Genomic DNA, 72,089 nt, shown 5'->3' with positions numbered 1-72,089 from the left:
TATGAAACAGAAATACTTCTAAAGATCAAATGTTAAACTAATCCTCTCAGATTCAGAGTCACTTATCAAAGCCACTCTGTTAAGGCAAGACAGTTAAACGTCAAACACTACATAGTAAATGAACATGGGATTTTGGGATGAGACAGTTGTAGCTGATTGAAAAATACTGGGTTTCCCCAGTGTGAAAAGGGGAAATTGACTTTAAAGGAGAGCTGACAGATAACTTGAGTGAAATTCCAATTTGGGAATTCTTTCCTCCCAAAAGCTTGCATGGAGTTGTGGTCAGACAACCACACATATTAGTATACAAGAATATCTGCATACCAATAACTATATCAGTATAAGAAAAACTGAATGGAAGAAATGATAATATAACCTTGTTGTAACTAATATGGAAGCAAGCCTCAATGAGTTTACTCACAGAAAATTCTCAGTGACATACATAGCAAGTTTAAGGTCATTCTAGGGAACAGTTTTAAAATAAAAGTCATCTCACCAAATAATTTTCCTTTAAATTATTATTTATGATACAGGCATATAGGAAGGAGAAAAGGAAGGAGAAAAGTGGTTTTGTGAGATCTTTCACCCTGAAACCATTTGAGCCAAAAAATTGCTTTCAATTTTCATATTTCTTTATTGTATTATATATTTGGAGTAGGTTTATGTGCCTAAGAACATGCAAATAGTTAGAAAATTATGTGATTAACTACGGTCTAAAATATCAATTTTGGTTAAAAAAATACTTATTACTTATCCCTTGTAGAGTTTTGAAGAACAATTACTCAGAATTTACTTAAGAATAAACAGAAGACATTGCCATGTTACTGCAGAGCCCTTCAGGGAAATTACTGTAAACCCTTCAGAAGCCTGTATGGTAGTAGCACCTGGCATTCACACTGGTCCTCTATCATCCATTATTTAGAACTGTACTTACTGCCACAATAGCAGCTTTAAATACTTAACATGGTGACAGACTTTAAGGGAACATATGATAACATCTAGAAAAGCTGTGCGTGTGTGTGTGTGTGTGTGTGTGTGTGTGTGTGTGTGTGTGTGAAATTAGCAGTAGCAGGGTTTTGTGGGCTCCTTAATTACATAGGTACCATAAAGTCTCCTTTCCTTTTACATCTCCATCAGTGTTATTCTGCCCTTTCACTAATAAAGTATGATGAAAATTAAGTCATATTCTTTGAAATACTGGGACTCGATTTCTTCACTAGAAGATATTCTCCAATGGAAGATTTGACAGCAAATTCAAAATGAGAATTAAGGGGTACATTTGGGGGTACAATGATGTGGACAACATATGCTAGTCGGTTTTTTGACCAAACAGTGTGAGGAAGATGAGACACATGTTTTTTTAGTTATATGTGTTCTCCTACTGAAAACATTCTGTCTACCATATGTAATACTGTAACAGGTATCAGAATAATCAGAGTTATTTGAGAAGTAAAGAGAGCTGCAAAGACCTATTAGCATCTTCAATCTCTGGGCCTAGGGATTGTGTTACCACAGCCTGAAAAAAAAAAAAAAAAAAAAAAAAAAAAAAAAAAAAAAACCTCTTGGAGATCTTGAACCATTTTCCTTTCTTTTTATTATTTATCTTTAGTTTATATTTCTTTCACGATTGCAGTGTTCTTTCCATTTAACTAATGCCCTCTTTGAAGAAAGGATAAGAGATGATGCACCTAACCACCAAGAGACTGGAGACCCCAGGGAGTTGAAAGGTCAGGTAGGGTGGAGGGTGAGGACATCCAAGTGGAGACACGGGTGAGAGGAGGTATGGGGTATGGAAAAGTTAGAGGGTTGAAGGTGGACGGGGTGGGCATAAAATATGGAGTGTAAATAAACTAAATAAATTTTTAAAATACCAATAAATAAGAAGGTTTGATTGCTAGGTATGATAGACTTTACATAAATTCAGTGAAAGTGCTCTCTGCTGTATACACAGGAGTTAATGAAAAAAACATCACAAAAGATACTACATAATTCATTCAGTGGATTAATTATATGAGATAGAATGTGTGGCAGAGTCTAGAACAATATGTAAACTGGTATATATTCTAGAGTCTACTTCATTGGACTCATGATGAGTCCTACCATGGAGTTCTATCAACGTGATCATGCCTAATAATTGTGCTATTCCATAGTCAGAGGAGACCAAGTTAAAACTATCAGTAAAAGTGTTTTAGCCTGTGCAGTAGCCCTCACAGTGAACACACCTACCTATTTAACAATTAGCTAGGCATCTCATTTCTTTATGACTTAAACCATTCTATTTTATGAGGTCATTTCATTACAGTATTCACAATCCTCCTATAACTTCTTTCTTGCTCCCAAATCCCTCAAGTAATTATACCAGCCTAGCATGAGCTGTCTTAATTGGTTCTACTTATACCAATTTATACAAAGGCATTAGATTTCAGATGGAACAGGACTTTGGGATTCTTACCAAGTTCAGTTGAACAGACTAGAAGGCATGTTTCTGTTATTATGAGTGTCAAAAGAAGATGAAAATTTTGGTGTGATAAGCATGTAAACACTGTCAGGCTTGGCAGATCAAACTGCAGAATGTCTACCCATGTTTGACTCTTAGGTAAATAACATTATTATTGTGCTCGGAATACCACTTGGGCTGTATTTAATACTTACAATGTTAAATTTTGTTTATCTAAAATTCTAATTCAAGTTTGCTCTGATATGTTTTCTTTCCTCCTTTATTCCTTTATTTATTTGAATCTACCAACCTTACTTATGAGGTATTCACAATTCTAGATTTGCATTTAGACTCCTGCCATCATATATATATATATATATATATATATATATATATATATATATATATATGGGATGAGCTGTATCAGTATGAAGATCACAGATCACAGATCACTTTTTTAATGCATTTGATGAAGATGAGGAGAAATATCTTTCTCACTGATACTACTTCAGAGTATAGCTAGCAGTGAGGAGTTCTACCATTAATTTCAGTTCTTTTGCCATTTCACTCCCATTCCCTTTACAGTATAAGTATTTTGAAACCAAATGAATTCAGCCAAATTACAGAAATGCTGGAACAAAATGAATACTTGGATATTTGTTAAGTAACTCACTTTATATATAAGCTTCAAAAAATTAAGTAAAATATGTACAGTGACAATACAGCCTTCTCCTCCAAAACCTGATGTGGATATAGCTTGGGTGGAAACTCTGTCAATGACAGTTCTAAAAAGGGTTTATTTTTATTGAATATTTGTATTATTGCCTGAAACTAGGTACGTGCAAGTGAGTACTATTGATCAGAGAAGTCAGAAGACGGGGTCAGACCCCTCTGAAGCTGGAGTTTCAGGTAGGTACAAGGCAGTAGACTAGGAGCTGGTGTTATAATTCAGCTTCTCTGCAAGAGCTTGGTGTATTTAACCACTTTCACTCATCAGAAAGTGTGTTTAGTGTGTATTAAATCTTTTCTCCCACAAAGATTAGCTTTTCTTCACATCAACTGAAATTAAGTCAGTTTTCGCAAGAGAGACAAATATTTTTGTGTGATAGAGGGCCATATGCTTTAAGAATAAGATGTAAATAATGCAGAAAAATTACAAAAGCAAACAAAATACCAAAATAAATAAATAAATAAAATCAAACAAACACAAACAAAAACAATTCAAGCAAACAAAAAATAAATAAATTAAAAACCAGACTCATCAATATGAAAGTGGCAGAGTTGCTCTTTGTTATAAGATTTGAAGAGGATGTATGCTGCTCTTTGTTATAAGATTTGAAGAGGATGTATGCTCTTTCTGGGTAGAAGCAGGCAACCATTTATTTGTCGCATGAATGAGATTTGGAAAGGGTGGAAGCCAAAGTTTTAAAAATGTTTAAAGCCTGAGAGATTCCCATGATGAAAGAGACCATTTAGGAAGAGGGTAAGGGAAGATGGCATTTGACTGTTGGGATTAGATCTAAGGTAGATATCAGGATGCATAAGAAGACCCAGCTTGCAGTAAAAGACACATTTGACCAGAGGAGAAATAGAAGGCGAGTGTCTTGTCATTTTCCTGTAATTCTGTGTGTTTTATTTTGCTATTTAGTTAAGATAAAATCCATTATCATTCTTACTTTTCTCCTCCAATCCTTCCTCTATGCCCCCTATACCTTTCAAATTAATGCACTCTTATTCTTCAATTATTTAGTGGTGTGTTAATATGCATAAATATTTTGTTGCAACCTGATGCTCCCATTTCACGTGGCTTATATCTATATTTTATTAGGGATGACCATTTCCAACTAGATAATCATTTAGGATGCTTGTTCAATTTGTAGGAAGACTAATTCTTCCTCTATAAGTAGTAATGAGTTGCCCAAACCTCTCCATGTATACTTGGTTAATCATGTGAATTCCTCTATGCCTGGTAAGCATATGTCTACTGGTGTTCGCCTTGATCAAGTCTTGTTTAAGATTTCATATTGTTGAGATTTCATGTATGTAGCTTTCCTATCATATCTAGAAGACAAAATCTTGCAGCAGACATTCTGGTCGCCTGTCTTTTACAATTTTTCTGTCCTATCTTCCTTTATTTTTTTTCCACTTTTGAGGCTCAATTTTAAGGAAGTCTTTGCAAATGTGTAAACCAGTATTAGGAATTTTATAGTCATTTGTTCACTGTGATTCATAAGCATAAAGAAGAGAGGAGAAGATACAGGGACTAAAAGAGGATTAAACCGAATAAGGAAAACTTAAACAGGGAAATGAAGAAATATGCAGTCAAGCTTATCCCCAAATGACAGGTACCCAACCAGAAAGGGGAAGAATTTTCATAAACTCCTTAAGATACACCATTTAAAGTGATAATGATTAAGGAGGTATATATTCATTATCAGACATTTATATATGCCCTGCAAATAACAGGTTACCTGAGTCAGGTAGTGAATAATCAGACTTTGGATGCCAGACAAAAATGTCAGTTATCATGTTAATGTTTGTAATTACAATTGTAACACATCTCCAAAGATTTAAAAATAAGTTTTGTGTTGTAAGGTGGAAAGGGAAGCTATGGAAATAATGCAATTATATCTTAATTAAAAATTTAAATTAAAAAAAGTATAATAATGGAGATGAGATGTGTTTTCAGAAGGTTAATACTTGCTTACAAATGAGGGGAGTAGATTTCTTTATGAGTGGATAACATGCCACTTAGGTTCAAATTAGATAAACAAATAAAAATGTTTTTCTTCCTGTCGAATAGACTCCAAGTTTTATCTGTGAAAATGGCTCCTAGTTCAGGAGCTACAGAGCAGGCAACAGACTAGAGTCAATCCAGAGGATGTTGATTACCCTGCTATAATTCTCAACACTTTCATCAAAATCATGACAAGTATACATGTGTAATTAGATGAACTTCTCTTGAATGCCAGTCTGAAGAAAATGATGCTACCATGTGCTAGATCTGAAATGATGCAGGTATGAGACACAATAAGAAGAAAGCCTGCTTCAGCTTGGAAGGGGAGCAACCTGAGCATAACTTCTGCTGACACAGTTTCACTTGCAGTATGAGTTGTTCATGTTAACCTCTGTGTATTGACTGCTTCTCAAACTATTAGTTGACACCAAAATCAATGAAAGAAAATGAACTTTTCAGAAGAGAAAGGAAGAGCCATCAGAAGCCTCTCAGTATTGTACAATGTAGCCAGGTCACATGTTCCATAGAATCTTTCTGCCTACTCTGTTTCTTTACAAGATTTACTTAAGTAAAAATGATGCAATTTGAAAGGACACCACATAAAGAAAAGAAACACGTTGGAATACATTTGATCAATAGCTGGAATTATGTTAATTTTTCTCTAAATGGGAGATCAAATTTTGCAGTATAAAACACACTACTCCATGTCACCTCTAACCTAGCCCTGAGGTAGTTTAGAGCATTCAATACTTTTCTCTAGTGTTAGGTGCCCAGCATTAAATTCTCCACAGTTTAGAGATAGAATTTGATTCAATCTTCTATCTAGTGAAACAATCATTACTGCTGGCAGATGTGACAGGTTTTTGTTATTGTCTTCTGCACTAGAAAATGAGTCAGAAATATAATGTATACTCAATAGAACTTGAGGAAATATTAACATATTAACTCATCATTATAATGCATAATGAGAGACAGAGAGAGAGACAGAGAGACAGAGAGAGTAAGCAAGTGCTAGTCATGAAAATTCACTTGATTCCTTCATTTTTGTTATTTGCATACCATCCTTACTTTGATACCTTCTTGATAGAATGGGTAAATTGTTTCATTTGCAATATAAAGTTTCATCTTGTCACTTGCAAAGGAAAAGTTCTGAGAGTCACTTTAGTACAATTTGGGATTCTTGCATAGATGCCACAATTAAAACTGAATAGCATAAGGAGACAATTTCTGAATATTAGCAGTTCTCTTTGCACAGGATTTTTCACAATTCCTCAGCCATATCAAACATGAATGTACAGCTATTCCATATTTTATTGGCAGGCATAAAATTGGTAGGTGGATTCCACGGCAGACTAGAGAGAGGAAGCTTACAGACTGACTGACTGTTGAGGTTGCAGCTATAGTTCATTTGTAAATGTGACACCACTAGAAAGTCTAGTAAATTTTGTGACCTTTGAAATTAGCATTCTGTTTTGTGACACTATTTCTTAAGAGATATAAGCAATCTGACTCAACCTAGATAAACACTGACAACAGACCAAGTAAAAATGCTACTAAAGTATCAATTGGTGAACCAATGAGTTTATTGGAATGCTTATGAGTGAGTGGTAAAAAGAGCATGGATGACACAGAAACAACTGTATCTCTGAAAGCACAGCCCAGAATGGATAATGATGAGAGGCCAAATATTTTAAGTTCAGACTCCATTGTTGAGAACCTGACCAAAGTTGGAATTCAGTTAACTAACAGTCTGGTACCTAGCATTAGTTTCCATGTGGTCCCCCAACAAAACCTGAGTCTATCTCCAGGCTCTAGGCTAACCCCCAACAAGAACATCTGCAGGTTACACCCACAATGAGACCAACATTTCCAGGTTATTTCCTCCAACCAATCTGCACCCCTAGGTTACAAGCCCACCCCCTGCCTAACAACCACCATTGCAAAGGTGAGGGAAGATAGAATAGAAACCCCATTGTGAGTTGCATCAGATTGGCTCCTTTCTGTGTTTTTGGAAATCACTAACATTTCCCTGGCACTAATGACACATAAAAGGTGAAGCACTGGAGCTCTTTACACAACTTGTACCAAACTGGACAGCAGGAGGAGTATCTTCTTAACAACATTACTGCCTATATAATGTTGAGATGAAGGGGGACCTACACACATGGTAAATATCAGAGACTTCCCGAGACTTTGGCTATTTCTAAAATCCTTCTTTCACAAATATCATTTTAATAATGAGCTTCCTGTAGGATGGAATGTTACAGGTCCTCAACAACAAACTGAAATGGGAATTCCTGCTCCTGTCATGTGATGCAGACTCACATGGTGTTTTGCTGAGGCCAGATCCTTGGGAAGACACATAATGTTTGAAAAGAGTATAAATAGGATCCAAGGAGATCCTTCTTAGAAGGGGGAACAAAATACCCATGGGAGGAGATACAGAGACAAAGTGTGGATCAGATACTGAAGGAAAGACCATTCAGAGACTGCCGCACCTGGGGATCCATCCCATATACCGTCACCAAACTCAGACACTATTGTGGATGCCAACAAGCACTTGTTGACAGGATCCTGATATAGATTTCTCCTGACAGGCTCTGCAAATACCTGACAAATACAGAGGTGAGTGTTTTTAAGCAACCATTGGGCTGAGCACAAGGTCTCCAATGGAGGACCTAGAGAACAGATTCAAGGCTCTGAAGGAGTCCCATAGGAAGAACAGCAGTATGAACCAACTAGTACATCCAGAGCTCCCAGGAATTAAACTACCAACCAAACGGTACACATGGAAGGACCCATGGCTCCAGATGCATATGTAGCAGAGGATGACCTTGTTGAACATCAAAGGGTGTAAAGGTCCTTGGTCCTGAGAGGGCTCAATGCCCAAGTATAAGGGAATACCATGACAGGGAAGCAAGAGTAGGTGTGCTGGTGAGTTGGAGGAGGGGTGGAAGGGATATGGTATTTTCAGAGGCGAAAGCAGGAAATGGGATAACATTTGAAATGTAAATAAAGAAAATATCTAATAAAAACATTTTAAAAAATTTAAAAATAAATAGGATTCAATGGACATTGATGATATACTTGCATAGCTAGCTTTGTGATTCTGCACTGGTCTCACATCTTTAAGGCTGATCTTCACTTCATTGAGAGAGCCAAAGCAGGAGACTTTTCTTGGTGTCCTTTGCTGATCCTGGTCATTCCCACTGACTTATGGTGATTTAGTGGCAGCCTGGTGGTTTCTGAGAGATTGGGGCACAACTGCTGATTGCTATTTGGTATCCTGACACTACTGACCTAGACTGCTTATATTCTGACAAAGGGTATTGGAAGGGCTTCAAGGAACTATGTCTGACAGGTTCCCATGCCCTTGTCCTATTTACCCTCTTACCTGTAATCCATTGGATAGTGGGCTAGTACAGAGATAGGTGCATTTGAAAACCCTTAATAAAAGTGGGTTTTGTAAAACCTAGGCCTCCAACAAACTTTCCAGTCTATACTTTCAATATAACTTGCATCTTAAAATGAAAAACAAGAATGAGAATAAGAATCGTACTGTCATTGAATGGGAATATAGTGAGATTTGATATTTAAAAAAACACAAGCTTAACAAGGCTTAAGTACAGGGTCATTCAATAGATAATCCCCAGAGACCTAATGGAGCTCATAAAAGTTAAAACCTAGGCTATTTGATTAAATATACCTGCAAGTCTGTTTGAATAAGCATAAAAAAATCCAGCTGTGAAGATTGTTCAGAGCTACACACATTGATGCTCTTACAATTGATTGAGTTGAGACCCAGTACCCACACTAAACAGCAGACAACAGTCTTTAACTCCAGCTCCTGGAGAATTTGATACCTCTTGTTCCTGTGAGCAAGTGTAGCTCTATGTGCATTCCCACACACAAACAATAATAGACATGTAATTAAAAACAAAATAATGATGCTTAGGAGAATGCAATCATTCACTGGACTTCATATTTTTCACCTTACCAAAGGTTTCAGCATGATCAGGGATTATAGGTATTATTAGAAAATCCATTTCAATCAGAAACAGCTAAAACAGCGTAAGAACCTGTTTACTCACCTGAATCAACACATATCTTACTTCTGGGATGTAAATGTGAGTAGCTTGATACCTTGCATATGGAAATATGAAATAAGCTAGTTATTGACAATTATGTTACTGAAGCTAATTACCATTATAAGAGTCCTTTAATAATGACCAATAGGCTCACACCTCCAAAATTCCCATTTGTGCCAAAGCTCAAAGGTACAGTGTTTTCAAAACAGAAAACAAAATTAAACCATTGTTCAATGGAGATTAATTGGTAAAGGGGGTGGAATAATATTACCACATCTTTCTATCATTTTATAGACCTTAAACATATTTTTCAGGTGCTACATTATAATTAGTTTTGATCACATTTTTTCTATTTATCTTAGTTTAATATTTCACTTTCACAAATATTGATTATTTGGTTGATATATTTGAACTGTGGTCAGTATCATAGACAGTCCCAAAGGAGATATGGCTATCGGGGTTGGAAGGTTAGGAAGCGCCTAATAAGACATAAAATAGAGTTAGAAAAAAGATTGTTTTTTACCTTCATCATTTCAAGTAAAGCCCTCATCCTTATTCTACCCCAACTTCTAGGTTAAGAAAGCATCCTGGCAAATTTTGAAACTATAATGCCAATCAAATTCTGCTCTGGACACATGGAAGGAACTCTAGTAAGCTTGCTTTATCTACACTGATATTGATTTACCTTATGTTCAAAGGAGAGAGGGCCAGAATAAAAGAAATCTGAAGCACATAGCTATACTTCCCTCCTGTTTGTTTTGCGAACAACAGCTGTGTTTACCTTCTATGGATGTCTTTGAAGTATTTTCTAGTCAAGTTAATTTTAAATATTTTTGTAGGAAATTGTTAACTTCAGTATTTCTGTATCTTATGGATTTGGAAGTTTGTGGTTAAGATTTTAGAGCTGAGGCTGCTTAAATAGCTTAAGAACATAATGGGTACCTAGTACTGATAACAGACAGGACATGACCATCTGAAACTATAGTTTCAGGACTCTGAAACTTCTTCTGGATTCCATGGGTAACAAAGTCATACTCAACATGCATATGCACACAGTTAAAAATATCATTTTATGAGGAAGAAATTTGTATTCTGATAATCAGAGGAGAGTACTCAAGGGGCAGATTTGGAGGCTATGCAAGCCTGAGGATCTGAGTTTATTCTGCAGAACCTGCATTAAAGTCACATGCAATGGCATATATTTGTAATCACAGTCCACCCACAGCGAGAAAGGATGTTGAGATCACAGAATCAACTGGATGTGCACAGGCCAGCTACCCCGAGGTATGTATCTTGGAGTAGCACAAACAGAAGAGATTCACAGTCTTACTCAACATAGTGAGAAGACAGACCTGCTCCTGAATGCTGTGACTGTGCTCTTACTTCCATACAAACCAAGATAACTGCTATATCAAAATCCACCTGGGTCTAGCAGTGGCAAGATACTAACAGGGCAGACATGAGTGCTTCCTTAAAAGAGTAGGGATGACTCAAAGTCTGCTTCATCAACCTGATCAACATGTCCATCGCAACACAGGTGAAGATACAAACTGAATTTTCTGCTTAACACTCAGTGAGTTTGGCTGGTCAGAGACTCTTCCCACAACAGTTGTGTTATGTTTCTATTAATTTTTGATGGGGAATTTTTAATCTTGTAAAGTTTCAGCTCTTTTAGTAAAAAATGTTTGTTGCTTGAGTCTTATTAACGTGCCTCTAGGATAGAAATTTTGCATGTAGAGGAAAATGATTGTACAGCATTGATTCATCAGAGGGAGCTCACTGAATTCTAGCAGTTTCATCAATGTTGAGTTTTTTATCTTTGCCACAATAGTTTATTAGAAATGTCAATTTTAGTAATGTTTTAAATTTTTCTGTGGACCCCAATGTGCAGATATTAAATATATACATCAAATTTCTGAAAAACTGATTTCTATCAGTATCCTATGCTGTCTCTATTCCAATGCAACTCTCCTTTAAATTTGAACTAGTGGAGGATAATCCACGCAAAAAGATACATCATTTATATTTTATGAAAATGTCACCCTACATACTAGAGGAATAACAATATTAGTAGTATTTACCATGACAAGTGTTCCATTGTTCTTTTCCATCTGTACACCTGTCAATGCGAAGATTGACCATAAAGTTAATATAGATAATACAGTTATCTGTACTAAATATGTGGTGACTTTCTCTCTTGCCATTACCACCATAATGTAATGTAATAACTATTTACATTCCACTCATATTGTATTAGGTATGGCCAATTCTGTGGAAGTAACATGGAGTCCTACAATAAAGTCTGAAAAATATTGTAGGTGTGTACAGGCATTTGTAAATACTGATATTTTACAAAAGAAATTTTAACATCAAACGTTTTGTTGTCTGGATGGGACACTGGAGACATCCATGGGTTCAAGAACAAATCCATTGTTAATACCAAAGGTGTCTGCAGGGATTTGAAAATAGTTACTCTTGTAACTTGATTTAACCAAGGTAAATGACTTGAAACCATTAGAGATTAGAGGAAAATAATAGGCATTCTACAAATTATAAATACCATTATTTTTCATTTTACATAGTAGACTTTTAAGTAGCTTTTTTCACTCTGATAAAGATTTATTGAAGGAAATATGCTAAACTTAAAATTATGAAAATTATATGTTAGATAACTATTGTAGACATCTTCCAGAGCAGAAATATTCATGATTACCTTTATGTGGAAGAAGTTAATTATTTGCAAAGAAGATTAATGACTGATGGTTATAGTCCTTGGATAGGACTGGAAGATGTTGTTGATAGTAAAAGAGAAGATTTACAAATGTATCTAAGAAGAATAGAAATTACAAAGGGAAAAATTAAAGTATCATGATTAGGAAAACTAAAAATGGTTTTAATATTAAGGATATCCCAGATGTTTCAATACTGTAAAATGGTGATCACTATTACTGAGATAGACCATCCCTGTGTTCATTAATCACTTTAAGAAATACCAATAATCTTTTGAACTCCAGGGGAAAAAACAAATTAATCACATTGAATAGTAGGAAAATAATTAGCTCCTCATACAGTTAATATGCATGTGTTCATCAGTGTCATGATTCTTCATATTTACTCTTACATCATCTACCAAATAATCACTTGTCTTAATTCTAATTTGACAAGTTTTATCACCTGATTTTAACTGGAAAAGAAATATTATCCAATAACACATAGTGTGAAGTTACTGTTAATATCTATATAATTTACAGTTACAGTATATCATTTATTTTAGAGTTCCATGATAAGCTTGGGTAAGCATAACAGAAACCACTCACTTACTTATCTTTGTAATATGTTTTGGAATTTAATATTGTTTTAAGTTTAGTATGTTCTTATATTTTTCTGTTTCTACTCATAGTCAACAATGCATATTTTATATTTGATATATGTGTGCACATGCATGTTCATGTGATAGTGTTTGTGCTCACATGCAATGGTGCATACGGAGGAAAGAAGCTAACTGTCCAGAACCAGTTCTCTCTTTGCACCTGTTGGGTCACAGGGATCAAAACCAGCACCTTTATTAAAGAGCATTTTGATGATCCAGTTTTGTATATAAGTAGGAGTTTTTTTCGACAAACTAAAATAATTTATATTTGTGGTTTTCAGGAGTCTATAGTTAAATTCTATTTTTCAAATTGTTTGTGTTACTTTTTCCAGTCTCGATAGAAACAATCTAAAAATAATTAAAATATAAGGAAGAAAGACTACAGAATTAGAAATATTTGAGTGAGTTAGACAGATCTTGCAGAGGTATAGAGTGCTAGTTATTCTTTCAGAGGACAAAAATTTGATTCCCAAGACCAATATCAGGTGGCTCACAAGTGCCTGTAGCTTTACCTCCAGAAGATCATATGGCTTATGTGAGTACATTCATAGATTTCTGAAAGCATAACACATACACATAAATAAATAATATATTTAAATCTTCAAAAAGAAAGATTTGAGTAATAATAATGAATCTTCCACAATAACAGTAAAATCATTCATTCTAAAAGCACCAAATACAAAAAATGAATGAACCCCTACACAAAAAAAATGGTAATTTGGAATTCAACTTAAAACAGTAACAAAGACAATCTTTCAGGTAAAGTCAAATGCTTTACAGAGATCTTTCAATAATAACCTACATGAAAAAGAGGGATATTATTTTCAAATCTATCTCAGCCAGTTGGTGAAGGCCATTATTGAGAGTGATAAATTATATTCATCTGCTGACACTACATAATCCCACATTGACACCTGTTGAAATGAGATAAAATATCATATCAAGAACTGGACATATGACTACTACCTATGTGCTAGTGGGAAGACCTGAGTTAGTCTTTACCAACACATAAGTGAAAAGTTTTTAATGGTCCAATATATGTAACTCCAATGCTTCTGGGGATCTAGAAGGACAGCAATAGAACAATGTCAGGAAATTGTAGACTGACAGTTTAGATATAAAATATTGAGGTCTAGTTTCAGTGAAAAAATTGACTTCAGGGAATATGTTGAGGACCAGTAGACAATGACAGCCTGAAAAGTTCCTCTGACCTCTATATATATATGTAAATAAATGCATATACTCATTCACAAATAAATATATAGACGTATATCTCACACATGGATAAAAACAAACACAAATATAGAACATTTACCTCTATAGTTGTACTCAAAAACATCTATAAATCTCATCAAATAATGAGAAAGACATCAAGTAAGAGGTGGGGAAATTTCACACTTTATCTGAAAAACAGTCTTCAAGATTTACAAAAGTCAATAGTGACTAAAAAATTTTCACTTTAAAGAGGAGTCTAAAAATACTTTTGAACTAACCTGGACATCTAAAATGTGATCAGAGAACAGCAAAGACTATTTTTGAAATATAAGAAAATCTTAGTGCTATTGGTTTAGTGAGCAAATCATTGAGTGGAGAGAGGTCCTCCAAGGCAGAGAGAACGTCTTGGAAAAGCTTTCAGTAACTGACTCAGATCTTCTTCTTAATCTTGATGGTCATGCATCTTTAAGACTTGATGCACATTCTTGATGTTTTCATAAACTCATACCATGTCTTCAAAGGCAGAGTTCTCAAATTAAGTTCCTGTAGTTCCTTACTTAAGAAGGATGAATTAAAAGGCCGAGCTCTCCTGACTGAGAATTTTTGGCATCCTCTTCTAAACCACCAAAGATCGCCCTGAAGTGTGTATGAGCAGAGCATAGAGATTCAGAAATACTATGGTGCCTATCTCAAGAGAATCTGATGTGATTGTTCTTAATAATAACATGAACATATATTCGTATAAAATAGTATAGATGAAAACAGACTTTTAAAATTGTTAGATTGTTTCCCATCACCCTATTCAAGTCCTATGCATATATTCTAATACAGTTGAAGAACAGAGTTTTATTAAGCTATTATCACTGCATTTTCTAAAGTAGGTGAATTTGATAAATATATTCTACTAATTATATTAATCTGTAACAGTGACCAGTAAAGCCTAAGTAAATTTTCTCACTTTCACTTATACTGCCAAATTAAGGTAGTTTTGGCCTGATTAACTTGAAGTTTTCCTGTATAAAATGTCAAGCTTTGCCAAGCACTTCTAGGTATTATCTACTATATTTTACTATTATACCACAACATAAACTGCTTTATTGACTGGCCTTTTGCAGTGCTTATCTCTATTGTGAGATGGCTTTCTTGGTCCTGTATTCATTCTTCCTTTTGTAATAATACACTCTAAATTTTCAACCTTAGATCTATAGTCTAGAACCAGAATATCATGCATTGTTCTCTCTCTGCCTCTGCCTCTGCCTCTGTCTCTGTCTCTGTCTCTATCTCTGTCTCTGTCTCTCTGTCTCTGTCTCTCTGTCTCTGTCTCTGTCTCTGTCTCTCTCTCTCTCTCTCTCTCTCTCTCTCTGTGTGTGTGTGTGTGTGTGTGTGTGTGTGTGTGTGTGTGTGTGTGTTTGAGAGAGAGTGAACAGAGAGACTCTATAACCTAACTCTGGAGTGTTAAACACACTCCACAAACACAACCACTACACGTTCCTTCACATATTTTGTACTTTTCATATATTTACATTATTCAGATAAAGTAATAATATAATTTATTTAAAATGTACACAGATGAACATCACAGATATTTTATTTTCCTAGAACATATCAAATGTAATATCATACTTATTATGGAGTGATAAGCTCTTCACAAGTATGAAATATTAACAAATATTTGGGATTATTGTTCATCATTTTGAGAAGTTACAGTTATTTACACTCAGATTTCCTGCAGTTTCCTCCCTCTGACTTTTTCCTTAAATGAACTCAGAGTGTAATGCAGAGTCCAAGTCTGTCTGGTAAATGTCATGACCAATGCATTAGATATCAACAGTCGAATTGTCACTCACGCCTGTACTTGGTGTCAGTCACAATGATTGCTTGAGTGAGTAGACTGAGCCAATCCATCCACTGGGGATTCACTCATTTGATTTATGGTTTTATGTTATCTATTATTCTGTTATGTTCTGAGAGAGAAGAATTAAAGAAAAACATGAAAATGGTTTGCACAATTTGTGATAACTAATCACTCGCCAGCTGAATCCGAGTAAGAGAGCCACTCTGTGTAGAATAATACATGCCAAAACTTTATCACACACACCTGCTTTAAGTGCACATACATATACACATAAAGACACTAACCAATACATATACATATATGCATGTACAAATAGATTTTAATGAAATAAGGTGGAAAACTGCAGCCTAAAGAGGAGAAGAGATGTTGTCTTTAGTGCAAACTGGCTAGTAAGAGTAAACCAGGCATATCACAGATTTATGGATTTGTCTGAGAAAACTTGAATACATAAGAATAGAACATTAGGGACATCAACACCTGTATACATATATATTTGTACATGCATGCACTTGTTTCATACATATTAAAATGTGCATATATACCAGAACACTACAGAAACAAACACATATATAAAACTTAAAACTTCAAAATGGAGAAACAGTTACTACTATGGATTTTGAAAAACAAAATCATGTGGCTCCTGATAGATCATTGTGGTTTCCTGGACGTCTCTACTATATTGGCTGAAATGAATTCATGATAGCTTAGGTATTATGGAATCCATTAGAATATGCTTAATTATCCCAAAGGAATAATAGTACTCTAGTGTTGGTGGTTGCTATTGAAATGCTCTACATACTTACAAGTTTAGGGATACGTGGGATTGATTGTATCTATGTATTGAATGGGTCTGTTAAGTGTGTCCAACTAAATGACTTACTGAATGCAAATAATAAGGCCATAACACCTATATCCTTATGTTTTTACCACATTTTCCTCTATTAGGATCCTGTAAAAGGAGAAGTGGGAGTAATACAATTTGGAAAGTGGTTCATTTAATCATCTTAAGACAGTCAACAAGTTGAAAAAATATTCTTACACTTTTTGTTGTTTATTCATATATTTATTCAAAAGTGTAAGCCTGAAATAGGATCACAAAGATGACGGTCAGATGTTGTTTCTGAAATACAAATGCAAATAGAGCAGATAACTAACATTTAGGCTTCATCTCAGCATGGAATGGATCACCCTTATTACTTAAGAGCTTTATGTTGGAGACTAGCTGTAGTTCCTCATTCCCAATGATAGGCTTTTTAGAAGGCAAAAAACAAGGGGAGAACATCTATGTCTAGGCCAAATCTATGTGTAGGCAAAATTATTATATATACACATAGTAAAGATTTAGAGAAAGGCTCCTTTACTTTCAAAGAAGGAGTGAACATCTTTATAGAATTTGTACATAATTTCAGACACAGCATTGACCTTTTGCATAAGTTGCTTCGGCCAGCATTGCAGTCGTATATAGACCAAACAAGAGCAATTCATCAAGCACTTACTAACCCAAGGGGTAAACCGAGGTCATCATCAATCTAGACTTTTTAGCACACTTCAATACATTAGAATTCATCTCCATGGGAAACTCTCTTTGCAGAGGATGCCTAAATTTTAAATAAGTATGCAGAACCCAAACTGGAAAAGAAATTCTAAAAGGAGCATTGATAGGATATATTTATTACAATTTATTATAACTTGGAACTTTATAAATTTCTGTCTGTCTGTATATATGCATATTACAAAATACCTCACACCTGCATTAATTTAAATTTCTTAAAAAAATAAAATAAAAAATAGTAACATGCAATAGTCAAAAAGAAAGAAAGGTTTTGCATTAATAGTCTCAATTTAATAAAGATTTATTTATTCATTTCATGCAAGTACACTGTTGCTGTCTTCAGACACAACAGAAGAGGGCATCAGATCCCATTACAGATTGTTGTAAGCCACCATATGGTTGCTGGGAATTGAACTCAGGACCTATGGAAGATCAATCAGTGCCCTTAACCGCTGAGCCAGCTCTCCAGGCCCTAGTCTCAATTTTTGGTAAGTTCTTCCCCTGTAATCTTATATGTAGTCATGTGGGGAAACCCTGATACTTAAGGTTGCATTCTACCATGACCAAATAATTCCTCTGAGCTTGGTGTTTATAGAAGGATCCCTTTACCAGGCAGACTTTCCCTTCTCTGACCTTGACTGTGAATTCTGTCCCCCTACATACTACATACTTACAATCTGGGAAAGGTTGAGTAGTTCTTGGCAGACCTACAAGTTCAGTTTCCTGATTTCCCATTAACAACCCACACAGCATGTATCTGGAATTCCTAGATTGCCTCTCCATAGAAATGAGACATTCACAGTGCTTTAAACTCTAGTGAATGATTTTCATTTACCCTAAAAATTCCTTCTCATTATCCAGGGTCCATATATAGCCCTGGTTGACTCCCTCAAGAATATGCATACAATGTTCCTCACCCAGAAAAGAGGTACCAAAAGCTAAGATTAAACTTTTTTTTTTACTTTTAAAGTTTATTTTATAATTAGTCTTGATTTCTCTGTAGTACTTTTCTTTTTTTATTATTCAATATATTTTTTTATTTACATTTCAAATGATTTCCCCTTTCCTGGATTCCCCCTCACTAAAAGTCCCATAAGCCCTCTTCCCTCCCCCTGTTCTCCAATCAACCTCTTCCCACTTCCCTGTCCTGGTACTCCCTTACATGGCTGCACTGAGCCTTTCCAGGACCAGGGGCCTCTCCTTTCTTCTTGGGCATCATTTGATATGTGAATTGTTGGTTGGGTATTCCAAGCGTCTGTGCTAATATCTGCTTATCAGTGAGTGCATACCATGTGTGTTCTTTTGTGACTGGGCTTACCCACTTGCCTAAGAATTTCATGAATCCATCGTTTTTAATTCCTGAGCATGTTTCACTGAAGAGAGTATGAGAAGGTCTTCATCTAAACAGCCAGGCTGGGATCCTGCAGGCCTCACACAGCAGCATCTGGATACCCTGAGAGGAAAGAACTAGAGAACAAAGAACCACAGCTGGACCTCAACATGCATACCAAATAGCCATTAATAATGATGATAATAGTTACAGAGAAAATAATACTCATATTATTTTTATTATATTATGTTACCAGACGACATTTCTCATACTATGTCACTCCTCATTATTTATATCTTTCAGAAATTCTGTATGGGTCCATCATTGATTCTTGGGTTTTTCACTATTCTTTACTTTCTTTTTTCATTTTAAAATATTTGGAGATAATTTTCACATATGGGACTATTGGCATTTTATGTACGGGAGAAATTTATAATGAATTGGAAGTGTTAATCCATATGGCATATTGTACCAGAAATGAGATGAATGTAAAATTAAATGTATGTGAGATGAATAATATGACCTGTAATAATTTAGAAACTGTGTTTGTGAGGTGTGGAGTATTTATATTTGTATTACAGATATGCATGCACCTGAAAGAAATTATTGCATCTCCTGAAGCTAGAGTTGCAGGTAGTTGAGATCCATCCAACATGTTTGCTGGGTATTGAACTAAGGTGCTCTGCAAGATCAGAACATTCTCACTTACCCATTTCTCCAGTAAAGGGATCTGAAGTAATTATGTAAGCCAAATTTTAACCAGAAAAAAAAAGATTAACCAGTAAAAAACAATTTAGTTGTAACTATTTTATTATTTTTTCCATTTTTATTGAATATTTATTTTCATAAAATGTACTGTAATTGCAGTTTCCTCTTCCCTAACTCCTGCCACATTCTCCGTTCATATGCATGCACACAACTTAATACATTTTTCTATCTACAAACAAGCAAATGGAACACAAACACTCATTTGAACACACACACACACACACACACACACACACACACATACACACACACCCAAAACCTTCCTCTAAAATAACTGAAAATATAGAAGCAAAATTTCAATAAGACAGAAATTTCCAAACAAAGTAATATGACAAAAAAAATCTACAAAAGTACTAGTAAGTTTGTTTTTTATGTTTGTTAATTCTCCTAAAACTCTTCAGTGTGGTGAATATGGCTGCAAGACTCCAAGGGAAAAAAAGGTATTTTCACCCACTGGAAAGAGGCATCAATTGCAGATTGCTTTTATATTTGCTATGGGATCCAACATCCACTGTGACCTCACCTGGCTTGAACCTGTGCATACTGCCATGAGACCATGCTGCTGTTAATATGTGCATCCATCCTGTTGTGTTTGGAAAGCACTTGTTTCCTTGTGTGTCTTTTGGTGCTCCTGGCTCTTACAGTTTACCTAATCTTACATACCTAAGATTTACCTACTCTTACATAGCATTCCCTGAACCCTGGTGTGTGTGTGTGTGGGGGGGGGGGTATCTTGATTGGATGGGTGGTAATCAAGCTAATTCTGCTTTGCTTTTATTTGAAGCATGATTCACCAGAGACATGCATTTGTGTCATTATACTCCATTTAGTACTCCAAATTGCCTCATTCTTCATATTATCCAGTCATGAGTCTGGACATGTTAGCTTCCAACTACTGAAAGTGAAAGTTCCTCTAATGATGGTTAAATGGGGTGCTGATATTTGGATATGTTATTAAGAATTATCTGTATATGTTTCCTTGTCAGAAATATATTATTTTGTTCCCCTAGCCCTTTGATGTTATCTAGTCACAGATTTTTAGATAACTCAATAGTGTTAGGCATAGCATCTATTTCATGCATTGTGATTTAAATCCAAGCTGAAAGTCCTTAATCCCACAAGGTTTGTGTCAACATTGTATGTCTCAGGGTTTGTAGCAAGATTGATGATTACTTGCATACTCTTATACTCTTATACCATGTATACTACATTCCAGTACCATGAACTCTAGTTATATACTACTTCAATGTCTCTGTGTTTGAAAACATATATTAAGAATTTTCTTCAGAAATAGGTCTTTAGTATCACTTGGAGGACAGCATCCAATAATAATGGCAAGAGACAGATATTTACAGGTTTCTATGAAGTCTCTTTGTTCACCAACACAACTAAATAAAATTTATTTCTGGCACTTTTTCAGATGACCATTATCACAATATTAATCCTATGAATCCATGAATATGGGATATCTTTCCATCTTATATTTTTTATTTCATTTTTCTTTGATTTCTTTGATTTCATGTTTTCAAGTTTTTATTATTCAATTCTTTCACTTACTTAGCAACAGTCTTCCCAAGATATTTTTGAGGCTATTTGGAAGTTACTATTGTCCAAATTTCTTTCTTTGTCATTTGTATAAAAAAAATAAGGTTACTGATTTGGGGTTATTAATTTTGAATTCTATTACTTTGCTGAAAATGTTTATCAGACATAGAAGTTACATGGTGGAGGATTTATAGCCATTTATGTACAACAATTAAAGGCATTTTTAATACTTTTCTTTTTGTATCCCCTTATTCTTCAGTTTTCTTTTTGTTCTTGTTAACACAATAGGTACAGAGAGAATATACATCTTCATCTTGTTTTCAAATTTAATGGAAATGGTTCAAGTTTCCCAGGTAGATTGATGTTGGCTGTGGGCTTGCTGTAAATCATGTTTGTTGCTATGATATATACCCTTTAGATTGCTACACTCTCCAGAACTTTTATCATAAATGGGTTTGGATTTTGTCCAAAGCATTTTCTTATGTAAGTTGATGATCCTATGGTTTTCTGTTTTTCAATTTGTTTATATTGTGGTTTTCTAGTTATTGATTTATATATGTTGAATTTTTACTTCTTCTCTGGGATGAAGCTTACTTGTTCATGGTGTATGATCTTTTTGCTAAGTCTAATTTTAATTAATTATCTTAACATTCAATCACAATAGTAAAAATGTTTTAGTACATCTAATTCTTCCTTTTTTATTAGATATTTTCTTTATTTACATTTCACATATTTTTCTCTATCCTGATTTCCCCTCTGAAAACCCCTATCCTCTTCCCCCTCCCCCTGATTCTATAAGAATGTTACCCCACGCACTCCTTCTTTCCCATCCTGGCAATGCACAACTCTGGGGCAGCAAGCCTTCATAGGACCAAGGACCTCTCCTTCCATTAATGTCCAACAAAGCCATCCTGTGCTACATATGCCACTGGTGCCATGGGTTGCTTCATGTGTACTCTTTGGTTAGTGGTTTAGTCCTTGGGAGCTCTGGGGATTCTGTTCGTTAATATTGTTGTTCCTCCTATGGGGTTGCATAGTCCTGCAGCTCCTTCAGTCCTTTCTCTAAATCCTCCATTGAGGACCCCATGCTCAGTCTAATGGTTAGCTGTGAGCATCTACCTCTGTATTTGTCAGGCTCTAGCAGAGCTTCTCAGGTGACACCTATAAGAGGCTACTGTCAGCAAGCCCTTCTTGGCATCAACAATAGTGTTGATGGGCTTGGTAAATGTATATGGGATGGATCCCCGGGGGGGGGGGGGCAGCGTCTGTACTATGTTCATAGAAGTCTTATTTATAACAGCCAGAAGCTAGAAAGAACCCAGAAGTCCCTCAACATAGGAATGGATACAGAAAATGTACATTTATACAATGGAGTACTACTCAGCTATTAAAAACAACAGATTGATGAAATACTTAGGCAAATGGATGGAACTAGAAAGTATCATTCTGAGTGACGTAACCCAATCACAAATGGGCATAGACTGTATGCATAAACTATAAGTGGATATTAGCCCAAAATCACATAATACCCAAGATATAATTCATAGTCCACATGAAGCTCAACAAAAGGAAGATCAAAGTGTGGGTGCTTAGGTCCTTCTTAGAAAGTGGAACAAACCTGGGAGGAGATGCAGAGTACAATCAATTTTTAATTTAGTGTCATTGATGATGTATTAGAGGAATTTTTTTTGGTTGTAAGAATATTACTATGTCTTCTATGATCTGATCTTACGATAAAAACTCTTTGTTTTCCTTTTATGATTAATATTTTGGATTGTTTCCTAACATATAGATGGTTTTTTATCAGATGGCCATTTTTACTGTATTAATTCTATTGATCCATGAGTTTTGGAGATCTATCTTCTGATATTTTTTTCAATTTCTTTTTTCAATGTTTTTAAAAATTTCATCATACAAGTCTTTCACTTGTTTTGTTAGCGTTATCCCAAGATATTTTATATGATCTGAGGTTATTATTAAAGGTATTAAACTCACAGAAACTCAGTGACTTACCACTTAGTTAACAATGGGTCAAGGCAGAAAACAAGAAGGAAATAAAATTTTATAACACAAAATGAAAATAAATCAAACATATTCAAATATATTTAAAACATTTAAGGCACTCTAATAGGCAGGATTATAGCACTAATTGCCTAAACCATAATATCAGGGAGATACCTTAATAATAACTTAAAGGCATCCTGAAAACTCAAGAACAACGGGAAGAAAAAATATCCCAAAGGAGTAGGTGGTGAAGAATAATCAAATTCAGGACTAAAATCAATAAAACCGAAGGGATAACAAAATAAACAAATGAAAGAATAAAGAGAAGATCTGGTCCCGTGGGGAAAAATATCAGTACATCTGACAAACCTATAGCTGAATTAAATAAACAACAAAAAAGGAGGCAAAAATAAATGAAATTAGTGATGAAATTAGGACATTATTACAGAATAAATTTACAGAAGAATCACAAGAGTGCAAATTCCACCAAACTGGAAAATCTCAAAGAAATGGATGAATTTCTTAATATTTATGACTTACTAAAGTTAAATTAAAATTAAATAAATTTAAAGATACCTACAAACACTAGGTAAATAAAATCAGCAAATGAGAATGGAAGAATTAGGGGAAGGGCTGATGAATGTAAAGGGGATTGCAACCCAAGAGGAAGAGAACAGCATTAATTAACTGTACCAGTCAGAGCTCCCAGGGACTTAACAACCAACCAAAAAGTTCACATGGGCCAGTCCTTGGTTCCCTTTACATATGTAGCAGAGGGCTGCCTCATCTGACATCAATGTGAGGGGAAGTGTTTGTTCCTGTGGAGAATTTTTGCCCCAGAGAAGGATGATGCTAGAGGGGTGAGTGTGTGGTTGCACTCTTTTTGAGGCAGCAAAAAGGAGGATGGTTTTGTGTATGTGTGGGTGGGGGGGGGTATTCATGGAGGGGAGACCAGGAAAAGGATGACACTTGAAATGTAAATAAATAAAATATTTAATCAAAAAAGAACCATTAACAGTAAAAAAAGAAAACCATAGACCCATATTACTTATTATCATTTATTTGTTTGTTTTGAGATGGAAACTCATTGAGTGAATGTTGCTAATTATATTATATGGAAGTGGTAATTAAATGTACCATTAATAAAAACATCTGAATAGAATTTTTAATTTTTACTCAATTCTAATATTTTAAATAGTTTATCTGAAAAAAGTGTGTGGCATGCTAAATATGTGCAAATGGACATGTTAAATTTTGGGTTTATGGCTTTGGAAATGAAATTCACAAATAAATGACTAACAAAGGAAACTTAAAAATAACCCACACAGAGAATTTTTAAATCATATGAAGTCTTTAGAAAATTTGAAGAATTGTTTTAAGTACAAAACCTTCATGAATCTAAGAAGATAAGTTAATAATATATTAGAAATATATGTCTCTTTTCATTTGCTTTGCGGAGTGAGACGCTGCTCTGTCGCTTGCTGGAACAGCCACGTTCTTTGAGATGGCACTTACTGAAGCTCCCTACAAAAGACAGGCCAAGGTTCTCATCATTGCCATTTATTCAATGATCATTCATTTTCCAGCCTGTCCACCTTATCCAATTCAGTGTTATCACTGCTGAGTAAATTGTCCTAAAGCAGCAATCTGTCATTCACCGAAGACAACTCGACCCTCTTAGACCTTTACAGGGAATAGCAGTAGCACTCAAGAATGTAATTTACAAAATGACACCCTAGGATCCCAGGATCTTTCATTCACTCCATACAATAAGTCATGTCTCTGAAAGTGGTTATGTCATCATTGCATTGTGGCATAGGACCAAGGGTGGTTGTTTCAGCTAGCTGAGGTCACTTGGCAAGGTAGCTTCTGGAGAAGGATCATCCGCTGATGAAGTCAGTCTTTATTTGGCAAGGAAAAACCTTAAATCCTCTTGACTATGATTTGTCAAAATAGGCATGGTTTCTCATGAGTTTTGAAATAAAAACAAATTTTAAAAAGTTTTGATGTGTTAATGAACCATCACAGTGTATATCATATGAACACTGAATTATGAATAATGGTTCATTTAAATCACTCCTATCTCACTCCAACTTTATCTACACCACAACATTGCATTAACCCATTTGTAACAGTGTTTCTTGTTTGTAGGGATATAAAGATGAAATATGAAGTAATATTTCTGAAAAATGCAAGCCTGTTTACTTCTAGATCAGAGAGGATACTTAGTTCCAGGTCTTAAAGTAATAGAAAGACTTTTAGTAGAATCAAATTTTAAGATGAAAAAAGAGATATTTGGAAAGTGAAGAAAGCATTGCTTACTTCATTAAGGACATCAGAACAGCTACAACATCAGCAGGTTTCTGTTCATCTACTGAAGCTTTTTCACCTCCAACTATAGAAGACACATATAACTAAGGAAAACATGAATATTCCATTTTGCTGAAAGTTAAAGAGATCTTAGAAAGTTTGTCTTGCTTCACCTCAAATGGTAATTTTTTCAAGTTCCTTTGCTTCTGAAATATAAATGTGTTGTGTTAATCAACACATATGAACCACATGTGCTGAGCCATGCCCATAACAGATTTCAGCCATTCATTAGAATGATCCCTAATTCCCTTTCATGTGGAGGTTTTATTTTTTTACCTAAATCTGAGGCATTATAGTAGCTGCAAAATATTCCTATTAGTCTTGCTTCTAGAAATCAGATAACAATACAATTTTGAGTGGAATTTTCTATGTAGTTGAACTCATCATTCCACATTAATAAAAACATATTAATGTATTGTCAATCTAGACATTTTCAGGCTTTCTCTTTGTATAGGGAAACAAGCAATGTAAGAAGATGTATCAGAGCCCAGCACAAAAGGAAATGCACAATAATAATAATGTGGAATTATGTGTCTGCTTAAAGCTTGATTTATTGTTCATCATATTTTTGCAGTAATTTTGACCTAAAATGTGTTAATATTTTTGTTGTTTAGACATTCTTCTGGTGCCTCCTTAATATGTGTGCCCAGTGAAGGGTTTCTTTTTTTAATCTTTGCTTCTTCTTAGCTCTGTTTCTGTGAGAGACACTCTTTAGTTTGATTTGGAAATTTTGTTTTGGGCCACCTTTATGAAATTTTATTTTTAAGTATGTTCCTTTCAGTATGTTCTGTCAAACTAGAATGGGAATTCATGTGTGAAGAGTTAACTTGTTGAGGAGTGGAATAGTGACCCCAGTCTAGGGCAATGGATCTTCTAAGAGCTTTTTCTCTGCACTGTCATTATCTTACATGGGGTTCTCCATTGTTCTGAATCTAGTGAAGGTTGCTTCAGAAGTTGTGGCATGAAGTCACTGTTACTGGAAACTAGAACGCCAGACATTTCTCATGGGTTAATAACACTTCTACCATGCTTTTTTTTTTCTTTCTGATGATGAAGTATGAATCATTGAGCTTTCACAGCTTACCTAACACAGGAATATTTTTTTTTGTTTTCTCCATACTGTTTCATTATTTTAATGGCCCCAATTCTAATTAGCAATGGCTAATGTTTTATAGCTGAGGAATCTGAATTATGAACATCAACTAATCTATTGCTAGATAATATTTTGATCCAAGTTTCAAATATGAAAGACTACTTCAAGAGAAAGAAGTAGAGATATAAAATCCTACAAATGCGAATCTAAACCAGGGAGAAACATAGGAAACAGACTTCTAACTTAGAAAGGACATAGTTGAAATAATTTTGTGATATGATTATCACTAGATATGATGAAACAACTGGAGTCATACTATTCCTACCGTACAGTGGGGAGGAGCAGTGAGAACAACAGCAGTTACAATATATTTGCCATTTGGATGTGCTGCTTATATTGTTACAAATAGATTCTGTGATCAAGAAGGACCTTTCTGTCTCAGCCTCTAGAATAGCAGTTATCAACTTTAGGGTCCCAACCCCTCAGATAAACATCTTCCTCCAAAAATATTTACATTTCATTGGTGCAAAATTATAGTGATGAAGTAGCAACAAAAATAATTTTATGACTGGGGAGGAACTGAATTAAAGAGTTTCAGCATTAGGAAGATTTAGAGCCACTGTTCAAGTTTGCTTGTGGGCCATGATATTTTGTTAACCAACTCTGTGCCAGGGAAAAGTGAAATAGAAATCAGCTAATAATACTAAACGCATTATGTCTTAGGAAACAACTTGGTGGTAAATAATTGCAGACCAGAAGTAAATTAGCCTGAGATGGAATCAAGAAGCCAGAAGATCGGCCTCAGAAGCTTTTCTGTTCAAAGTTTACTGAATCAGCAACTCTATTTGACTGCCTTAACTTTGCCATTTCATTTTTGATCAATGTTTGTGAGACACCAATTTGATGCTGGCACTTTTTGGCTCTCTCACTTGGACTACTTCACCTGTGTTGGTAAGTATTTAAGTCAACTTCACCCTGCTTGATTCATTTAAGAAGGGGGAAGCTCAATTGAAAGAAAAAAAGTGCCCCAATAGATTGACCTGTACTGCATATTCTTCATTGATAATCAATGTGATTCAGACTGTCTCACATCAGTAGTATTAGAAAGCAGGTACAGCAAGCCGTGAGGAACAATTTAGTAAGCAGTATTTCTTCAAAACTTCTTATTCTACCTCTATACCTAGTAACTAGGATCCTTTCCTGTTTGAGTTCTTGTTCTGGTTTCCCTCCATGATGAAATTTGATATGTAACTCTAAGCTGAAACAAACCCATTCTTCTCTAAGTTTCTGCAATTTTTATCACAGCAATGAAAACCTTAAATAAGACAACCATTCCCCTGAATTGGTGTTTTAAATTCCTGAGTTGATATTTTGTTAACTATAAATTCACTACTTGGCATTTATTGTTTTCTTTTTGCTTATTATGTACTTGATAAGCTCATTCATTAGAAAATGAAAGTATGGACTTCATAGGTCATTCTTTTAGCTTTACAGAACACAATAAACATAAATAAATGAATAGATAAATGAATAGATAAATAAATACCCTTATTAAATTAATTAATTAATTAATTAATTAATTAATTAATTTCTGGCACTAGAAAGAATATATGAAGCTACTAAGACATTCTCTTTTTTAATTTTTATTAAGAAAACTTGACATGTTCAGAGTCCAGAGAATTAACAGCATCTTATAGAGCCAAACTTTGAAATATAGAATACAATGGTTTAGTATAGCAAAATGTGGATTACGCTTGAATTAGCTAGTGCCATGTTGAATGGCTCACAATTGTCATTAACTCTAGTTCCAATTCATCAGATGCTTTCTCCTGGACTCTGTGATAACCCAAACTGTCATGTGCACCAATGAAAAAACTAAAAGTAAAATAATATTTTTTTAAAAAGAAAAAGAAATAAAAGGAAAACAAATCCAGTGGGAAAGATAATCTTGGAGATGCAATCAGAGGCAAGAGACCAAATAGTCTCAGCTATTCAAATTCTGTTAGGTTAGCAGAGTTTGAAATATATGCGTACAATGTTATAGAATAAATAGTAGTTACTTTTATAACTTATGCCTTATGGGAAATAAAAGATACAGAAGAATTGCTAAATATACTCAGATCAGAGTGATAGTAATAAACTGAGATTTTAAATGTGAGGTTTATTTATGCTGAAACGTTTAAATCAAGCCAAACAAAATGAGATACAGGAGGACATAGGGATGTGTAGACTACGGATAGGATATATAGTTAATATATATGCCCTAATGCTTGAGTAAAACCTGAAGGTTGAATAAAGTGACACCAGACAGCATCTGATAGTAATATTGGAATTACAATTTATGATGAAAATAAACAAATCAGATGTGATTCTTCTATTATCAGACATTACAGGATTTAAATTGCAAATTGAGGACAATATTAAGAACATTAGAAGCATGCTGTAATCTACCAAATTTCAGGAAAGATATAGAGATCCTATTACAATGCTGAACATGCAGCCTAGATCTTCAGGTAAGGAGGACAATGATGCTATAAACTGGAAACAGTTAATAGAAACTAGCCACTGTCAGCAGACAGCAGAAGGTAAAGTGTCAAAACCGCCATCATAATTTTATGATAGTTAAACAACAGTTCTCTAATATTTCTTTCAAGAGTTAATGTACTTCTGAGTCTTTACAGGTATTTTTAGCCATGTTTTTGATAAGAAAAATCGATAATTCACTTTCTTTTACTTGGGAGTATATCATCAATTGGATTATTATATAAATGCACATTATCTCAATAGTAAATACTGTAAGGAATTAATATAACCAAGTCCTTAGTTTTAGAAAGTAAAGCATGGTAGGCAAAATTTAAAAAGAAACACACACACATTTGCACACACACACACACACACACACACACACACATGCACACAGACATACATCCACATACCAGTAAAAGAAATCAACTGTATTAATTTCAGAACAAAATATAAACATTTAAGATGTAACTGCTGACTGGCTTATATGAATTAAATTCCAAGTGATGCTATAGACAGGAATGTTTATAGCATGAAATGTATATTCCTGATGCTAGGTTCTTGGATACTCTGTAAGGAGCTCATTAAATATACAGTAGGATTTTTTTAATATTATTTAAAAGTGCTCTGATACATATGGAAGGCCCCTATGTATCTCTCTTTTACAGTTTCTTGAGATGATTCCTCTCACTGCCTAGGTGTTTTGATGATTGGAATTTGCATGCTAAGGTGTAAAGTGGGACCAAGGATTTTCTAGGAGCAACCACCTGGCACCAAGTTGTAAAAATGTCTTGAATGACGGTACTTAGAAGACCTAATGGCCCAGGCTAAGTGAAAATAATCCTAAACTTAATGCTGAAACATTCCCAAGGATGAGAGTTCATTTTGTATGCCACATTGATCCTAAGTGAAGATGATTCGTTAGGATGGCAAACAGAGAATATGTTCTACTCTCCTTGCAGCAGATAGGAATACTTGAAAATACTCCTGTGCTCCTTGGAATTTCCATAATGACTGGAGAGTAGTGTCCATATGGCATGGGAATGCCCCCTTAGCCAATAACTCTGAGAAGGAAATTTTTAGTGCACTAAGGGGCATGATTAACAGTGATAGTCTCTTAACCTTATGGCAATGTATTACAGTTTATGGAAGTTACCCCGTCATTTACAAACCTTTGGGGGAAATAACTGAATGGGAGTTTAATCTTCCTGATTAGATACGTGAATGTCCAAGCTGGGAACATTATTTTATAAAGCATGTTCTTTTAAGCCCAAAAGGAACTGGGCAGTAGGATTGCCTGGTATATGCCTGCCTTTTTATAACTCTATCCAGAGAGAGAAGAAGATAAAAGGTGCTGCAGTTTGAATTCATTATTGGCCCATGTCTATTAATAAAACTGAATTGTTGATGGCTAGCATGAAATCAATTGTGCTTTGTTAGAGAAGGCTCTATTCCTCAACATTTGTGACACAATTCTCAGGGCTGGAGGCACTTATTGGCTTGAACAGCTCCAGCTAACATGTTTTTATTAGAGGCAGATGTGATTCAATTGCTTGCTGCTAACATCCTCTTCCTTCTCCCTGAGTATGAAGTGGTTGCCCTAGCAACACAGGTGTCCTGAGGGCTCATTCCGCATATTGTGTTGCCTTTTACTCTCCTTTGATAGATTCTCCATCAGGAGGCTAAGAAATGAGGAGAATTCAAACACATTCTGTGTGCATTAATATCAAGAATATAAGAGAAAGTAATTTTAGGGTCTGAAGAGATGTCTCAGTGATTAAACGACTTTGATGCTCGTACAGAAGACCTGGGCTTGGTCCTTAACACCCACCAAATCACTACCCCCTTAACTCTAGTTCCAAGAGATCTGATACCCTCTCCTGGCTTCTGTTGGACACTGTACAAATTTTCATCCACTGTCATGTCATGAATTGGCCATGTTTGCACATGTTTGTTTCATCTTTTCTATTTAACAGTGTCTTCTCTTGATTTGCTACCTTGTCCTGTGCTTAGTATTTAAACCATAGTGATGAATATTTAGGACTCTGTTGTAAATAAGCACACTTGCAATGATAACACAGAGGAAAGCTCAGTGCAGTCATGTGAACTTGAGCTCTCCATGGAGGATAAGAATCAGTAATATGAGAAAAAAAACAGGCCTTACAGTTTATCAGTAATCCTCAATTAGATGTGTGGAAAATGATTATCTTCATGATTTCTGTTAATTGACAAAATTTATACATTTTTGAAGACATATCCAGACTAGTAAAGATAATCAAGGCACGATTTTAACTTGCTGGATCTTTATGTTTATGGAGCTGATTAGCTAGTGTATGCATATAATATGGAACCACCAGTCAACAAGCACTAAGGTGCATACACAAATGATTTTATGGGATACTTCAATTTGTGTCTTAGTTATATTTCAATTACCTTGACAAGACAACATGACCAAGGCAATTTATGAAAGATAACTTTTAATTTGATGCTCATGATTCAAGAGGTTAGATTCCATGATCATCATGACAAGGAACCTGGCAGAACATAAGCAGGCATGGCTCTGGGGTAGTATCTGAGACCTTCTTGATTGATAATCACAAGAGAGAAGAAAAGAGAGATAACTAATAATGTTTTTGAAACCTTAAAACCCAAGAACATATTCCCTTCAACAAGGCCACAACTCCTAACCCTCTTTAAATTCTCCCAAGAACTGGAGACCAACATTCAAGCATATCAGCTTATTGGGGCCATTGCCACTCAAAGCATCAAAACTGGGGTCTAATGGAATCCAATAGTGATCTATTCTGTCTTTATTTGTTAAATGTCAGAGCTTTTTCATAGGTCTCCATAAGAGGAAAAAAAAGGAACCTATAATCCCTATCTAGTTTGAGTCTTGACAAGATCTAACTGAGGCTGAGGCCAGGACCTTGAAGAAGGTAAGGTTTTAGATCATGGGAACTTATCCTTTCCTACTGTAGAGACTGTAGTTATTTGTTTCAATATCACTGCACGGTCCATCTGTAATTCTCCTGAGATATCCTGTGTTTCTCTTGTGCAACACTGAGTTATCCTCCTGCTGACATTGATTTTGCTCCACAGTATGTAGCTTTTGCTGACTTTGTACAAGTCTCTTCCCTGGAAATAGTACATCAGATGCTGTACTTCCCCAAAAGCTTGCTTGGCATAAGATATAATTTGTGCAGACATCCTGAACCTGCTTGCTTTAACTTTTATCCACTGATTCCCTGATCTTTCTTTCTTGGGACCTGTCTGTCACTGAAGAAAACTTTCTAGTCTAGGCCATTTCCCCAAAAACTGTGGTTTTCAACATGTCACCTATTTATGTATTTTCTCACAATAACACCTACCATCATTCATGTCTCTCTAACCACAGTGCTTGTTTAATTACAATATTGACCTCAAGAAGTTAGGCCTAAAGTAGGTAGGCTTTATAACAATGCAACATTAGTTTCAGTACTCAATATAGTTCAAATATTGAATTTTGTGTTTAATAAATGTGCAAACGTTCAGATGTTTTGGCAGGTTTCTGCACAAATGATATTTTAGTATTTACCAAATCATATGATGTAAGCATCCTTCTATACTTCTATTCTCGTTTTTGTGGTCAATCACTTTGTAAGAGTGAAAAAAAATACCATTTGCTCAAGTCCAAATGTTTCTAGTAGAACAAAGTTTTGCATTTTATTCTATCTTGTTTTTTCCCTCTGTTAAAAAAATAATGTTCCTTTCACATGAACCATGTAAGACCTTTCTCTTTTCTGGAGAAAACTCCACTCAGGGGATTTAATTCATCTGTATCAGAGATGCATTATTTTTAAAATAGAAAGGGTGTATGAGCACTTTAAACACCCTTACTTTTCTCATCACCACTGTGATGAGAAACATCCTAACTGCACTGTATTGTGAAGACTTAATAATAATGAACTCAAGCATGAAACTCTGCAATTAAGAATTCTTGGGATTCATATTGTATTAATCTTTCCCAAAGATACACAAAGAAATGACGTGAGAATATATAAGTCTGCATATAGAACACATTTTTAGGCATCTGTCCATTTTCAGTTGAGAATGAATACAGGAGGGAGTACATATTAGTATTTAGTATATTTTGAAACTTTTGTCTCATCCAATTTCTCAAATGATTTTTGTACGACAATCACTTTTATATAAAATAAATGTATAAGAACTCTTACTGGAATTCTCTTCTGTAACACAACATTTGTGTTTTTATATTCCCATAACCTTATTTCCTATCAAATGTTGCTCTTGGATTGATAAATGTATAAAATCAATGGCATACTTCCTTATTAACCCCAGTATTTTAAAAAATGTATTTGTGCACCAAACCTGATAACCACTGATTAACTCTCCAGAAAGATAATGAAGCTATGACTTTATCATTACAATTCTTCCTATTACATCCTGAGTTCACAGAAGTTAACATTCATAATGAGAGACAAGTTGCTAAAATATCTAACATTAAAAATTATCTGGGCACAGCAATGGTTGTCATTTAAATTCTTTTTCTCCATTTGGGCAAATGATTGACAGACTAGACGTTTTTATGGCTAAAAATCATTAATCCTTAATTACTACTTATTCAGGCCCTATGTTATAGGTTTATAGAAGCATAATGAGAAAGAACTCCTATCTTAAGCAGTTGTTGGTGATGTAGCTTTACATGGTAAATGACAAATTATGTTTCCTATTTTACAATTTGACATTAGAAGTTACATGAAAGTTGAGAAAATGGAAAATTCCATATTCATACTCTTAATATCTACATGGGATAGAAAGTATGCCTCCATTTTACTTAGTTTTATGACTTCTTGTTCTTAAAGCATACTCTTACTTGCATATAGAATGCTTCTTTTTTTCTTTTCTTTTATTCAATATATTTTTTATTTACATTTCAAATGATTTCCCCTTTTCTAGACCCTCACTCCCCGAAAGTCCCATAAGCCCCCTTCCCTCCCCCTGTTTTCCCACCCAACCCTTCCCACTTCCCTGTTATGGTTTTGCCCTATACTGCTTCACTGAGTCTTTCCAGAACAAGGGGCCACTCCTCCATTCTTCTTGTACCTCATTTGAAGTGTGGATTATGTTTTGGGTATTCCAGTTTTCTAGGTTAATATCCACTTATTAGTGAGTGCATACCATGATTCATCTTTTGAGTCTGGGTTACCTCACTTAGTATGATGTTCTCCAGCTCCATCCATTTGCCTAAGAATTTCATGAATTCATTGCTTCTAATGGCTGAATAGTACTCCATTGTGTATATATACCACATTTTTTGCATCCACTCTTCTGTTGAGTGATACCTGGGTTCTTTCCAGCTTCTGGCAATTATAAATAGGGCTGCTATGAACATAATGGAACATGTATCCTTATTACATGCTGGGGAATCTTCTGGGTATATACCCAGGAGTGGTATAGCAGGATCTTCTGGAAGTGAGGTGTCCAGTTTTCAGAAGAACCATCAGACTGATTTCCAGAGTGTTTGTACCAATTTGCAACCCAACCAGCAGTGGAGGAGTGTTCCTCTTTCTCCACATCCTCTCCAACATCTGCTGTCTCCTGAATTTTTAATCTTAGCCATTCTGACTGGTGTAAGGTGAAATCTCAGGGTTGTTTTGATTTGCATTTCCCTAATGACTAATGAAGTTGAACATTTTAATATGTTTCTCTGCCATCCGAAGTTCTTCAGGTGAAAATTCTTTGTTTAACTCTGTACTCCATTTCTTAATAGGGTTATTTGGTTTTCTGGAGTCTAACTTCTTTAGTTCTTTATATATATTGGATATTAGCCCTCTATCTGATGTAGGGTTGGTGAAGATCTTTTCCCAATTTCTTGGTTGCTGATTTGTCCTTTTGATGGTGTCCTTTGCCTTACAGAAACTTTGTAATTTTATGAGGTCCCATCTTAGCTCCCCTGGCAAATCACCATTTATACTTATCCAAAACACAGAGAGTATTGAGAAAATTCCTTCATAATCAGTTAAAGTAGAAACATGTGATTAGTCAGCTTGTATTGAAAGTAGCACCAGTTTTTGTTTTGTTTTTGTTTGATTTTCTTCCTTTCTTCCCTCATCTTTCTTTCCTTCCCCTTTCTTCTTCAAACATTCTTTGAGCATATTCTCCTTTGAAGAGCTCTCCTAACTTCTATATTCTTGTGCAAATATGTTATTTCCTCAAATGCACTACAAGCGCATATTATTTATTTATTAAATTATTGTTAGTTTAATTTTACTTACATTCCTTGTAATAGTTTATAACTTGAAGGTATATAATAAAAATATTTATGTTAAGAATATTGTAATTTAATTATGATGTTCAACTATGATATAGAAAGAATAAGATGCAAATATGTCCAATGCTTCATCTAACAGACTTAATACAATTGACCAAATATTCAAATGTGGAGCCTCTGAAGCCTGGTAAGAAAGGAAGTTATGAAGTGCCACAAGAATGCCGTGGTCATTTGCTAATTTGCTAGTTCTGAAGCCTTGTCCTCAATGCTAAATTTTGCTATCAACTAGCTGTTTAAGCATAATTATGTATAAATCTGTCTTTCCTTTCTATTAAATAACACTTGCTATATAAACATAGAAGAAGTCCATTGAAAATATTAGTCTTGGGAGAATTGCAAAATTCTTCTATACTTTGTCATGGCTTGTGTGTATGTGCATCTTCTCACAAATATTCAACTATAAATTGAAAGTTGATATATCACACATTGAATGACCAAACTGAATGCAGCATGCAATATTTGGAGCTGAAGATTTATTTTTGGACAACTGCTATATCAACAAACTAATTCTTTCCATCCATTTAGTATTTCACAGTTTACAAACTGCTTTAGAATATATTATCATTTTGAAATACAGAGATGAAATTTATTAGAAAAAGCTTGGGGCTTGAATAATTTGTGTTCCACTCTGCCCAATGTAGCCTTAAAACTTAAATGAGTTATTTTATTTCCAGTAAGTTCTTTATGAGTCATCCCTTGATTACTCTATAGACAGGAATCTCAAAGTTGGTACAAATTTTCATTTTTATTTTGTTAATTATATATGCCTTGAAGGGAATGAAGACATTACAAACAGGAGCCAAGCATTGAAAGACCCATGCCTAAAATATAACATCTCCCTAAATTTCAATGTTTCTTTACATTTTAGTTTTTAAATTATGTTTTGCTGTCTGTACCTGAGTATGTAATTGTTAGGGTGTCTATGTGATTTTTAATTTTTTTCATTAATTATTTAATTTATTTATTCTTTTTACAACTAGATCACATGCTCCCTCCCTCCTCTCCTCTCTTTCTAACCCTTCCAACTACCTTATCACATGTCCTCTCTCTGAAGAAAATGGGATCCCCCTACCCATGAGTACCAATCCACCCTGGTACAAAAAGTCACAGCAGGTCTAAGCACAACCTCTTCTACAGAAGCTAGGGGAAAGGAATCCAAAGACAGGAAATATTTTCCCAGTAAGAGACAGGCTACAATTGTTAGGGGAGCCACATGAAGACCAAGTTGTATATCTGGCACATATTAATATGGAGCCTAGTTTCAGTCGATTCATGTTCTTTGGTTGGTGGTTCAGTCTCTCTGGGTACAGGTTAGTTGGATCTGTAGGTTGTCCTATGGTGTCCTTGACTCCTCTGACTCCCTCACTTCTTTCCCGGACTCCCTGAGCAACTGTTTGGTTGTGGGTCCGTGTGTCTCTTTTTGTTTGCTGATATATGACATGCTAGGCTCCAGTCTGCAAGCATAAGAGTATCATGAATTATTTCAGGGATTGGCTCTCTCCTATGAAGATGATATCAAGTTGGGCTACTTCTTGGTTGGCCATTCCTGCAAACTCGGCTTATGTTTTATCCCTGGACATCTTGTAGATGGGGCAAATTTTGGATTGAAGGTTTTGTGCGTAGATGGGTGTTCCCCTCTCTCCACTGAATGTCCTGACTGGCTACAGGAGATGGCCACATCAGGCTCCAATACCCTGTTGTAGGAGTCTCATCTAGGGTTACCCTCATACCATTATAGGTGCTTCTCCCATCTTCCCAGATCTCCAGTTTTTCTCATTGATTTATGCTCCCTCACTGGTATCCCTTCTCTCTTCCAGTTCTCTCATCCTGATCCCCATCATCTTGATACCTGATTGGCACTCTTTTCCTCCTCTCTCCCCCACCATCTCTTCTACCAAGCTGCTTCTCTCCATGTCTTATGACTATTAGATTTCCCTTTATGAGTGAGATTTAAGGATCATCCCTTGGGGTCTCCTTATTATTTAGCTTCTTTGGGTCTATAAATTAGAGCAGAGTTATCATTTGCTTTATGACTTAAGTCAACTTATAAGTGAGTACATACCATCAGTGTCTTTCCAAGTATAGCTTACCTTACCTAGTATGATACTTTCTAGTTCTATCAATTTGACTGCAAATTTCACGGCGGTCTTTTTGCTAATAACTGCATAGTATTACATTGTATAAATGTACCACATTTTCTTTATCTATTCTTCAGTTGAGGGACATCTGGGTTATTTCCAGTTTCTGTGTATTAAGAATAAAGCAGCTCTGAACATACTTGAATAAATGTCTTATGGCGTGGTGGAGCATCTCTTGATTAGATGCTCCAGGAGTGGTATGCCTGGGTCTTGAGGTAGAAGTAATCCCAATTTTTCTGAGAAACCTCCATATTGATTTCCAAAGTGGTTGTACAAGTCTACACTCACACCAGTAAAGGAGGAGTGTCCCACGTGCTCCACATCCTTGCCAACATGTACTGTCACTTAAGTTTTTGATCTTAGTGAGTCTGACTAGTGTAAGTTGACATGTGAGACTCTTTTTGATTTATATTTCTCTGATGACTAAGATGTAATACATGTCTTTCAGTGTGTTTTGGCCATTTGTTACAAACTGTTAAGTTTTGCACTTCATTTGTAAATTGGGTTATTTGAGTTGTTGGTGTTTAATTTCTTGAGTTCTTTATATATATTTTGCATATTAGCCCTCTGTTAGATGTATTCTTTGCCTTACTGAAGCTTTTATGTTTCATGTGATCCCACTTATTAATTGTTGATCTTAGTACCTGAACTATTCGCTTTCTGTTCATGAAGTTTTTCCAGTACTAATGTGTTCAAGGTTGTTCCATACTTTTTCTCCTATTAGATTTAGTATAGTCATTTATATGTTGATATTTTTGATACATCAGAACTTGAGTTTGTACAGGGTAATAGATAGGGAGCTATTTGTACTCCTCTATATACAGACATCTAGTTTTTCCAGCACCATGTGTTAAAGATGCTTTCTTTTTACCATTATATGGTTTTGGCTTCTTCATCAAAACTCAAGTATGGATCTATTTCTGATTCTTCCATTCTATTACCATGAGCAATCTGTCTGTTTTTATGCCAATACCATGTAGATTTTATTACTATTGCTTTGTAGTACAGCTTGAAATAAGGTATGGTAATACCTCCAGAAGTTCTTTTATTGTACAAGATTGTTTTAGTTATCCTCAGTTTCATAATTTTCATTATGAAGTTGAGAATTGCTTTCAAAGGCTATAAATAATTGTGTTGTAATATTTAAGGGAATTGAATTGAATGCTTAGATTGCTTTTGGTAAGTGGCCAATTTTTGTAAATATTCAATGAAACCAAAAATTTGATGAAACCATGCAAAGAACCAATTAAGACAAAATCTGGTTCTTTGAGAAAATCAGCAAGCTAGACAGACCCACAGCCAAGCTAAATTAATGGAAGAAAGATGGCATATAATTTAATAAAATCAGAACTGAAAAGGGGGTATAACAACAGGCTTTGAGGAAGACCAAGGAATCAATATGTCTTACTTCAAAAACCTTTGACTGTGTGGTTTTAAGTGTTATGTCTTCAGAGGTCAGAAGAGGATATGAAACCATCTAGAGTTGCATTTACATGTATTGTGATTAGCCTAATCTATGTAAGTGTAGAACACCATTTTCAGATTCATTCAAACAGTAGCATTGCTGACCACTGAACTGTCTTTCTAACCTCCTGAATTTACTTGAAATACATATTAAATCAATGGCAAATAATGACACTCGACCCTTTCTTCCTTTGACCTTTCCCCATCACCTTCTTTCTGGAACCTCCACATTCCTGTGTGGATGCATTCATTCTGGGATCTTTCCAACAGAGGCTGTTACTTATTCATTATGAAAAATGCTAATCAATTTTAGGTATTCTGGATGACATGTTTTCAGACAGATTTTCTTGTCTCGAACAAGAATCTGAGGGCAATTAATTTGCAAAGAAAAATCATGAAATTTATTTCTCAGTGTAAAATACTGAGAGAGGGTATTTCATGACATACCCTGCTAACAAAGTGTATTATTCATTGATTGGAGAATTTACCTTAATCTAAGGGTTCTTTCTTCATTTCACATCCCAAATTACCTGAAACCCTCCTGCTGTTCTCTACTTTCTTCAGACTGAATCATTTTCCAGTGTTACTAGGCTGAATGCTAAGCCTTCGACATATGGGCCTTTGAAGGACATTTATATTCAAACTACAGACTCTCTGTACTTAAATTCAGTGCCTTATTGTATAAACATATCTCTACACAGCTTACTGTAGCATTAATGACAGCTTATATCCTCTTCCAAATTAAAAGAAAACCAGAAAATAAGGAGACAATATGTACCAGGGTGGGTTACTTTCATGGTACATTTGTTTGTTCTGTTTTGTTTCCATATTTATGTTTGTTTTCTGCTGTACTTTTATCATCCTCAATGTGATCTAACCCTCGTTCCCAATATCTTTTTGTATAAAATATATCTATAATCACTATGTTAATGAAAGAAGCTAGCTCTATAACTGTATATTGAATGAATCCCTTGGTAGGTTAGTCTCTAGATGAGCTTTCCCTCAGACTCTACTCCACTCTTTGTCTCTGTATCTTCTTCTGTGGATATTTTGTTCCCCTTTCTACAAAGGACTCAAGTGTCCATACTTTGTTCTTCCTCCTTTTTGGGCATCATTTGATATGTGAATTGTGTCTTGGGTATTTGAAGGTTCTGGACTAATACCCACTTATCAGTGAGTGCATACCATGAGTGTTCTTTTGTGATTGAGTTACTTCACTCAGGATGATATTTTCCAGTTCCATCCATTTGTCTAAGAATTTCATGAATTCATTGTTTTTAATGGCTGAATAGTAATCCATTGTGTATATATACCACATTTTCTTTGTTGAGGGACATCTGGGTTCTTTCCACCTTATGGCTGTTATAAATAGGGCTGCTATGAACATAATGGAGCATGAGTCCTTATTACATGCTGGAGAATGCTCTGGGTATATGCCCAGGAGTGGTTTAGCAGGACCCTCCAGTAGTATTACGCCCAGTTTTCTGAGGTACCACCAAACTAATTTACAGAGTGTTTGTAGCAGCTTGCCATCCTATCACCAGTGGAGGAGTGTTCCTCTATCTCCACAACCTCTCCAACACCTGTTGACTCCTGAGTTTTTTATCTTAGTGATTCTGACTGGTATGAGATGAAATCTTGGGGTTTTTCCCTGATGACTAAGGATGTTGAACATTTCTTTATGTGTTTCACAGCCACTCAATATTCCTCAGGTGAAAAACCTTTCTTTTGCTCTGTACCCCATTTTTAATAGGGTTATTTGGCTCTCTGGAGTCTACCTTCTTGAGTTCTTTGTATATATTGGATGTTAGCCCTCTGTCAGATGTAGGGTGGTTAAAGAACTCCCAATTTGTTGGTTGCCATCTTGTCCTATTGACAGTGTCCTTTGCCTTACAGAAACATTGTTATTTGAGGAGGTCCCACTTGTCAATTCTTGATCTTAGGGAATAAGCTATTGGTGTTCTGTTCAGGAAAGTTTCTCCTGTGCCCTTGTGTTCAAGGCTCTTCCCCAGTGTCTTTTCTATTAGTTTCAGTATTTCTGGTTTTATGTGGAGACCCTTGATCTACGTGGACTTGAGCTTAGTACAAGGAAATAAGAATGGATCAATTTGCATTCTTCTGCATGCTAGCCACTAGTTCTGTCATAAGAGGAAAACACTTTTCCTGGCAAACACATTTAGAAAGGTTGATTTTTCTGTGAAGTTGGATCCACAGGAATGATTTTGAGTTTCAAAGCAAGGCTCTTTTCACTTATATGAATCTCAAGGTATTTTTGATGGGCTTATTTTAATTCAGTATTTTTCATCCTGTTAAATCTCCACTCTCACCCAAGACTAGCTTTATCCATAGCAATAATTCTAATGGATATTTATAAAATGAAACAAAATATTCACATTAGTTTCTTAAAGATATGTGAAGACTAATGTATGATAAACTAGCTCTTCATCCTACTGTATTTTTTTATTGCTTTGTGAAAGTCATGCCCATATCTTTCATACATCTTTTAGCCTCCGTTCTGTATTGGTTACTTGTCCAAATTCTATCTCCGTAATGCTGAGTTTAGTTTCTGTTCTGTAGTCAGTAAACATCTAGATTGCCTCCAACTCCATTTTCAGTGAGTCAGCCTACTTTTCTTTATATTTATCTCACACCAATCCTGAATATTGGAACTGGGAACACACTTAGGATTGGAACCACTATAACATAGAAGCTGCACAATTAAGGAAGAAACAGGGGCTGTTGCTACCATCAGCTGTGCACATGTCTCTCACAAAAAATTCTTACCCAGAGCTGGCTTGATTTAACTGTTAAATGTTGTTTCTCTTAGATAGGCTGAAACCCTTTTTGATGATAAATTAAGTAAACATTTAATTCATCCAGCCCAGGTTAGTTTTTAAAGCAAGGTTATCAACACTGTGAGAGATAGTTTTCCTCTTTTTGACTTCTCTGGAAAAATCAGCTTCCCTTTCATATTGGCTTATTATGACTAAGGTTAGGAATTTATGTTAATATTGGGTATCAGTTTATCATTGTTTTTATTAATTTTAATTTGCAATAGCTTCTTCCTTTTATGAGACTCAGTGTTATAAATTGACTAGTTCAAGGAAATTAGCATTTCTATACTTTTAGATGCTATATGTTGTTATATTTGCTTTAAACATCCAAACTCAATTTCTAGTATTTCAGCAATGCAATGCAATATTGTAACATAAATCCACTCTGCCATAGACTACTACAACGTCTTCTACACTTCACTGTATTTTGGTTCCCATCCTGTGATCTTTATTACTGCTGCATTTCATTCCTTATGCTATTGATCTTGGCTTTATTCTCTACTTCCCTACATTTTCCACAGCATATGTTACAAGAAGGTGCACTTGTCTTTCCATTTCTGTATTTTTCACTATGTATAAACTCTTCTAGACCCACTTTTGATGCTGTTATTCTTTTAAGACATTCAAAATTATTCCTACATTATGTGAATTTTCTGAATTTGGATTGGAATGGCAATCAAACTTTAGATTAATTAATACAAGATTAATACAAGAATCTGAAACAAATCACTACATAGTATCTACACTTGGTTTGGCAAAAATTGTTTTAAAATTTCATATACTTGAACATGAACCACACACGGAGAACATAACATTCAATCTCTAATGAACAGACCTGAACTCAGTTGATTTTATTTTGAACACTGACTGCTTGAGTTACTGGCATTTGTCACTCCTCATTTATATTTTCATAGCTCTTCTGACATTCCTATTTTTCCATTTCCATGTATCATACAGTTCCGCACTCATTTTCACAGCATGTTCTACTTATAAGGAAAAAAAATGGGAGACTTCTCTTTGTGATTTATGCTGATGATGAGATTCTGTAATCCAATAACCTAGAAGTCATTTTATTTTTAATTAACCAAGAATATAATTGAAATATATTTTATATAGTTTCATTTTAAACCATAACTACTCAAAATAAAACATCATGGCTAGTTTATGAGTTTTTTTCAGACAATTAGAATATCTTTAAAAAGAAAAGTTCAATGTTAGAAGTGGAGGAAAGTTACATTTATATAGTAAGAATGAACACCAAAAGTATTATGGATCAAAACAATCTGCAGAAACAGTACTGAAAATATATTTTAATATGTCCTAGGAGATGAGTGAATATTCCTGTCTCTATAAATTGTGTGTCTGATAACTCATAATCAAGTTTCTGAAGCTTGAACCCCAAGGAAGCCAAGATCCATACTGTGGATAAGTGGATCTAAGAGAATTCTATGAATGTTTGAATCCATGCAACCTTCTCTCAGGTCTTTACTGTGGTTTATGTTGCCTGAAGATGGCTTAGGAAGCAGGAATCATTGTAAACTTTGTATTTCATTATGTTGATTTCTTCCCTTTGCACAGAATCAAATTCATGACTCACTTTTGGTTTCATGCACACCAGCAGTCTGTGTCAGTTGTCCTATGTCCTTTTATATGTGTACAATTGTTTTAACATTAATTTTAATATGTCTTTATATATATATATATATATATATATATATATATATACTTCCTCTATTTTAACATAAATGTTTTCTATGTAAACATTTGATTTTATTACAAATGTTTCTAATTCCACCTTCAATTAATTTAGAAAGAGATTTTATATCTACCATTTTATATGTGAAATTTTCCATGAAATAGTCAATTTTGACATATTTGTCTATTTATTTCTTGAGTTTTTCCAGAAATATTTTCCATGTAAATCTTCAATGTTATCTGAAAATGTTGCTAATTCCACCTTTAATCAACTTAAAATTATCTTTATGCTTATCATTTCATCTGTGTAATCCCAGGATGATCTTTAATTTTAACAGAGTTTTCTATGTATTTCTTCAATATTATCAGCAATATTTCCATGTAAATATTCAAGTTTATCAGAAAATATTTATAATTCCACTTTTAATCAACTTAGGAATCATTTATACCTACCATTATTATATCTATATAAAATTTTTCATGATAATCTTCTAATCTAACATGTTTGTCTACATTTTTCTACAATTTTATCAGAATATTTTCCATGTAAATATTCAATTCTATCACAAAATATTTCTATCACATATTTCAATTAATTTAGCAATGTTTACATGTCTACTACTTTACTCTAATTTTCGCTGAAAATTGTCAATTTTAATGTGTTTATCTGAAATATTTGCCATGTAAATATTTAATTTTATCATGGTGTTTTTACTTCCCTTTACTTCCCTTTTCAACAAATAAAAACAATATTAAAAAAAAAGAAGTGGTTGAGGAGATAATGCAGTGGATCTGAGTCCTTGTCCAAGAGTAAAAATGTGGGGCTTTTGTCCTTAGTATGAATACAATGCCAGGCAAGACCTTGTGGTCCTGTAACAACAAAATTGCAGAGGAAGGAATGAAACAAGGATTACTGGGGCTATTGGCCCTAGCCAAAAAAAGATCATCTTCAGGTTTAATGAGTAATTTTGTGTCAAGAGATTAAGGCAAAGAATGACAAAGTAGGGGAGTCAATTTCTTCCTTATGGAATATGAAACACATGGACATATATGCATATGTCACAAAGAAAAAAATAGAAAAAATTGTATGCAGATATAAAGTATATCTGGTTCAGACTTATAATATTCATCATAAAATATTTGTAAGCACTTTTTCATAACTGAGCAAATGTTAAGTTAAAATGCTTTTAAGCTTTAGAATATAATTATAAGAGGATGGTATTGTTGCTTTGAATACTAAGATATTATGAGTTGTAAGAATCAAGTCTTGTCTTTCATGGTTAAAAACAACAACAAAAAGAATAAATAATATGTGAGGGACTAAAAAGAAGGAAGATTCATTACTGCGTTGGTATGCTATATATTTTGTTATGTAAATTAGTAAGACTCTTTTCCTAAATGGACATGATCATACTAACAGGCCGCACCCTGTTGGTGTGGCATGTTAAGGAGTATCCTCTCCTTTCCCAGATCCCAGTTTCCCCTTTGAAACTCGAACAGCCTCTATCTAGCAGCCAGTTTTAGGACATGAAGTTGTTGGCACTCCTTTTTTCCCAGTTCAGGTAACCTAGAAGCATTGCCCTAGCCCTGTGCCTTAGATACACAACTTCTCTTCAGACCAGGAAGCACATGGATGGCCTAGTCTTGCTGTTGCCCACTATTAAAACATCAATCAATTTCTTAACACTAAGGACTTCCCACAGCATGGCATTGATAATGTACTGCTCTATACAATATATGCAACAATTATTTCATAAGAAAAATCAACTCTAGCTGGAGTGATATGGGACTTTCTTAGGAACCATTGCAATATGAACATAAGGTTAGATTATTGGTTGGGTTATGAACTTCAATAGAGATGACATTATGCTATATTTAGGGTATATTAGAACCCCTTAAGGCACATCATTAGCATTAATATCCATACACTTTTGGAACACATTAGTTTCTCTTCTGTCCTCTATAACATGAAATTAGCAAGATTCTTAAAAAGATAAACTGTTTTGGAAATTGTAGTTCTATTAATTCTGAACAATATCTGCAAATATACAGTACTTAATAGAATGAGTTGTTATATGTTAAGTTTCAACTGTTATTGTTATATGTCATGTCCACATATGTATTTTATGTTTTGACAGACATGAGAAAAAAAACTTAACCCCCTATAATTATGACATACAAACTACATTAATTAGGTTAAATGTAAGCAGGAAGCATTTGTAGGACACAAAGACTCAGAGATAAATGTAAAATAAATTATTATAAAATAGGAATGGTTTATCTCCTACTCTGCACCATATTACAAAGTGGAACACATGTATTTTCATAGTCAATCACTGGCTCATTATGAAGAACATGCATGCCTGTCATATATGTAGATGACCACGAAAGCAGATAGCAACAATGAAACAAGGGTCCTAACATGCAAATACACCTATTATTAGACTTCTTTCATATTCACTTATTAGTCTTTCAGATTCACCTTCCCAAGAAAAGCAAAGAAAAAATAATAGACAACATCCCTCATAAAATATCTCTTCAAAATTGCAAGATTACCACCTCTGTATTCAATAGTAGGAAATAGCTCTTATAAGCCACAGAAAGATCATCCTGCCTGTGCTTTCCTTAGAAGCAAAATGAGAGTATCAGATTCTACACTAATGACCCAAACTTGGGAAGCTTGGGCTAAATCCAGCAAACCTCCATCAAGCAAACTCTCATTTTTCTGTGATTATTTGCTTTGGAGAGCATTACACTCGTTGAGCATATCTTGTGTTCTTTAAATCTATGTTTCAATTTGGAATGAAATCTGTGCATAGAGAATATTCTTATATTTCTTGTAAAAATAATATTTTAAATTACTGAATGTAATAATGTTTTTCTTATATAAATCTTCGTATAGCCAGAGCATTCTTTTTTTGACAACAGAAATCCAAGTTTCTCCAAGTCCCAGATAATTTGTTTACCTACATATCAGGAGCAGAGTAAATGCTACTACTGACCTTGTATGATTATGTAAGGAATAACAATCAAAATACAGGTTCACTGAAGTAGGTATAAAACTACCTGCAGAATATGTTCATAAACTCAAGATGAAGCACATATTGAATGTATGTTTTGACTCAGCTCTATCATTAAAAATATTCTTCTCCATGTAATGAAAATATTCCATAATCCAAATGCCAAGAAAGTTTATCTTATAATGATACTTAACCTAAAAATTCATATAAACTATTACACTGTATGTCTACTGTCTATGAGATTTATCTTTACCTCTGATTTGACACTTGAAATAAACTACTGTGAGTACCATGTGTGCTTCTTTATATTCCTCCAGAAATAAATAGCTATACACTGCACTCAAGTCAAGAACACTATGAGAAACATGTTCCTTACAATACTATTCAAAGAATATGAGAGCTGTATCAGAGAGTTCCTGGTAAGCCCAGAGCAATAAAAGCATTAAATCAAAATGTGTCAGACACCTTACCTCTCAGACTATTATTGATATAGAAGGTATCACAGTCATAGTTGTAGATGCTAAACTTAAATTCAGTTCTTATTTTTGGATCACTGGCTCAGAGAATAACAGAGCTTTCTTAACATGTCAGGCAACCTGAATTAGGTTCCACAGTTATATAAACTTTAATGGAGTTAACTGACTCTATAAGTTTGTCCATAGACATCTACATTCTTGCTATGGCATGAATACACACAGTCCATATGATGAACACATGCATACATATGTGCTTGTAATTATAAAATTTTAGTCTATGAATTGTTGTCATTACTTGGCTATGAATGTTGTTACAGGTACTTGAAAAATAATTTAACAGTATATATCATGTGTATTGCATATTATTTATTCTTCTTATTAGTAATTTTAAACTAAGTTTGTTTTATTACAAGGAAGTGAGACAAAACTCTATGGAATAAAACAATTATAGAACATATATTTCCAACAACATAATTATAATAAAAATTTAGAAATAATTTTAATATTAAAAATGGGAAAAGTAAACTATAGAAAATTATGTCAAAAATACAAAATATGATAGGAAATCCCACATAATGTGATGAAGACGCTTAAGAAAAATGTGACACTTAATATATATATACATATGTATATATATATATATATATATATAATATATGTGTACGATGCTGACATAGATATAGACATAGATTTGTGTATTTGCTTACTAATCTAAAGAGTTATAAAGTACATGAACAAAATAGCATCAGAAATAAGTGTGTGCAAATGGTAACAATTTTTATATTCAGGTACTGGAAATATTTTTCTTATTTTTACTTTAAAGTATTTTTAAAATTTATTTAGATTTATGTCATTTTGAGAAAAGGAAAAGGTGTTCTAAATGTAGAACTTATTTTTTTTCTGCTGCTCCCCTGTCCCCATTCACTCATCATCTCTTTCTCTTTAGAAAAGGACAAGCAGTCTGTGGTTATTAACCAGCTATGGCATATCAAGTTGCAATTATGACTGTGCAACTTACTTCACATTGAGGCTGGAAGTGGCAACCCAGTAGGAGAAAAGAATTCCTTAAAAAGGCACAAGAGCCACAGAGAGAGAGGGACAGACATTGCTCCCCCTGTTAGGTGTCTCACAGATGATTAAGCTACACAACTGTAACATATGTTCAGAGGTCCTCGGTCAGTCCCAGTCTCATCTCTGGGAACCCCGATGCACCTGAATTAGTTGATTCTGTGTATTTTCTCATGGAATACTTGACCCTCTGACTCCTACAAGCCTTCCTCGACTCTTCTGCAGGATTCCCCAAGCTTCACCTGATGTTTGACTGTGTCTCTGCAACTTTTTCCATCAGTTGCTAAAAGAAGCCTCTTTGATAGCACTTAGACTAGGCACCAATCTCTCTGAGTATAGCAGAATACCATTAGGAAACCTTTTCTATCCTAGGTCTTTGGGATATCCAGCCTCTGGGTCCTGACCCTTCAGGAAGTATTGGGATGAACATCTCTTCAGATCATATAAATCTTTCACTTGTTACAAACCCATAAATTTTAACACAATGATTTTTAATGCTATAGGATTAGAATTTGATGGATGTACATCATAGAAGTATATATTTAGTTGATAAATTATCAGGATATTTTATGAGTATTATATTTATTAATGTCATACATTGAGAAGATGGTATTTTATATATTTATTTTAAACAAGCAGTACATACTTATTTATATAAGTAACTTAAATAAGTAAGTACATACCTACATATGGTTGCTGAAATACTTACATAAGGTTGCAGAAATTTTCCACTGAAACTACAGTTTCAGATTTTTTTATAAAATTATAATATAATTATAATAAGATTATAAACTATAGACTCAGATTTTTTAAACCTGCTTTTACTAAGTGTTCTCAATTGCTTTGACCATCCCTCTAGCCCACCATTCAAAGAAAGGGAAGAAAAGATGATAAATAGGATAAGGGCATGTGGACCTGCTTAGAAGTCGTCCTTTGGCTGATTCCAATCTTCACTGTCAAGGTACCAGCAGTCCAGGTCAATAGTGTCAGAATATCAAACAAAAATCAGCAACAGTACCACTTCTAGCCAGGCCTCTGACAAATCAACCTGAGTCAGTGGGAGAATACAGGACAAGTCTGGATGACTTCAGGAGATGTTCTCTGCAGTGCCTCACTCAAGGAAGCAAAGATCAATAAATGCAAATATGTGTAAACAAACAAAGCATTGTAAATCTAGTTATGAAAGCATGCCATCATTGTCAAGTGATTTCTATTTATAATCTCTCCAAACATCGCATGTCCTTCCACAGATCTTGACCCAGCAAAACACCATGGGAGTCTTTTTCACCTGAGATAAGCAGAAACAACATCTGCAATAAACTCTATTTAATAAGTCAACTTTAGTATACCGACTGCTGTATCATTCGCTGTCAATCAATCCCTTCTACTCTCCTTAGCTCTTTTTTGATGTTTATCCTCAACCTGTTTATTGTGTTGCATGCTTCAAATTTCCCATTAAAAAAGATGATCCACTCAAAAGAATGTTTTGGACATTTTATTTCAAGAATATTTCTGGGGTAATACAAGGGATGAGGAAAGTGGGAGTGACCAAGCTTAAAATGAATACTAATGACCAAAATTGGTTCTGAGTTCTTAGTTTATAGGACACAAGGTAACTTCCAATTGAACTCTATTTAAAATAACCCAAGAGACACTTTAGGCAGGCCTAATAGGACAACACCATAGAGGTTTAATAGAGGAGGGAATATCCACCCTTAAGTATCCAAGGACTAATCAGGGCATGGCTGAGTGTCCAGTCTGGAGGAAATTGGAGAGTACTCAGAGCTGCCCCTACTTCCTGATGCTGACATGGTGTCTGAAGATGCCTTCTTATTCAGCTGCTGCAGCCAGGACATGGTGCTCTTCTGTCTTCCCAAAGAAGATGGACTATATGAGCCCTCGATAAACTACAGAAATATATACGATGAGCAAAAATAAACCCTTCTTTCAAGGAAATTGTCCATTTCCTCCAGATTCTCCAGTTGTGTTGAGTACAGGCTCTTGTAGTAGGATCTGATGATTTTTTGGATTTCCTCAGTTTCCGTTGTTATGTCTCCCTTTTCATTTCTAAGTTTGTTAATTTGGATACTTTCTCTGTGCCCTTTGGTCAGTCTGGCTAAGGGTTTATCTATCTTGTTGATTTTCTCAAAGAACCAGCTCCTGATTTTGTTGATTTTTTGTATGGTTCTCTTTGTTTCTACTTGATTGATTTCGGCCCTGAGTTTGATGATTTCCTGCCTTCTACTCCTCCTGGGGTGAAATAGCTGGAAAGCAGTCTGGCGGTTCCTCCGAAAACTGGGCACCTCACTTCCAGAAGATCCTGCTATACCACTCCTGGGCATATACCCAGAGGATTCCCCACCATGTAATAAGGATACATGCTCTACTATGTTCATAGCAGCCCTATTTATAATTGGCAGATGCTGGAAAGAACCCAGGTATCCCTCAACAGAAGAGTGGATACTAAAAATGTGGTATATCTACACAATGGAGTACTATTCAGCCATTAGAAACAATGAATTCATGAAATTCTTAGGCAAATGGATGGAGCTAGAGAACATCATACTAAGTGAGGTAACCCAGACTCAAAAGGTGAATCATGGTATGCACTCACTAATAAGTGGTTATTAACCTAGAAAACTGGAATACCCAAAACATAATCCACACATCAAATGAGATACAAGAAGAAAGCAGGAGTGGTCCCTGGTTCTGGAAAGACTCAGTGAAACAGTATTTGGCAAAACCAGAACGGGGAACTGGGAAGGGGTGGGAGGGAGGACAGGGGAAGAGAAGGGGGCTTACGGGACTTTCGGGGAGTGGGGGGGGCTAGAAAAGGGGAAATCATTTGAAATGTAAATAAATTATATCGAATAAAAAAAAATTAAAAAAAATAAAATAAAATAAACCCTTCTTGTCTTAAGTTGCTTCTATCAATCCTTTTGCCCCTTTCAGAGAAAAAATAAATACTGCATAATGAATATCCTGAGAAGATATAAATAAAAATACATAATTAGCTGATCAATGAATAAAAAGTCACCAGAAAATTAGAAAATGCTTTGAAATAAAATGAAAATGAAGATGCAGTATGCTAGGGCTCAAATGATACATGTATGGGGAAATTTTAACTACAAATGGCTATTAAAATGAATAGAAAGTTCTCCAGTTAGTGAGTAATCCTCTACTCCATGAAGTTACAAAATAATATAGACAAAATAGACACAAAGGAAAATGAATAGGAAAGTGAGAAATAATGAAGAAAATATATCTAAAAAATCAATAAAACAAAGTATTTCCTTTTTTAAGTTGAAAAATGTAGATAGAGTTTAAATGGGATTGACCACAGATAACAGAATAATTAAATTACAAAATATAGAATGAACTTGGATTCCTTATCCTAATGTTACAGGATGGAATTTGTCCTAATAAATTACATGGCAGAATTACATTGCTAGAAGTCCACAAGTCAAACTAACTTAAGAAATGGAAAATATGCATAGACCTGCAACTATGAGTGATTATCCTAGCATTTTGGTTCAGAACCTTAAAAACTGTACTTTGGAGTATAAGATAGGGAAACTGCCATGGCGATGCTCTTAGTGGGACTACACTACCAAATGTTTAAAACATATCACTGAGTGGAATAATTAAACAAAATTTAAATATGCCTGCTGAAGTAATATGGGTCTACATTATGTACATTTTAATAAATATTTAGTGAGGAGTTAGGAACAACCCAAAATTTTAAATGGAAGAAAGAAACAAAGGCTGAAAGAAAGGAAGAAAGAAAGATAGAAGGAAGGAAAGAAGGAAAGAAAGAAAGAAAGTGAGAAAGAAAGAGAGAAAGAAAGAAAGAAAAGAAAAGAAAGAAAAGGAAGAAAGAAAGAAAGAAAGAAAGAAAGAAAAGAAAGAAAGAAAAGAAAAGAAAATGGAACCTTTTTAATTCCCTTGGCCTGCATTATCTCATAATTTAAATAGATAATAATAATACATATAAACTACCTATAGATAGGCTCTGCACATATACATGTGTAAATCTTAAAGTGTCAGACAAATGAGTCACACAAGTTATGCAAAAAAAAAGAAAAAAAACATAAAATAACCAGTGGGATTTACTTATCAATTAGGGTTAATGGGTTAACGTATAAAAATCAAGTTAAGTATCTTATTAAGAACAATAAAAAAGGACAAAGATAAAGTAATGTAATCATGTCAACATAATCAGACTGTGGGAAAACTACTAGCTTGACAAAGTTTAGCAAATTTTCATGATGAGAACACAGTGCACTAGAAATAAAGAAAAACTAGGTAAACCTAATGAAAGAATGTTTAGGGGCACTATGTTAGAAGACCTTCACCACACTAAAACTATAACCCAAAAAGTTTTAATTGACCTTAACATCGTATCACAGATTCTGGCCAGGATCATCAAATACATACATATATACATACATACATACATACATACATACATACATACATACATATATACATAAGTCAGTAGTATGCTGTAGTATGTAAAGGCTATTGTCATCAAGCTTGAAGACATATGTAAGATTCTTGAATCTCACATGGGAGAAGCAAAGATTTTGTTGCCATGTGCTCTTCTCTATCTTCAGCACATGGACACTGATCCAAGTACCACCTGTAACAAACATATAAATACAAAATGCAGAAAAACAACATCATACTTCTAATTGTCTTACATCCAGTTAAAAAAGAAAAGAAACATCCATACTGAAGAAATTTCACCAAAATTTTAAGTAGCATCAAAGTAATTTTTTATACTGAAAACAATCTAGAAACAAAATTATGTGAATGAGATCTGGCACTTCTCAAAATAAAACACAATAATATACAGTGCAATAATTCAGCAGCCTCACATAGAACAAAATACTTAGCTATAAAGTTAATGCATGATTTAATAAATTAAATCATAAAGTACAAAGCCTATTCCTTATAATCTATACAACACCACTGTAAGATGTTAAGTGTGAAATATAATATATTAAGTACTTTTTATTCACAAGTTCAAATTAGGATGGTTTTTATCTACATTTACTTGTGTATTTAATTAAAACCTACTCAGTCATAAATATTATAGGTATCTTTATGCAGAATATTTGAAATTAATTCTAAAATTAATTTACATCTGCAGGGGAGTCAAAACACATCCTATACTACAATGTAAGCATGAAACTACCATATTTTCACCATTTAATATCAAAACTTTCTGAAAATTAACACTAATTAGAATGCCATACTGTGATGCAAATAAAAAATAGACAACAGATAAACAATTTTAAGTCTGTATAAATGAACCATAAAATTTAGGCCAGTTGACTTCCGTCAGGATTATCATGTATTTAATGAAGAAACAGTAACTTTTCTAACTATCAAAGCAATGACAACTTGTGGTATAGCCTCTTGAAAGCAATGATGCTATACTCCTACCACCACTCATATAAGAGTTCACCTAAAACAGATCAAAAAAGGTGCAATTCAAGAGATAAATATATTAGAAACTTTTTTTTTCTTTTGGTTTTCAAAGCAGGGTTTCTTGGTATAACCCTGGCTGTCCTGGAACTCACTCAGTAGACCAGGTTGTCCTGGAACTCAGAGATCCACCTGCCTCTGCCTCAGAAGTGCTGGTATTAAAGGTGCACACCACCACTGCCTGGCTAGAATCTAAAAATAATACAGAAATATAAATATTATTGACCCTGAGTTATGAAATTGTTTCTTGAGTATGAGTACAAGAGTAAAGAACTGAATTATAATAAGTTTGGATTCATGAATATGAAAGTTGTACAAAAGATGCTATTAAATCTCTACACATTTCAAGAGTGTCAGAAAATTAAAACATGGTCAAAATGCATCTAATATGTATAATATATAAAAGAACTCATATGATTCACTAAGAAATAACATAATTAATAAAATAGGTTTGAGTTGACATGTCTCCCAAATATACAGATAAACACCCACTGCTTAAATAAAATGGTCATTAGGAAACTACAAGTGACAATTTTTAATATCACTTTATTCATACTTTGACAACAGTTAAAAATCAGACAACAACAAGTTGAGACAGGCAATGAGACAACCTGTACGTCTCATAATGTTGGAGATAATCTCACAGGAAACCAATTTTATATGTCCTTCCAAACATTAAACAATACATCTAACATGAAGAATGAATTTCTATATCACCTTTATGAACTGTAAATGTATAACCAAACTTACACATTGCAATAATATATATAATAGTTATCTAGTAGATAAAGTATATAAACTGTGACAATTTTCATCAGTTATCATATAGTGAAAGTAAATATATATTTATAAAATGGCATGTTATTTGTTAATAAAGCTTAGATGCATTACTATATATGTAGAACAAAAGTAAGATTAATTCTACTACAAAGTTAAGATATTGTGGTAAAATTTTTACAAAATGTACACAATAGAAAATTTCAGAAAGAGAAAGATGATCAGTGGTTACAAGAGCATGGAAAAGTAACAGAGGAAAAAGAGAGTTAAGGCATATGAGTTTCTCTTGGAGTTTTGAATAAACACTCTGGTTAATAGTATTCATGAGGATACTTAAACTGTTCTATTGTAATATTGATAGTCATCTTTATCATGTTATATGAATATTTATCAATAGCAATACTAAGTGGGGAAGTAGTAACTGTTAGTAAACAGCACTACAACAGAGCAGCTGTGGTCTGTAGTTAAGATGAGCTTTAAATATGCAGTCATAATCAAATCTACTATGTGGACTGATAATCAATCTCCTGAAGTAATGACACTCAGCTTGGGGTGCACCAAAAAATTAGCTCAAACTAGGTTTCATATCCTTCTTGAATAATAGTTGTTTTATTATAATTTTTACCAGTACCAAATGATTCATATATTATGCTGTGGAAAATGCAACTCAGTTTCTAAACAAGGAGGACAAACCATATTCTAGAATAGCAGTTTAGAGTTTTATATCAGTTCCCCAAGATCTATTATTACTTCTGCTTCAAAATTATTTTAATAACTAAAAATTAAAATCAATGTCATACTTTAATCTTATCACTAGATTTCATTTCTATTATAGCACATTTAGTTTTATATTAAGAAAAGTTTTTGGTTTCTATACTGTTTATCCATCAGTGAGTAAAATGATCACACGTTTTTGGAGTTTAGGATCAGAAATGTTTTATAAACTATAAAAGGAAAATGTAAAAATGGAAACAATGTATCTAGGAATATGTTTAAGGAAGGGCATGATGGATTACCACTTAACAGCATTCACTGCTCTTCCAGAACACCACACTTCAATTCCTAGCACATTTTAAGCGGTTCACAGTACCATGTGATTCCAGCTCCAAATCATCTGGCACCCTGTTCTAGTTTCCTCAGATTCATACACTCACATGAATATACACATACAAAAGGTTCACATGAATATACACCTACAAATACAAAAATACACACATATATGGTGTTCAATAAGAAATATGCTTAGATGTGATTCTCTACTTTTGTTTATATTGACAAGAGGGACTTTTAAAATTATGGGTGACTAGACCCAACTCAAGAGTTGGTTTAGCATGTCATGCTCTATATAAAACTTGCTAAATAAACAGATCACTGAAATGCCTATTTATTAAACTTTTTCCTAATAATTCTAATGTATAATCATGTATGGCAAGAAGTGGGCTCTGTCTTAACCATGCCTACTTTCACACCAAGCCTAGAGTATTTGCCGAAGCATATGGAAAGTTATACTTAAAATTTCATGTACATATTCAGAATCTACAGTTCTAAGTGACAGAGCACATTTATATCCATATCCACTTATATCCATATCAGATCATTGCATGGAATGCCAATTACAAAAACCTTAGTAATTCTGTTAAAAAGCCACAAATTTAATATGGTAAACACTATTGATTTGGTGTAATTTTTTTAACTTACATGCTGTGCATCTGCATGCCTTATTATCTCTATTAGCTTCCATATTTCAATGCAAGGCATTTTATGGAACCTGTCATAAACAGTGTAGAAAGTAATTGCAAGTTGCATGCCACATTAATTTTTTCCCCACAAACAAACATCCTGGAAGTAAAACATATGCTAATAAAGTCCTGTTAATTTTATCCACATACCTGCCAAGACAGATGGAAGGGACCCTGGACGGAATATTGATAGGCAGACAATTCCAAGCCAAGACTCTCCCTTTTTGAAAGAATTGACAAATTCCATGTCACGTACCCCATATTTGTTCCTGAAAGTGCTATTTTCCTTTGCCAGCTTGCTTTTATTTGTAAACTTAAATTTCCTGGTAAAAATATATATTAAGTGAGAGACAAGTGAGTATGATAAATACCATCTAAATCACTGATGATGCTTTGAATTCTACAACCTTGGGCTAATTTTCTTTGAAAATATCACCTGGTCCTCCCTCCTGGTTTCATGTAGGTAGGTGCTATATTAGTCAGACAGATGGCTCTCTCCTCTATTAAATTAGCTTACTATATTTTCATTAATCTTTTTAGGAGCCTATCCAGGTCTCATGTGCAATCTGACTTAAAGAAAAGATTTTCTGACAAGTTTTTCCCTACATATATTTTTCAGGTTATCATAGAGTAAACAAAATAATGAATTTATTATCACTAGATGGATAACGATGAGTACAACTACCCATTCTGCTATATTCATACAGGCAAAAATAGAAGCTATTTTTGACTTTTATAATACTTTTAGATTGCAAAATATGTCAGCAATTGTTGAGTTTTCCTTGGCTTTCAAACTACTTCATATATTTACAAGTTTTAACAGTTTAGGAAAATACTAGAATTGATGTTAGATTTTTTTTCCAGCCTTTTACTCTGAGGTAATTTCTGTCTTTGTCACTGAAGTACTTTTCCTGTATGCAGAAACATACTTGATTTTGTTTATGTATCCAGTCTCTTAGTTTATGTTTTTTTTATTGGGAAATTGAGTCCATTGATGTTAAGAGATACTAAGGAAAGGTGAGTGTTGCTTCCTGCTATTTTTGTTGTTAGAGATGGGATTATATTTATGTGGCTATCATCTTTTGGAGTTGTTGAAAGATTACTTTCTTGCTTTTTCTACGGTGTAGTTTCCTTTTTTTAAAATTCGATATATTTTTTTATTTACAATTCAAATGATTTCCCCTTTTCTAGTCCCCCACTCCCCGAAAGTCCTGTAAGCCCCCTTCTCTCCCCCTGTCCTCCCACCCACCCCTTCCCACTTCCCCGTTCTGGTTTTGCCGAATACTGTTTCATTGAATCTTTCCAGAACCAGGGGCCACTCCTCCTTTCTTCTTGTACCTCATTTGATGTGTGGATTATGTTTTGGGTATTCCAGTTTTCTAGGTTAATAACCACTTATTAGTGAGTGCATACCATGATTCACCTTTTGAGTCTGGTTACCAACTTAGTATGATGTTCTCTAGCTCCATCCATTTGCCTAAGAAATTCATGAATTCATTGTTTCTAATGGATGAATAGTACTACATTGTGTAGATATACCACATTTTTTGCATCCACACTTCTGTTGAGGGATACCTGGGTTCTTTCCAGCATCTGGCAATTATAAATAGGGCTGCTATGAACATAGTAGAGCATGTATCCTTATTACATGGTGGGGAGTCCTCTGGGTATATGCCCAGGAGTGGTATAGCAGGATCTTCTGGAAGTGAGGTGCCCAGTTTTCGGAGGAACCGCCAGACTGATTTCCAGAGTGGTTGTACCAATTTGCAACCCCACCAGCAGTGGAGGAGTGTTCCTCTTTCTCCACACCCTCTCCAACACCTGTTGTCTCCTGAATTTTTAATCTTGGCCATTCTGACTGGTGTAAGATGAAATCTTAGGGTTGTTTTGATTTGCATTTCCCTAATGACTAATGAAGTTGAGCATTTTTTAAGATGCTTCTCCGTCATCTGAAGTTCTTCAGGTGAGAATTCTTTGTTTAATTCTGTACCCCATTTTTTAATAGGGTTGTTTGGTTTTCTGGTGTCTAACTTCTTGAGTTCTTTATATATATTGGATATTAGCCCTCTATCTGATGTAGAATTGGTGAAGATCTTTTCCCAATTTTTTGGTTGCCGATTTGTTCTCTTGATGGTGTCCTTTGCCTTACAGAAACTTTGTAATTTTATGAGGTCCCATTTGTCAATTCTTGCTCTTAGAGCATACGCTATTGGTGTTCTGTTCAGAAACTTTCTCCCTGTACCGATGTACTCAAGGGTCTTCCCCAGTTTCTTTTCTATTAGCTTCAGAGTGTCTGGCTTTATGTGGAGGTCCTTGATCCATTTGGATTTGAGCTTAGTACAAGGAGACAAGGATGGATCAATTCGCATTCTTCTGCATGCTGACCTCCAGTTGAACCAGCACCATTTGTTGAAAAGGCTATCTTTTTTCCATTGGATGTTTTCAGCCTCTTTGTCGAGGATCAAGTGGCCATAGGTGTGTGGGTTCATTTCTGGATCTTCAATCCTGTTCCATTGATCCTCCTGCCAGTCACTGTACCAATACCATGCAGTTTATAACACTATTGCTCTGTAGTATTGCTTGAGGTCAGGGATACTGATTCCCCCAGAATTTCTTTTGTTGCTGAGAATAGTTTTAGCTGTCCTGGGTTTTTTGTTATTCCAGATGAATTTGATAGTTGCTCTTTCTAACTCTGTGAAGAATTGTGTTGGGATTTTGATGGGTATTGCACTGAATCTGTAGATTGCTTTTGGCAAAATGGCCATTTTAACTATATTGATCCTGCCGATCCATGAGCATGAGAGCTTTTCCCATTTTTTGAGGTCTTCTTCCATTTCCTCCTTCAGAGTCTTGAAGTTCTTGTCATACAGATCTTTCACATGTTTGGTAAGAGTCACCCCCAAGATACTTTATACTGTTTGTGGCTATTGTGAAGGGGGTCATTTCCCTAATTTCTTTCTCAGCCTGCTTATCCTTTGAGTATAGGAAGTCCACTGATTTGCTTGAGTTGATTTTATAACCTGCCACTTTGCTGAAGTTGTTTATCAGCTGTAGGGATTCTCTAGTGGAGTTTTTTGGGTCACTTAGGTAGACTATCATGTCATCTGCAAATAATGATAGTTTGACTTCTTCCTTTCCAATTTGTATCCCTTTGATCTCCTTATGCTGTCGAATTGCTCTAGCTAGTAACTCAAGTACAATATCGAAAAGATAAGGTGAAGGGGGGCAGCCCTGTCTAGTCCCTGATTTTAGTGGGATTGCTTCAAGTTTCTCTCCATTTAGTTTGATGCTGGCAACCGGTTTGCTGTATATTGCTTTTATTATGTTTAGGTATGGGCCTTGAATTCCTGTTCTTTCCAAGACTTTAAGCATGAAAGGAGGCTGAATTTTGTCAAATGCTTTTTCAGCATCCAATGAAATGACTATGTGGTGTTTTTCATTGAGTTTGTTTATGTAGTGGATTGCATTGATGGATTTCCGTATATTGAACCAACCCTGCCTTCCCAGGATGAAGACTACTTGATCATGGTGGATGATCGTTTTGATGTGTTCTTGGATTCGGTTGGCAAGAATTTTATTGAGTATTTTTGCATCGATGTTCATAAGGGAAATTGGTCTGAAGCTCTCTTTCTTTGATCTTTGTGGGGTTTTGGTATCAGCGTAATTGTGGCTTTCATAGAAGGAATTGGGTAGTGTTCCTTCTGTTTCTATTTTGTGGAATAGTTTGAAGAGTATTGGTGTTAACTCTTCTTTGAAGGTCTGATAGAATTCTGCACTGAAACCATCTGGTCCTGTGCTTTTTTTGGTTGGAAGACATTCTATGACTCCTTCTATTTCTTTAGGCTTTATAGACTGTTAAATGATCTATTGGGTCCTGATTTAATTTTGGTATTTGGTATCTGTCAAGGAAATTGTCCATTACCTCCAGATTCTCCAGTTGTGTTGAGTACAGGGTCTTGTAGTAGGATCTGACGATTTTTTGGATTTCCTCAGTTTCCGTTGTTATATCTCCCTTTTCATTTCTAAGTTTGTTAATTTGGATACTTTCTCTGTGCCCTTTGGTCAGTCTGGCTAAGGGTTTATCTATCTTGATGATTTTCTCAAAGAACCAGCTCCTGGTTTTGTTGATTCTTTGTATGGTTCTCTTTGTTTCTACTTGATTGATTCCGGCCCTAAGTTTGATGATTTCCTGCCTTCTACTCATTCTGGGTGAAATAGCTTCTTTTTGTTCCAGGGCTTTCAGGTGTGTCATTAAGCTGGTAATGTATGCTCTCTTCATTTTCTTTTTGGAGGCACTCGGGGCTATGAGTTTTCCTCTTAGCACTGCTTTCATTGTGTCCCATAGGTTTGGGTATGTTGTGTCTTCATTTTCATTGTGTTCTAAAAAGTCTTTTATTTTTTCTTTATTTCTTCCTTGACCAAGGTATCATTGAGTAGAATATTGTTCAGTTTCCACATGTATGTGGGTTTTCTGTTGTTTTTGTTGCTATTGAAGACCACTTTTACTCCATAGTGATCTGATAGGAGGCATGGGATTAGTTCTATCTTCTAATTTGTTGAGGTCTGTCTTGTGACCAATTATATGGTCAATTTTGGAGAAGGTACCATGAGGTGCTGAGAAAAAGGTATATTCTTTTGCTTTAGGATAGAATGTTCTATATATATCTGTTCAATCTAATTGGTCCAAAGCTTCAATTAGTTTCGTTGTGTCCCTGTTTAGTTTCTGTTTCCTGATCGGTCCATTGAGGAAAGTGCAGTTTTGAAGTCACCCACAATTATTGTGTTAGGTGCAATGTGTGCTTTGAGCTTTAATAAAGTTTCTTTTACGAAAGAGGGTGCCCTTGCATTTGGAGCATAGATGGTCAGGATTGAGAGTTCTTCTTGTTGTATTTTTCCTTTGACCAGCAAGAAGTGTCCCTCAGAGTCTCTTTTGATGACTTTGGTTTGAAAGTCAATTTTATCTGGTATTAGAATGGCTTCTCCAGCTTGTTTCCTGAGACCATTTGCTTGTAAAATTGTCTGCCAGCCTGTTACTCTAAGGTAGTGTTTGTCTTTGACTCTGAGGTGTGTTTCCTGTATGCAGCAAAATGTAGGGTCCTGTTTATGTATCCAGTCAGTTAGTCTGTGTCTTTTTATTGGGGCATTGAGTCCATTGATGTTAAGAGATATTAAGGAATACTTATAGTTACTTCCTGTCATTTTTGACGTTATTTTTTAAATTTGATTGGCTAACTTCTTTTGGGTTTGATGAAAGGTTACTATCTTGCTTTTTCCAGGTGAAGTTTCCCTCCTTGTATTGGTGTTTTCCTCCTATTATCCTTTGTAGGGCTGGGTTTGTGGATAGATATTGGGTAAACTTGGTTTCATCATGGAATATCTTAGTTTCTCCATCTACGGTGATTGAGAGTTTTGCTGGATATAGTAGTTTAGGCTGGCATTTGTGTTCTCTTAGAGTCCGCATGAGATCTGCCCAGGATCTTCTAGCCTTCATAGTCTCAGGTGAATAGTCTGCTGTGATTCTGATAGGTCTTCCTTTATATGTTACTTGGCCTTTTTCTCTTACTGCCTTTAATATTCTTTCTTTGTTTAGTACATTTGGTGTTTTGATTATTATGTGACGGGAAGTATTTCTGTTCTGGTCCAGTCTGTTTGGAGTTCTGTAGGCTTCTTGTATATTCATGGGCATCTCTCTCTTTAGGTCAGGGAAGTTTTCTTCCATAATTTTATTGAAGATATTTGCTGGCCCTTTAAGTTGTAAATCTTCACTCTCATCTATGACTATAATCCTTAGGTTTGGTCTTTCTATTGTGACCTGGATTTCCTGCATATTTTGGGTTACAAGCTTTTTGCATTTTGCATTTTCTTTAAGTGTTGAGTCCATGGTTTCTATTGTATCTTTAGCATCTGAGATTCTTTCTTCTATCTCTTGTATTCTGTTGTTGATATTTGCATCTATGTCCCCTGATTTCTTCCCAAGGCTTTCTATCTCCAAAGTTGTCTCCCTTTGTGTTTTCTTAGTTGTTTATACTTCTGATTTTAGATCCTGGATGGTTTTGCTTAGCTCCTTCACTTGCTTGTTTGTGCTTTCCTGTAATTCTTTAAGAGAGTTTTGTGTTTCTTCTTTCATGACCTCAGCCTGTTGACCAAAGTTCTCCTGTATTTCTTTAAGTGTTTTTTTGTGTTTCCTCATTATTGGCTTTTGTATTCTCCTGGATTTCTTTTAGTGATTTTTGTGTTTGCCTTGCAAGGGCTTCTAACTTTTGATCCATTTTCTCCTGAATTTCTTTAAATATGTCCTTCATGTGTTCCTGTACCAGCATCATGACCAGTGATTTTAAATCCAAATCTTGTTTTACTGGTGTGATGGGGTATCCAGGACATGCTGGTAAAGGAGAATTGGGTTCAGATGTTGCCATATTGCCTTGATTTCTGTTAGTGAAGGTCCTGCGTTTGCCTTTTGCCATCTAGTTCTCACTGGTGCTAGTTGGTCTTGTCAATGCTGGACTCACCAGTGCAAGCTGCCCCTTCCCAGGTGGCCTCTGGTGCATAGCTTACCTCCTGTACTGCCTGGAGACAGGGTGCTGTTGCCCAGGCTGTTCAGATCCCGAAGCAGACACCTGAAGGCTCCCGCTGGGGCCCACTGGATTCACCTGAGCACACAAACTTCTCCCTGCCTGCTGCCTGGAAGCCCCTCTCGCCTCCTGCAGGACCTGGAGATGTGGTGTTGCTGCCCAGGCTGATTGGGATCCAGAAGCGGAGAGATCTGAGGGCTCCTGCCAGAGGCTTCAGGACTGGAAGCTAAGTTCTGTGCCACAGGACCAAGCTGTGCTGTGAGCTCCCAGACTGCCTCTGGGTGCACACCAGGTCTCCTGCACTTCCTGGAGACCGAGTGCTGTGGCCCAGGCTGTTCAGATCCCAAAGCAAGCACCTGAAGCGTAGTTTCCTTTTTGTGTTGGAGTTTTCCATCTATTATCCTTTGTAGTGATGGATTAGTAAAAAGATATTGTGTAAATTGGGTTTTGTTATGGAACATCTTGGTTTCTCCACTTATGTTGGGAGTTTTGCTGGGTATAGTAGCCTGGACTGGTATTTTCTTAGTGTCTACTTGATATCTGTCCAGGATCTTCTGGCCTTTAGAATAAGGAGTCTGGTGTAATTTTGATAGATATGCCTTTATATGTTGCTTGACTTTTTCCCCTTACTGCTTTTAATATTCATTCTTTACTTTGTATATTTGGTGTTTGGATTATTATATGACAGGAGGAATTACATTTCTGCTTCGGGCTGTTTTGAGTTTTGAAGACTTCTTGTATGTTCATGTTCTCTTTCTTTAGGTTAGGGAAGTTTTCTTCTATAATTTTGTTGAAGATATTTACTGGACCTTTAAGTTGGGTATCTTCACTGTCTTCTATACCTATTATCCTTAGGTGTGGTCTTCTCATTGTGTCCTGGACTTCCTGAATGTTTAGGGTTAGGAGCTTTTTGCATTTTGAATTTTCTTTGACTGTTGTATCAATGTTTTCTATGGTATCTTCTGCACCTGAGATATCTTCTATCTCTTGTGTTCAGTTTGTAATGTTTGCATCTATGACTCCTAATCTCTTTCCTAGGTTTTCTATCTCCAGTGTTTTCTCTCTTGTGATTTCTTTATTGTTTCTATTTCCATTTTTAGATCCTCAATGGTTTCGTTCAGTTCCTTCACCTGTTTGATTTTTGTTTTTCTGTAATTCTTTAAGGGATTTTTGTGTTTCCTCTTTTAGGACTTCTTCCTATTTACCTGTGTTCTATTTTTTTAAGGGAGTTATTTCTGTACTTCTTAAAGTCCTCCATCATCCTCATTAAACGTAATTGTAAATCAGAGTCTTGCTTTTCTGGTGTGTTGGGATGACCATGGATTACTGTGGTGGGAGAACTGATGGTGTCAAGTCACCTTGGTTTCTATTGCTTATGTTCTGGCCCTTGCCTCTTTCCATCTTGTTATCTCTGGTGTTAGCTAGTCTTGCTATCTTCGACTGTGGCTTGGCCCTTCTATAAGCCTGTGTGTCAGCATTCCTGAGAGACCAGTTATCTCCAGAAGTAATGTGAATATGGAGAGCAGTGGCACAGGGTCAGCTCTAGGGAACATATGAAAATTGTTAGGATCCTGTCCCAGGCTGTTCCTTGGTTCCTCTGTCCTGATAGCTCTGGGAGGGTCCCTATTGGTCAGAAGTGGTAGTCTCACCTGTGCTCTCAGGTGTGCCAGAACTTTTGGGAGAACAGCTCTCTCCAGGTGGGTGGGATTTGGGTATGGAGAGTGGTGGCACAGAGCATTAAAGAGTATTTTGCAATAGTCAGCTTTTTCATGGGACTGTTTGTTCATTCTAAGTGCCAATTGCAAAGTAATGAGACATCTTATCCCATTTAAACTCAAGAGGACATTTGTTAAAATCCTTTGAGTTCTATAATATGTAAAGGGGTATTGTATTTTTCCAACTTGAAAGAGGTCTGTATTACTTCTGGAATAGAATTAAAGTGTGCAAGCTTAATACTACCAGGACCAAATGACCCAACAACAACAAAACTTTAGTGGATTAGTCAATGAATGTCTACATGGACATAAAAGAGTGAAGGAGGCTGGGCCTTTAGCATAAATAAAAAACGTTAAGTTGTGACCTTTTAGAGTAAACCAGTTAGGAGCAAATCTGTCAGAAAGGGCACATCTGGAATGTTGCTTTACAAAGTTTCAGAGAAAAAGGAGCCCTCTTGTCACTCCCAAGACAACAATGCTGGGGGGACATATTTTGAGGGAAGAAGAGGTATAATTATTGGTTATAATGTATTGGTCAGACTAACCACCTGTTAGATAAGATGAGACTAATACTCTGGAGTCTGCAATCCTGTTGCAGGACAGTCTACTAAGAACAATTTCAAAGATAAACTTGATTACGTTAGTGAACAATTGAAACATGGAAACAAGCAAACCAATTCCATCTCCCACAGAAGGGCTATGTGTGACCTGGAGAGCAAACACACTTTGTTCTTTCTTGATGCTCTCATTCAAACTTAGCCTGTCTCAACAGCTCCTGTGTGTGGTGTGGTAATGTGATGTGGTGTGTTGTGTTGTGGTGTAGTGTGGTGTGGTGTGGTGTTATGGTTTGGTATGGTGTGTAATGATGTGGTGTGGGCTTATTTTCAAAAGAGATAGACATTAACTTGATCCTCTGGCTTCAGTGGGAAAAAAGATGCATAACTAGATTATAATGTCTGTTGGGAAAAGATGTTTAACTTCTATAGGAATTTTAGGTTATCTCTGTCTGACACTAATTACTAGATATATGTGGGAGCACAGGTAAGGGACTGTGAGAAGTAAACTCAAGAGTATGCATTATAGATTTAAGAAAATTTCAATAAAAATTGTAAAAGAATTTCTCAACTATGAACTCAAGCTGAAAATACAATTTCAGTCTCCTCTTAGGCTGCCTTTATGATCAACTAGAAATATATAATGGCTTGTTGCTAGGGCATGAAATTAAGCTCTGTACATCTTAAAGCACAGTTGTCACGCACCTCTTCCCTCAACTCATAGGTCCAGGCTCCAACAACTTCATATCCTTCACAATGGAAAACTTTAATATTTTCTCAAATAGGTGGTAACAAGTTCTAAATCCTTTCTACAAAGGAATATGCCTTGTCACTTTATCACCATAATAGCACCACACTTATTTTCTCTTTTTACATATTCTTTTTAGAAAAAGAGACAATCATGAAGTCAATGATTTTATATAAACTTGTCTTGAATAACAAAAGAAAATTCAGAAATTGAATATATACTAAAAGATATGGTTAAAAATATGACCAAATGGTCTGAATTAAAAGATCCTGTTAGGGAGTCCTCTCTTCCCTGAATTAATTTGACTACCATTCAGATGAAATGAGCTATGTCTTTGCTTTCCATGAATAAATTTTATGATGATGTGGTTTTGCTTTGGACTCAGAAACTAGATGACATTGTGAGATGGGAAGAGCATGTCTGATAATCTCATGGTCCTTTTGGGTTGTGACCTTAATTATGCATTTGATACAATTTATTTTAAATACCAGTTTTGTATTGAAAAGTGTAAATGTTCATAAATGGCATTTACATATCCAAAACTAATATGTGCCTACTATTAGTGACACTACACTATTGTTTGTAATTTCATTACAGTTGACTATTCCCAGTATTTTATTATTTGTTTACATCTTTAATGTTCTTTTCTCTGTTCTATAGTTCTGACTTTCTCATCTAAATAATTTTCCTTTTGTCTAGGTAAGTTCTTTTTAGTGTTTTGTATTTTCTCTCCATTAATTTGTTAATGCATTTTGTTTTCATTTATAGCCTAGTTGAGTCTTGTTTTCATGTGTTTGAGATTTTAATTGTTTAGGGAGAAGTAATGTTAATGTAGATGGAGAGGGAGGATGGGAAAGAATACATTAATCTTATTTTTTCCCATTTGTCTCTTGTGTCCCTTTCTCTTCCAATGTAATCATTTATCTCAACACCCCTCCACCATACATTCCTTCTGTTTTGTGTGGGATTCACTGAGTAAATTCAAATTTCTTCATCTAGCTTCAGTGGGGAGTAAACATAATTGAACAAAGTTTACATAGATATGGCAAATGACACACATTCTCCAAGCATCATCTGGCAGTTCCCAGAGGGTTGTGGGGGTCTAATGGGGCTAATGTCCCTCACTATTTATGAAAAAATGTGAATGGGCCCAATCACCTGCAGTTTGTGTGCAGATACCAACCAGAATGTGATTGGTCATCTATCTAGCAATATTGAATGGTAGGCCATATATTGCCTAGAAAGTCATTATTACAGTTCACAGGACTTGCAGCTAGCTATTATTGTTGATGACTTGCTCTAATATCAGTGGATATGAGGTGAGGTAATAGAGCACATGACTTTGAACTTGGAAGGGGAAATATGTAGAGTGGAAAAGATAAAGAGGAACAAAGTTTAATGTACTTAGGATTATAGGAAAAACCCAGAGTAATTTTAATTTTGTTACTTTGTTGCTGAGGTTTACTGTGTATAAAATAATAAGCCATGGTGGCTATATTTATGCATTTATCTTCTCAGACTTTCTACATTCCCTTTTTCCTTGTATAGCATCTGAAAAGCAGTCTGAGAAACTTACTATTGTCATTTTCTAGAGACTTATATCCCTCCTACCCTATCTCTACTACAGAGATTGCCGTTGATATTCTGTCATGCAAATATGATATCCTTGTGCATATTTATTCTCTTCATTTCTTATATTAATTTTAATATTCTACTATAAATTTGACATTTGTTTCTATTCCGTGATATTTTTTGTGATGATATCTTCTGATATGTTCTCAGATAGTCTGATTCCTTTCTTGGCTGTCTGTAACATCTACAAAACTATCCATGCTTATAACAGCATACTTTCTCATTGTCTCATCCCCTTTTCTTTCTCTTTACAGTTCCTTTTTAAATACATTTTTGTGCCTAGTATATTTAATATATCTTATTCTTTATTTTATTTTTTACTATTTTAATTTTAAAATAACTTTTATTTTGCTTCTAATTCATGTGTAGTAGGTCTAGAGTGTATTTCCCTCTCCTACCCTATGCATATTACCTTTCACTCCTATGCATTCAATACCCTTCTATCCTCATCTATCATGGCTACTCCTACTTTTGCATGCTTCCTCCAACCATTTCCTGTCTTACCTATTTATAGTCATTGCTGACATTCAAAAATTATCTATCACCTCAGAGGGTTTAATTAAGCCAGTCATTTTTATTTTCAAATACATGTATGTAGGTTTCAAGGTAATTTTCCTATATTTTCCTTTTTGTTTCTAGGTTATATTTGTGTTACCATGGCCATGCTGTTTCTTTCTCTTGGAACTCTTTCACTGTATTCTCTCTTTTTGCTTAGAGATAGTATGTAGTGTCCTTCCGAAACTCTTTTGATTTAATTAGTTTGAAGTCTATTTTGTTAGATATTAAAATAGCGACTTTAGCTTGTGTTTTAGGTCCTTATTTGTGTAGAATACTTTTGAAACAATTTATTTGAGTTAATGTTTATATTTGATACGAGGTGTATTTCATGGACATAGTACATTGACAGATCTTATTTATGCTTACCTTCTGATATTAAGTTTCTTCTTATTAGGTAATTGATACTATGCATACTAAGTATCAATGCCAATGATTATAGATCATGTTATTTTTATGGTGTTAGTGGTGGTAGTAGTGGTGGTAATGGCAGTGTGTGTATATGTATGTGTGTGTGTGTGTCTGTGTGTGTGCTTGCGCACACACACGCGCGCGTGTGCTTGCTTGCCCTATGTGAGTTTTGTTAATATGAGAATGTTTATTTTCTACTTTTTCATGCTTATCATTTACCTCCTGTTGGAGTTTTCTTTCGAGTATATCTATGGTAGTGGTATATAGATAGGCATTTCTTAAATTTTACTACATCACAAAATACCTTATTTTCTTTATCTATGATGATTGAAAGCTTTTCTGGGTATAGAATCTGGACTGGAATCTGTGGTCTCTTGGAGCCTGCACCACAACTGTCTAAGTACTTATTTCTTTCATAACCTTCACTAAGAAGCCTGGTATAATTCTAATATGTCTGCCTTTTATGTGTTACATGGTTTTTTCCCTTGCTTTCAACAACTTTTATTCTTCTTCTTTTGTTCTTTATGTTTTATGTTTAATTATGATGTGATGAAAAGATTTATTTTCTTGTTCAAACTAGTTGGTGTTCTATGTTTCTTGTTTCTTTATAAGCATCACCTTTTTGAGGTTAGGAAAAATCTCTTAAGTGATTTAGTTGAAAATATTTTCTCAACCTTTGAGATGGGATTTTTCTTCTTCCTCTATTCCTATTATTCTTAGATTTGGTCTTTTTATAGTGTCACAGACTGCATGGATGTTTTTTGTCAGGAGTCTTTTATAGTTAAAATTTTTTTAGTCTATTTTATCAATTACTTTAAACATATTTTGAATGCTTGAGATTCTTTCTTTTATCTCTTACAGTCTCTTGGTAAAGCTTGTCTTTGTACTTCCTGCTGATAATTTAAGTTTTTCACTTCCAGTATTCCCACAGTTTGTGTGTTCTTGTTGCTTCTATTTCTATTTTCAGGTCTAGAACCATTTGGTTTGTTTGTTTCTTGACTTTCTTTGAGAAATGATTTCATTCCCTAGATCATTTGCTTGTGTGTGTAGAGGGTGTTGGAGTTATTTACATTTTTATTTTTTTCCTCTTTAAGGACCTCTATTATCCTTATATATTTGGGTTTAATTCTTCAGCCATGTTAGAATGTTCAGAAACTGCTGTGGTAGGACTGCTGGACTGAGTGGATTCATATTGCCTTGGCTGTTATTTATTGTGTTTTTGTGCGGGCATCTAGGCAGCTGGATTGGGAGTGATTATAATTAGTTGGTGATTTCTATTTGTCTTTGTTGGGCAGGTCTTTTGTTTCTTGGTTAATGTTTCTTCTCTGTATTTTCAGAGTGTATTAATTGTTTATTACCTTTTCCTGGCCTGTTCAGCTTGTGTATTCATGGGGAATGCACACTGATATTGAAGGATGAAGGAAGGAAAGATCAGTGGTGATGGTCCGTAGGATCCATGGGAGATGCACACAGAGGGAGAAGAGAGGCTGCACCTGATGTTGCAGCACTAGGTAAGACTCTGTGAATTAGGTCTTGGGGAGCGAAGTAAGTAGAGAAGGTCTACAGGCAGTCTACCTGATTCTCTGGTGTAGCCACCTGCACCTAAATACTAAAGGTTCAGGTTCCCAGGAAGGGATGCTGGGGATAGGAAACAGGGTGTCACGAGAAACATGGAGTTGAGAGACTTGATTTCTTGCTCAAGACTCAAACTTTATTTGGGGTCTGACAATTGAAGTTTTTGGGGCAAATCCCTTCCTCCCAAAGTTGAAAGTCTGCTCTGTGGGTGTTGGCTCCACTGTTCCACATTGCTCAGTGAGTAACCTGCTTTATTCGGGGAAACTATAGGTCTAGCAGATCAAAGAACTTCACCTTGATCCCAGCACTCTGCCCCAGGCTAGCATCAGATGTTAGCTAGCAGTGGCTCTTAGGAAGCTGCAGGTTCTTTGGAGAACAATGGGCCAGAATTTCAAAGTGTGAGAAGTAGTAACTAGCCCCTAGTTCCTGAAAAGCCCTGCTCAGAGGCTGGGAGGAGGGCTTATTTCCTGACAGGTGGCATGACACTACAATTAAGGCTCTCTACATTCTGCCAGGTGTAGTCTGTGGTTGATGAGGAGTTGTCCTCCCAAGCTGAACACTAGGCCATAGCTAAAAGGATGGCAGGGAGTGTAGGGAGTTGCTAAGTCAATAAAACACATGACACCTCATGGTGATAAGGATGTGGAACAAGGTCAAGACTCTTTGATTGCTGATGGTATAATATGCTTGTACAGCCACTGTGGAAATCAATATGGTGATTCCCCTGACAATTGGAAAATTATCTACCTCAAGACCTAGCTATATTACTTTTGGACATATACTCAAAGGAATCTTCATCCTACCATAAGGGTAATTGCTATGTTCATTGTGGGTTTATGAAACCCAGTAATTGGAAACAACCTATATGTCCCTTAATAGAAGAATTGATAAACAAGATGTGGTACCTTTACACAATGTAGTACAGGTCAGTTGTTAAAACAATCACATTTTGAGACAAGTGGATGGACATAAGAAAAAAAAAATCACACTGAATGGGGAAACCTAGACCCAGAAAAATAAACAGGGAATGTATTTACTACTCATAAGTGGATATTAGCCAAAGAACTCAAGAAGGTAGACCCCAGAAAACCAAATAACCCTATTAAAAATGGGGTACAGAGTTAAACAAAGAATTCTCACCTGAAGAACTTCGGATGGCAGAGAAACATCTTAAAAAATGCTCAACTTCATTAGTCATCAGGGAAATGCAAATCAAAACAACCCTGAGATTTCACCTTACACCAGTCAGAATGGCTAAGATTAAAAACTCAGGAGACAGCAGGTGTTGGAGAGGGTGTGGAGAAAGAGGAACACTCCTCCACTGCTGGTGGGGTTGCAAATTGGTACAACCACTCTGGAAACCAGTCTGGCAGTTCCTCAGAAAACTGGGCACCTCACTTCCAGAAGATCCTGCTATACCACTCCTGGGCATATACCCAGAGGATTCCCCAGCATGTAATAAGGAAATATGCTCCACTATTTTCATAACAGCCCTATTTATAATAGCCAGAAGCTGGAAAGAACCCAGGTATCCCTGAACAGAAGAATGGATGCAAAAATGTGGTATATATACACAATGGAGTACTATTCAGCCATTAGAAAAAATGAATTCATAAAATTCTTAGGCAAATGGATGGAACTGGAGAACATCATACTAAGTGAGGTAACCCTGTCTCAAAAGATCAATCATGGTATACACTCACTAATAAGTGGATATTAGCCTGGAAAACTGGAATACCCAAAACAATCCACACATCAAATGAGGTACAAGAACGGAGGAGTGGCTCCTGGTTCTGGAAAGACTCAGTGTAGCAGTATAAGGCAGAACCAGAACAGGGAAGTGGGAAGGGGTGGGTGGGAGAACAGGGGGAGGGAAAGGGGCTTATGTGACTTTTGGGGAGTGGGGGACCAGAAAAGGGGAAATCATTTGAAGTGTAAATAAAAATATGTTGAATAAAATTAAAAAAATAAATAAGTGGATATTAGCTGTTAAGTGTGTGATAATCAAGCTACAATCTAAAGATGCAGATATATTAGATTTATAAAACTGTTAGCCATGGAGGTCCTGAGGAAATCCCCAACATAACCAGGGTGTTACTAGGATAGAAGGTCAGTCTCTGAAAACTGACAACAGTTCTTCATTGCCAAGAACTACATCCACACAGCTTATTAAACATAGAGGGGCCTGAATGCAGTCTTTACCTTTATGTTCTATTTGCACTGGTGTGAGAAGGTGCTTTCCAGACTATAAAAAGACAAACTCGGAAACAAACAGGACCACAAAACCTATAACCTGACCTACCATCTGTCTTGCCTGCAAGATTTGCTGGGGGTAATGGTGGCACAGAACATGTGGGAGTTGTTGGTTTCTGTGCTCGCTCGAACGTCCTGTCTGCTCGCTCTGT

The sequence above is a fragment of the Apodemus sylvaticus genome, chromosome 2, assembly GCF_947179515.1.
Source record: "Apodemus sylvaticus chromosome 2, mApoSyl1.1, whole genome shotgun sequence".
NCBI classification, from domain to species: Eukaryota; Metazoa; Chordata; class Mammalia; order Rodentia; family Muridae; genus Apodemus; species Apodemus sylvaticus.
This window is presented reverse-complemented; position numbering follows the sequence as displayed.